The 72089-nt window shown below is 45.8% G+C and overlaps 2 protein-coding genes across 2 annotated transcripts; both read right to left on the reverse strand.

The window, feature by feature from the left end:
- Positions 1–10222: 10222 nt before the first annotated feature.
- On the reverse strand, positions 10223–41522 carry LOC136606066 (gametocyte-specific factor 1-like). The gene is made up of 10 exons (XM_066588992.1): positions 41501–41522; positions 30300–30388; positions 26321–26450; positions 24651–24748; positions 24015–24141; positions 22739–22819; positions 20817–20874; positions 18494–18585; positions 14373–14397; positions 10223–10768 (listed from the first exon to the last, which is right to left on the reverse strand). Exons 2-9 carry the CDS (start codon positions 30378–30380, stop codon positions 14387–14389), a joined length of 678 nt encoding a protein of 225 aa, XP_066445089.1. The 5' UTR covers positions 30381–30388; positions 41501–41522; the 3' UTR covers positions 10223–10768; positions 14373–14386.
- A 23372-nt stretch (positions 41523–64894) lies between these two features.
- Positions 64895–68043, reverse strand: LOC136606082 (protein D7-like). The gene is made up of 4 exons (XM_066588993.1): positions 67951–68043; positions 67242–67368; positions 66015–66080; positions 64895–65031 (listed from the first exon to the last, which is right to left on the reverse strand). Exons 1-4 carry the CDS (start codon positions 68041–68043, stop codon positions 64895–64897), a joined length of 423 nt encoding a protein of 140 aa, XP_066445090.1.
- Between the last annotated feature and the right edge of the window lie 4046 nt (positions 68044–72089).

Consider the following 72089-nt stretch of genomic DNA (forward strand, 5'->3'; position numbering starts at 1 on the left):
CCCCGGAATCCCTTCCCTGTCTCCATGAGGAGAACCTTCTCCAAACTTTCTGGTAGATAAGGTGGGTCGTCTTTTTTCTGCTGGACATTAACGTTTCTACCACTCTGTGAGAATCCCTTCCCCCTTAGTGAGGATTCCTCAAGAGCCATGCTGTTAAGTGGAGTCTGTTTAAGCCCGGGTGGTTCAGTGGCCCCTGTGATAGCAGATCTGTCCAGGTCGGAAAGGTGACTGGGTCCTGGACACTCAATGTTGTCAGAAGACCGAACCAACTTCTCTTGGGCCAGAAGGGGGTCACCAGGATTAGCGTGCATACCTGGGTTCTGAAATGTTGTAAGACCCTGGGGATCAGCGGTATCGGAGGAAACGCGTACGCTAGCCCCTTTCCCCAGTCCTGGCCTAGGGCGTCTATTGCCGTAGGACGATCTCCTGGCCGGAGTGAGAAGAAATTGCCTACTTTGGCGTTCTCCCTGGTTGCAAATAGGTCCAATTGTGGGGACCCGCACCGGTTGGTCAGGATTCTGAATGCCTCCAGGGAGAGACCATTCTCCTTGGTCTATCTGCCTCCTGCTGAGGAAGTCTGCTTTTTGGTTTAGTGTCCCTTTTAAGTGTGTTGCCTCGATCGAAAGGATCCGGCCCTCTGCCCAGTGGAAGATTTTCTGCGAAATGTTTTGCAGGGCAGGCGACCTTGTGCCCCCCTGGTGCCGAATATGGGCGACCGTGGTGGTATTGTCCGACAGTATCTTTATATGCTGGTTCCGTAGCGAGTTTCCTAACTGCTGTAGGACCCGCCCTACGGCCTGTAGTTCTCTGTAATTGGAGGATTGTTCTTTTATCCTTTGGGACCATGGGCCCTGAAAGAACTGGTTCCCCACATGCGCTCCCCATCCCCAGGCGCTTGCGTCCGTTGTGATGTGCGTGGCTGGGTTTTGTAGCCAATGAACCCCTTCCTGCAGGTTCGCCGGGGATGTCCACCAACACAGGGATGTTTTCACTGTGTTTGGGATATACATTTTTGTCCCTAGCGAGGACTGCTTTTTGTCCCATGTGGATAGGACGGAGGCCTGTAGAGCTCTGGTGTGAGCCTGGGCCCATGCTACTCCGGGAATGCATGATGTTAGGCTTCCCAGGAGAGACATGGATTCCCGAATTGTGCATGATCGTTTCTGTAGGAAGGATCTGACCAGCCTTTGGATTTTTTCCTCGGGCAGGCAGGAGCATTGTAATTCTGAGTTGAGCGTTATGCCTAAAAACGTCTTCTTCCTGTCGGGGTCTAAGCTGGATTTTTCCCAGTTTATGATCCATCCTAGAGACTGGAGGAGTTCTAGCACTCTCTCTAGGTGCTTTGTTAGTAGTTTCCTGGACTCTGTTATTATTAAAATATCGTCCAGGTAGGGTATTATTAGGATCAACTTTTTTCTCAGGTAGGCAGCTACCTCTGCCATAATTTTGGTAAAAATTCTGGGTGCTGAGGAGATCCCGAAAGGCAGGCATCTGAATTGGTGGTGCTCTATTCCTTTGCCCATATCCACTGCGAACCTTAGGTATCTTTGGGACCCCTCGTGGATCGGTACGTGGAAATAAGCGTCCTTCAGATCGATGGACGCCATGTAGGCCCCTTTGGGAATCAACTTTATCGTTGAAGAGATGGACTCCATTTTGAATTTTCTGTACTTGACACAGGTGTTCAAAGGCTTCAGATTCACTATCATCCGCTGTTTCCCGCAGGGTTTTCTTACTAGGAAGAGCCTGGAATAATGGCCCCGAGTTTCCTCGTTTTGCGGTACGGGGGATATTGCGTTTAGGTGTTGCAGGTCCCGAACGCTCTGCCTTAGTAAGTGTAACTGTTGCCCTGAGCCTCCTGTGATAATGAATTTCCTTCTGGGGAGGGACACCAGTTCTATCCAATATCCCTGCTGTAGGATCTTTGGGATCCATGGGCCTTTGCAAATTGCGGCCCATTGGTCCACAAAGTTCCCCAGCCTTGCCCCGACGGAGCTGGCGTCAGGGTCTCTGCTTGGGCTCCCCCTGGTGGGGATTAAAGAGGATATTTCTCCCTCTGCCCCCCTTGGGGTAACTCCAGCGGCCTGTCTTGCCCTTGCCTCGGGCTGTTGCCCTGGGGTTCGGAAGGTCTTCCCTCTCTGCGGCTTTTCTTCCGGGAATCCCTTCTTTTTGTCGGCCGCCTTCTCCAGGATTTTGTGTAGGTCTGGTCCGAACAAAAACTGACCGTAGAACGGGAGGGCGCATAGTTTATTTTTTGAGGCTAAGTCGCCTGACCATGATTTCAGCCATAGTACTCTTCTGGCTGAGTTAGATCGGGGCTGTAGCTTTTGCCGAGAGTTTAACCGTTTCGGCCGCGGCATCCGCTAGGAAATTTGTTGCCATGCGCAGGATAGGTAGGGAATTTAGGATCAGTTCCCTTGGCGTTTTATTGGTTAAGTGTAGCTCCAGTTGTTCGAGCCATACCCCCAGAGTGCGTGCTACGCAGGTGGCTGCGATCCCTGGCCCAAGTATGCTTGCTGCTGCCTCCCATGATTTTTTTTAGAAGGCCTTCGACTTTGCGATCCATGGGATCTTTTAATTGTGTGGCGTCCTCAAAGGGCAGGCTCGTCCTCCTAGCTACTTTGGCCACTGGGACGTCTACCTTGGGTATCTCTTCCCAGCTTGCGCAGACTTCCTCCTCGAATGGGTACCTTCTTTTTACCCCTCTAGCGGAGAAGGAACCTGCGTCTGGTTTCTTCCACTCCTTTTGGATAATTTTAATGATGTTTTTGTGGACAGGGAAGGTATGTTTACGCCTCTCCCCTAGTCCCCCAAATATCTCGTCTTGCAGGGTACGTGGTTCTCTGGGCTCTTCCATTTTTAATGTAGCCCTGACTGACTTAATCAATTCTGTTAAGTCGTCCTGATAGAAAAGGTATCTTTTGTAGTCCTCATCGTCTGAGGACTCCTCAGCCGCCTGTTCCTCTTGCTCCGATACGATAGAACTCTCGGAGTCGGAAGGCTCGTCGGGAACATACACCTTTTTCTGGCGTTTCGCTGGCGGCGCCAGCTGTGACGTTAGGAAGCTGGTGAAGGAGGAGGTTAGATCAGCCCTAACGTCATCCAGGCATCCCCCCGATTTCTCTTTGACTAGCCTAGCTACGCATGCCTTGCATAGAGGCCTCTGGTACATAGCTGGCAGTCTCGTCCCGCACTCCACGTATTTTTTGGGTTTTGTTCTGGGGGGAAGGGGGGGGGGGGGAATGTCTTTTTATATATCCTCCTGACAAACAAAAAAGGGTTTTGTTTTTTTTTTGCGGGTAAATATGCAATTTTTCCATATACAATACATTGGATTTTGCATTTGTATTTTTTGCCGCACTGGCTACTTACGGCCGCTGAGGCTGAGGTTTCAGCTATCTCTGGAGCACTCATTACTGTACCGGTGCTGCAGACACCCTGCGACCTGTAGTGCTGGTCCACCTTCTGGCTTCTCTCAGGTTCCTTATTTTGAATTTTCGCGCTCCTGTGCTAAGCCCCGCCCCCTCCGTGCAGCTCCTGATGCGAGCGTGATGTCACCACGCTGGACACGACGCCCTGCCGTCAAAGGGCTTCCTGGAGCGCCGCGCTGTGAGTATACAAGGAGGAGGAGGGGGACTGAGGCTCCCTCTTTGTACCCCCCATGGGCCGCTGCGGGAGGAACCTGGCCCGGAGGTTACCACCCCATGTGGCGTCCCGGGAGTCGTCTGGCTGGGAAGGGAGGACAGGCTGACCCACTGCCCTCCGATCCGCCTGTAAGTAATCCTGGCTGGCTTCTCCACCAGCCCCTCTCAGAGATCCTGCCTCCTGGCAGGACAGGAAGACACTGAGGAAAGTGGGGAAGGGGAGCTTTTAACCTCTCCGTGTGTTCCTGTCCTATCAGGAGGATGCAATCTCAATTGGTGCTGTCGTGGAGACGACTGGGGGAAAAAGCAATTTTGACATTCATTTTAAAAGTAATTTTTACAACATTTACTAGGTTCAATAAGCAAAATATTTTCATTGTTGACTGGGTCATTATGAATGCAGTAACACCAATTGTTTTTTTTTTTTGTTTTTTAATTTTCTGGTATTCTATCCATGGAAAAAAGTATTTGTGGGTGAAAATGCTTATGTTCTTCAAACTGGATTTTTAACAATCTTACAAACTTTATTGAACCTTGTTTTACGCAGTTTTTTCTAGTCCATCCAGTTGACTTGAAGCTGCGATAGTTTGATCGCTAGAATAGTACACTGCATTACTTATGTAGTGCATTCTAAGCTTATAACAGCAACCTATTAGACTCTGCTGGAGGCGGGGCCTAATAGGCAGCGTTACATGGCAAATATAGAGGCCTTTATCAGGCTTCCAGCTGCCATGGGAACCTATTGTTACATGGGGATGCCGATGGGCAACAGAAGGAACCCTTCTCTTCCTGTCTGCTTAAATGCTGCAATTGCTATTGATTGCAGCATGTAAGGGGTTAAACAGCCAGGTTCTTAGGTTTTTCCGCATTTGGCAGTTAGAGCAGTAGTCTCGCTGTCCGTAGTCGGCCAAGCCATCACCTTAAAAAGACGTGTGTGCAGGTTAAAAGCCCATTAGTGAGGTCAGTAAAAAGGCGTATTGGTCGTCATAAAGGGCTTAAAGGATCAGCTGCTAGCATCATGGTGCCAGATACCAAGGAAGGGTTCAGAGGCCTCGAGGAGCCCAAGTCTCAATGACTCCGCTGTTTTGGCAGCGTGATGGGGACATATACAACAGGTGGTTTTAATGTTATAGGTGATTGAGTTCTGCTTCATTGTACTCTTATAAAACCAATCGTACAGTAAAATTAAAAAAGTGAAGACTAGGTCATTTTTAAAAAAAATTTTTTTAGAAACTACTACTATAACATTCAGGATTGAACAAATAAGACTAATAAAGCAAATGAAACCAAATTCCTTTATTTTTAAACAGATTTGACAAATACAGCCACTTAGGCAGCTTTCACACCTGCATTAGGGGGCAGGGCAGGGTTTGTCTATCTGCTCCGTTTTTGAAGAAGAGAAACACACAAACATCCATTTTTCTCCATTGATTTCAATTGTATTTATAAAAAAAAAAAAAAAAAAAAAAAGAGCAAATAAGGCTTCAGTTTTCTTCCATTCCATCAGGTTTCTGGGTTTTTTGACAGAAAAACAGCACCACAAACTGCAAAAACAGAGCAGAGAGATGGAAACCCTGAACTGACCTCCAATGCGGGTGTGAGCAGCCGTAACCATGTAAATCAATTCAGCAAACTGAACAGTAACCAGTCATAAAGAAGAACATCTGTAAATAAGACTTAGTTGCAAAACGTTTCCACTAATAATGCTAAAATCTGTTAAAATTTGGACCCGAGTGCTGCGTTTATACCAGGATGAGCGAGCAGGTTACAATGGGTTTAACAATTTAAGGGGGCTGTGCGCCAGCATGGCATTCTGTCTATGTGCCCCTATAGGACCCCTCCTCTAGAACCCAGAATGGAGAGGCACTCCGTAAGAGCAGCTCCCGTTTGGTGATACTACATATCAAATGTCAGGTTGGACACAGTTTCCCCCTGCTAAGTCAGCTGTTTTCCAGGGGTTACACAGAGGGATCCGGGGTAGTTAGCTGTTCACCCCATGGCATTCTGAAAGTTGTATTTGATGGTACAACCTCTTCAAAGGCTATAATAGGGTGCCCAGAGAGCCAACTGCCCCAAGCTCCACTGTCTAACAGGATAAAGCTACATACATTGACTTCTCCTACAAGAATCTCACCCCTTAGGCTGCCTTAACACTGGTGTGAAAATAGTACGAGATTTGTGCATTGTGAATGATGGTTTCCTGCATGGCACCACAATGCGAGAAACAAATGGCGGCATGTTCCACCTGGCTGCGTGATCGTATATTGCACCGCTCATTGTTTTCAATGGGAGAATTCCACGATCCTCTGCCGCGGTTGTGACAGCCACAGCGGGGGATTCCCTGCATCCCAGAAGTGATGAGAGGCTGTTCTCACATGAAACCATCTCACCTCTCTGGGGCTTTCACATAGATGGCGAGGGAGATATGGGGGCGGGATTTACAGCCCCATATCGCACTCAGCTGTGTGAAGCTAGCTTTAGGGGCTCACTAACAAGGGTGTATGTGCCGCACATATTACATGTGTATTTTCACGAGCATAAAATACGCAGTACACCGTAAATATGGATGTATATACACGTATTTGCTGCGTATGTTATATCCCCATAGTCTAGATTGGTGCGTAATATGCACCAATATAGGACATACTACTTTTGTAGTCCCACAAATAAACTAAAATAAAAGTAGGTATGAGTGGCATGATAGAAATTATTGGGATTTTAGCGCTGCGTGTTACACGTGTGTAATATATAGGGTGACATATGCCTGTGCAAGTGAGCCCTTAGAGCCATGAGAATGGGCAGAGTCACACCTATATTTTTACAACAAATCCCACCATTTTTTCCACAGCGCTCTCAAGAGCAGCACAAGGTAGTAAAAGGTACACCGATCACAGGGATATGGCTCATGCATGCATCTGCAGTAGCTTGGGATAAACTAGCAATTTATTAGTAGCCACCAGATACAGGTAGTCCCTAATATTTATGAGCTGCCGCTACCTCCACCCACCCCACAGTCACAGATTGACTGCTGTCTACTCATAGCTATCTCTTTATGCACAGCAGTCAGTGACTGGGAGGACAAGTGGTTGGGGCTAGCTGCAGCTCATGAATTTCAAGGACTACTTCCTGTAATCCTCAGTGTCTGGCTGCTACTAATAAAATGCAAGCTTCTCCTAAACTACTGCATATCAACATGACCCACTACCATGTGATGCTCTCAGAGAGGGCTGTGAGAAGTTGGGTGACAAATTCTGTTTATACTACACACAGAAAAGGGGATCTCCGATCCTGTCCTATGTCAAGAAAAGTTCCCAAAAGGTGGCTTTCCTGATCCAACAGCATGGGATCCAATTCAGTTGTTGGTTCTGCCTCCTCCATGGAGTGGTAATTTGCTCGTGTAAAACCAACCAAATATCTCACTAGTATTACAGACCTATGTTGCACAGATATGTAATACCAGGCCCAGACTGCTATGGGCCCATACGGTACCCCCACCCCCAGATTCCTATGACCATGCCAGATGCATCCTGTATTCTGAAGCCATTCTCTCCTGCCTCAAGGCACATTGATAACCTACAGGTCCTTACTTTCAACAAGCATTATATAATAAAGTAGAACTAGAAGTGTACATACAGGAACAAAATAGTTGTTTTTTTTTAGAACCCCTTAAAAAGGGCACATAACTACGTATCACCTGGAGGTCTTTAAGGCTCATTTCAAGGCTGGGCCTTGTTCATCAAGAGCAAAATTTAGGCCAGAAATATTTGTAACATAATTGAGCTAAAAACTAAACGAGGCCATCTGCACCCAATAGTACAAGCACTAGAAAATGTTCCCTAGGCATTCCTTTAGAGAGAATGGACTTTGTGCTAATTTCCACTCAACGATTTTTTTTTTCAATTTGTTTTTTTTTTTTTTAAGAAACTCAAAACTGACCCTCTTCAAAAACCTTTACTCTGTGATTGGGCAGGATCAAGAGAAACAAAGCAGGTTAAACACAGGATGGACAAAACACCACATGTATTCTTAAGCAGGGGCAAAAGCCTTGGAACAAAAAAATAAAAATCAATCAATTCTTCCCATTTCTTGTGTTCGTCCCAACCTTTGGCCTTCAGAGGACATGACTGCATCAAACATGTCCCTGGAGAATTAACTAGGTATTTTCACAAAAACAGGAAGGATAACCGTATTCCTCTCTGAACTCCCTATACCTTTTCCTCTCCACGCCTGATGTGTAATTGGAAAGAAACCCATTTCCTATGTGAAATATTCAGCATCACTACTGTGCTTCCTATTTGACCTACTTGCTATTGTGGCCCGTTTTAACAGATTATGTTCTTGCCACTTCTAAAACTTTAGCTTAAAGAGTCTTGTCTGTAATTTTGACCCCTCAAAACTGCTACCAGCACTAGATAGGCGACAGGGGAAGCAGTTAGAGCGTACCTGTGCCGATGTTCATAGTAACTGCGTAAAAAAGTTTTACTACCAAGTGGAACGGATGTCATCCCTCCTCAAGAGCAAGGAAGGATGTTCAGGAGCGTTAATGAGTAGTGCCCTAGTGTCTGCACTCGCTATCGGAGGGTATCAAAACTCCCATTTATGACTTATGCAGTTACAATGAACTGTAAAGAGGTATTCTGGGCTTATACAACGGGTCAAGAGGGGTGTTGTCTCTCCTTAAGAAGAGCACCTAAAAAGTGTATGGAGGCACCTAGGGGGGTGGGGGGGGGGGGGGGGGGGGAGGGGAGTGGGTGTCGGGAAGGAGTATAGCACCCAGAAGAGGTGTGAGACGACACCTGAGTGGTGAGACTTATAAGGCCATGCACACTCCTCTGGGTAATTTATGCAAATAAGGAAGATGGAACACCACCTCTGCAGCGCCACCTATTGGATGGCAGCATTCCTTCAAATCAATGCACGACTCTTTAACAAGTTTGTAAAACATTGATCGGGAATAGGAAGCCAAGCCAGAAAACCATACAACTGATAGGCTATCTTCTGAATGTCTACTCCGGACCATAAGAGGAACAGGAAGTGCAATAGAAGCACAGGGCTCTCAACGACGTCATTGAAAATGGAGCCGGTGCTTTCACTTCTTTCCGTGACCAGACGACGTTCTCCGCTGCACTGACAGTGGGTCGGACAATCCGCTGATGTACGGAGAGCCTAAACGGCAGAGCCTTGTTGATTACAGAGGATGGGTCATCCGTTGTGAAAGCCTGGAATATCTCTTTAAGGCTACCTACACACATTGGTGAGCACGATACCGGACCGAGAAACTTAGCCCATTATCGCACTTGCCAACATGCGATTTGTACAACGATACAAGGTGTATTTCTGGCAAAACCGCCTCCCATCACTTTTGTGAAGTAGCGATCCGCCGGCGTGTTAAAGAATAGGTAAAAGTTTCCCATTGTGTTCAATAGAAAACCTCACATCACACGCCGTGCGATGTGCTTTACTGTCCCATTGAAAACAATGGGCGATGTGTTCTGAGGAAAGGACATGCCATGACTTCATGTAAAAAAAAAAAAAAAAGTTTTGTGCCTCTCGCAGCGCACAAAACTCGAACAAGTGAAACCGGCCTACGGGGATGTTCTCACATGGCAATATCCAACCACAGATTTTTCTGCACAGATTCAACCTCTAAAACTGTGGCAGAAATCCACAGCTAAGCCGTTTATTTTTCCATGTATCCACACTTGACTTTAGTTCTCATAAGGAACCAAATCCGTTCAGGTCCACGTTCAGTAATGACGTGTCACAGTTTTTCCCCGCAATGCAAATATCAAATCCATGGCAGGATAGATATTCCCATTTAAAATGAACGCAAAAGGAATTGTGGCAAGGAATCAGAGCCAACAACTGCTATGTGAACATACTCTAAGGCCAGTCTCCCACGGTTGGCGTCCGCTCGGAGGATCCGCAGTAAATGGCATGCATTGAAAGCTATGCACTTTCGGGTTTTCCTACACACTCGCGGAAACAAATTGCGATTTCCGCAGACGGAAGAAAAATCACAGCGTGCCTTAGTTTGCTGCGGACAACTTCCATTGAAGGCTGTCCAACCCGTCTTAAATGGACATTGCGGATAGGTTGCGGGTCATCGCCTAAGGACAGCGTAGGAAATAAGATTTTTTTAAAAAAAACTGTACTGTGCATGACCCACAGCAAGTGTCCACGGTACAGGAAAAGAAGATACGTGGGGGTTACCGGCCAGTGAGTCGGATTCCGCTGGGGGCTCCCATATGTGGAATCAGACTCGTTTTTGTGACATCGGCATAAGACAGGTGTGCTCAAACTCAGGGACCCCAACAGGTCATATTTTAGGATATCCTAAAACATGACCTGTTGGGGGGGTTGTGAGGACTGAAGTTGGAAAACACTGCTCTAACGGATTCTAATGTCCCCTAGCTCCTGCTCTTACCAGTTTTGAGGGGGCAAGATTGTAGACTCCCTTTAAACAAATGATAAAACTATGATGAAAAACAAATTGTTGTGGCCCCTCCAGCGTAACTAGGCAGCACAACAGGAAAACACTTTAAATAATGTTTTTCCAATTATTTAAAACAAGACTGCATGCAGCTCAATGCATCTGCAACAAGGAACAGCAATTACAAAAGTGGAAATGATGCCAAAGTCCATCTCAGAACTTTTACTATTGAGTGCCAAGCCAACATTGACTCCCCCAGCCTGTAAACCGTACTGATGGCTAAAGTCACCATCCAGCCCTAGTGTCAAAATTATATGGGTGCAGAGCTCAGCACTGCATTACAGATAGGTACAATCCCAACATAAATGGCACGGTCACAGTACGCAAGCAAAGTAACTCCTATGAATCCCTTCTACGTGACACCACCTTGCATAACACATGTATGGATCGCGATTTCAAAAAAATCCTAAAAAGGGAATTTTTTTGTTCCCTCTTTATCTAACATGCATGTGACAGACTACTTTTGCTGTTAGTAAGTCAATCTGCATCTTCCTCCATTCTAATTATGTAACGCGGTCCTGATTTGGATCGCCTTCTACATACATAAACCGCAACAGATTTTACAGAACAAGTTTGAACGTGAACTCAAAAGCGTTAGAGGAAGAGCGAACTTCTTGTACCGCAGCTCCATCTGAAACAGAAGATGAAGAATAGAATCAAAACTAGAAGTTGCATCTTACTGACTATATTAGGAGGTTACTTTTCATGGTTTTTCAGATCCTTTACCCCAAGGATAGACCATCTGTTTTGTGAAAATCTGATTCTGGGCACCCCCACTGATCAGATAAAAGGGTATGTGCCAAATCCACTTCATTGTTTACCAGATACAGCTCTGTACATTTGGTAGTGGTAGAGAGTGGTATTACAGCTCAGTCCTATTCATTTGAATGGGACTGAGGTGCAGTATCAAACACAGCTGCTACAAAACACATGTATCTTGTAAACAATGAAGATAACCTTGTCAAGTCAGGAGCACCATCAGCCAATCATGTGGGGTGCCAGGGGCTAAACTTCAACCCTTCAGAATTACACTTAAAAAGGTTATCCAGAACTAAGAAATTGATTGAAGACTTCTGATATTGATGAACTATCCCAAAAACAGATCAGTGGGGAATCCACCGCTCAGGACCTCCACTAATCAGCTGTTTGCAGAGGCTGTGGCGCATGCATCAGCACTGTAGCCTCTTCTCAGGCCTGTGACGTCATGTTCAGTCGCATGGCCTGAGAGCAGCTCATTGCCATTCAAGTGAATGGGACTGAGCTGCTATACAATGTATGTACTGTGCCTGGTATACACTGAAGCAGCCGCTGTGCTTAGCTGATCAGTGGGGTCACAGATCCGATACAGATGACCCGTCCCTGTGATAGGTCATAGATATCTTATGGAGGTATTACACGAGACAACTATTTTTGGAACAGCTTTTGCGTACATTCACAACTATTCTGTGTAAACTCGGGTCACCAACTAGGGTGACGGGCGATATTTTGTTTTCCAGTTGCTTAGTTTCAGCTCCCATTAAAACGACTTGCAAAAAACTAAAGACACAATGGACCCCAAGCACAGCCCTCTACCAGAAAGAAATTGAGGCAAGGGAAGGTCAACTGATTTTTATTTATCTTCTTGTTCAAAGTGTGGCCTAAACAGGCAATAGTTAGTCAACGACTAGTCAAAAAATTAGCATGGAGGCGTGCACTTCAGTGGCCGCAGAAGCACACAGTCGTTTGTACATTAACAACTTACTGTAGCAACCATTCGAATAGTTGTCCTGTGTAACGCCATTAAGTTTAATTTGCCTTTATTAGCTTCTATGGCGTTAACATGACTCGTTTTGTAGCAAAGTTTTTTTAACCCCTTAGTGACGGAGCTTTTTTTCCATTTTTATTTTTTCCTCCTCCCTTTTAAAAAAATCGTAACTCCTTTATTTATCCATCGACGTCGCTGTATGAGGGTTTGTTTTTTGCGGGACGAGTTGTAGTTTTCAATGGTGCTATTTATTGTACCATATAATGTACTGAAAAACTTTAAGTGGAGAGAAATGGGGGAAAAAAACGACATTCCACCATCTTTCGTTGCATCCTGTTTCCACGGTGCACAAACTGCCACAAAGATGACCTGATAACTTTATTCTATGGGTCGGTACGATTACTACAATACCAAACTTAGGTTTTTTTGCTGTACTTGTATTTTTTTTTAAAAGATATTTAATTTTTAAAATCATTTTCTGTCTCCATTTTCTGCGCACAATAACTTTATTTTTCTGTCGACATAGTGGTGTTGTGGCTCATTTAGTGCGGTACGTCCTGTCGCTTCCGATGGTACCATTTTTGAGTACAAACAACTTTTTGTTCACTTTTTTATTACATTTTTTCTTGTAGATAGGGTGACCAAAAAGTGCATTTCTGACGCTCTATTTTTTTTTCCGGACGTCGCTCACTGTGTGCGGTAAATAATGCATTACTTTGATAGATCGGACTTTTACAGACGCAACGATACTAAACACGTATTTTTGCTTCATTATTTAGATTTTTTAATTGCAAATATGGAAGGAGGGGGGGGGGGTTGAACTTTTTACTTTTTAAAATAATTATTAAATCTGTGTTTTTATTTTTACACTCTTTTAGTTCCCAAGAGGGACTACAACCAGCAATGCTTTGATCGCTCCTGCAGTATGATGTAATGCCATAGCATTACATCATACTGCATTCTGACAGGCAGCCTACCAAGCCATCCCACGGGGACAGCTTGATGGGCAGTCTGCAAGAAACCCATGGGGCCTTTCAGAAGGCCCCCCGGCTGCCATGACACCTGCACGGCTCCCCCAATCTCACTGCGGGTGGGGGTGAGGTAAGGGGGGCCTATGGGACCCCAGAACATTGGTTGAGGGATTTAAATGCTGTCAGAATTGACAGCAGCATTTAAAGGGTTAATAGCCACGATCGGCTGCGTGGCTGATAGCAGCTATTGTCCGCGGGTGTCAGCTGTAACTGACGCCCACACAGTATGGATTGAGATAGCGGTGCCATCTCCCTCCATACACATCCTGCAATGGCAGGACGTAAAAAGACTATTGGGCCATCACTAAGGGGTTAAACTGAGATAACTGGCTACATCTGTATGCAAGGACGAACCATTAGGCTTAATTTCCACAGGCAAAATAGAATTAGCAAATCTGCATGGGTGTCCCGCATGAGTGATCAGCACCCATAGGGAATCATTGGACACCCGCAGGTAATTAAAAACCTGCGGATGTCATATTTCCCCGATGCGCGGATCGCACGTGCGGAAAACACCTGCAGCATGCTCCATTTTGTGCGGGTCTCCTGGGGCACACCCGCAGCTGTATTTGTGCTGTGTTGAGCACATCCGCTGGGCCGAAAAACGAAGATCCAGTCGCTACGGATGGGAGAGTCGCAGCGTTTGGACAGGTAAGTATAATCTATTTTGAGGCCTCATGCCTGCGGGAAAAGAGGGACCCGCTGTGGGATTCTGTATGGGGAATCCGTGTGGGCCCGAATTTCCCTGTGGATACGAGGCCTTAAAGGGGTTGTCCCGCGCCGAAACGTTTTTTTTTTTGTCAATAGGCCCCCCGTTCGGCGCAAGACAAACCCAATGCATGTGTTAAAAAAAAACCCGTTTAGTACTTCCCTGAATCCCCGCGCTGCGGCGACTTCTTCCTTACCTTAGCAAGATGGCCGCCGGGATCTTCACCCACGATGCACTGCGGGTCTTCTCCCATGGTGCACCGTGGGCTCTGTGCGCTCCATTGCCGATTCCAGCCTCCTGATTGGCTGGAATTGGCACACGTGACGGGGCGGAGCTACGAGGACCAGCTCTCCGGCACAAGCGGCCCCATTCACTAGGGAGAAGACCGGACTGCGCAAGCGCGTCTAATCGGGCGATTAGACGCTGAAATTAGACGGCACCATGGCGACGAGGACGCTAGCAACGGAACAGGTAAGTGAATAACTTCTGTATGGCTCCTAATTAATGCACGATGTACATTACAAAGTGCATTAATATGGCCATACAGAAGTGTATACCCCCACTTGCTTTCGCGGGACAACCCCTTTAAGCTCTAGAAGTTTTTACACCAAGTTTGGCAGCACCGTTTTATTGGTTGTGTCATTTACATAAGTAGGCAGAACAATTACCAAAGCTTAAAGCAACGAACACTTCTCAGCAGCTATGCTATGGAAGAAGTGAATATGATTAGAGAAAGATGATCTATACTTACACAATACTGAAGGCTCAAGGCTTATCTGTAAAAAGGAACACAATGTTATGCCAATTATTTAAAAAAAGGAAATGCTGGATGATTTCTATAAATATATACTCACACCTTAAGGTGCATTTAGGATGAAAGATGATCGCTCAAAAATACAGGTTGAGTGACAGTTTTGAGCGATCCCCTTTGCATAACTCTTAAGTGGCTAATTAGCCACTTAAAGAGTTATGCAGGCGGCGCGGGATACCGCTGTTAACTCTGAGAACAAAGCAGCCGTTTTGTTTATGCAAACAGGTGCTTTGTTCTCGCAGTTATCAGCGGTGTTCCGCTGAGCTGCTAGCTCCCAGAAACAGCAGGAGCTGAAGTCCCAGCAGGATACCAGCTGAAAGAATGCCATCAGTGTCTCCCACTGAGAAAAACAGTGTGTGGCACTGCTGAGGCCCATCACTCATTTCTAGCTTGCTAGAAATGAGCGATAAACGAATAGTGCACGAACAGTGGATGATGGCAGCGTGTTTAGACAACGATTATCGCTCAAGATGGCTTTTGAGCGAGTTTTGAGTGATAATCGTGTCTAAATGGGCCTTTATTTACGCTGTTGATTTATGAATAATCAGAAAAGTGATAGGCAGTGAGAAAAACAGCAAAAAAATAAATAAATAAATAATACACACACCAAAATAGTAATAGCAATCACTATGCATTAGCATGAATGTTCATGAAAGAATCTGGCTAATTACCTACATCATCAACATTTTCCTATCAAACACTGTGGATAACACTACTACCTTGGTTTTTCATAAGGAAGCAGTACGGCTGCACAGCTCACACAGACCCACATCAATAGCACACTGGACGCCTATCTTATGGAGCCATCATCAATATAGAATGGCTGAAAAGATCATTAAATTCACCCTCCATTTTACCTCTACGCTCATTTAATACTTGCAAGCACTGCCTTTTTCCGTAATGCCCACTTAAAGCCATCATTTAAAAGTATGGCATGCTATTGCCTTGAAAAGTAGCCCTTCACAGTATAGACATAATAAGAATTTAAGTTTAATAAATCCTTTTGAAAATTGGGGCACACAGTTTGTCTGCATACATCTCGCTCCTCAATACAGAGAGTATGTAGGCGACCAGACATACACGTATAACTCAGACAAACAGCTGAAAGGAACTCTTGTAAGCGGGTTCCTTATTAGTAATCGGATCCATGATACTCTCAGAGTCAGAGTGGATTCAATTAGGATAGAGGTTCATTCAGAATTTCTTAGTAACTCCCTTTATTAGTTTTCATGGGCGCGATAGATATGTTCTTATTTTACTTAACAGGTAAGTTGGCTCGTGATTTTTCAGAGGCAAGTTTGTTTGTGGTTCACTTAACAGGTAATTAGCCTTTTTGCCTACTAGCAAATGTGAGAACAGGGACTTAAGTTCTTCACAGTAACCAGCCAGCTCTCCATGCTAGCTCCTAGACTAGCCGAATCCAGGCCATCTAGATATATGCCCCTTGCCCTGACACCAGCCTGAGGGTATTCACTGATCCATAAAATCTGAGGCCTTGTGTCTAAACTACTTAGCCCTAATCGAGGCCTGCATGGCATTAATCCTATATGCATTCAGTATTGAGGATAGGCTGCCTGGATACCTCAGAAGTTTCTCTTTTACTGGATGGGGGAATCTTTTTTAGGGCGGACACCCACTGGCGGTTTTTTCTCCACTGCGCTGCGAGAGTAAAGAAAAAGTCTTGCAGCGTGAGAAAAAAAGCGGCATCACTCCGGGATATCGCCAGTCTTTTCAATGGGGCCAGCAGCAGCAGCGCTAGCCCCATTGAAAAGAAATGGAGAATACCGCAGACTTCAGCCACAGCTGTGACAGAAGGGCATCATGCTATCCCATTGCTTTCAATGGGATTGGCGCTGCTGCCGGTCCCACTGAAAGCAGTGGTTTGTAGCGAACCCTGCAGTATGATTTTCGGGGAAGGGCTTGAAATATAAACTCTTCCCTGAAATTCATCAATAAATGGTAAAAAAATAAAAATTACTCACATTCTGCACTTCTGCCACAGCTGTGAGAGAAGTCTGTGGTATTCTCCCTATGTTTTCAATGGGGCTAGCGCTGCGGCCGCTAGCCCCATTGAAAACACTGGCGGTATGCCGGTTGTATTTCGGCGTCTTTCTTGCGCTGCAAGGTGAGAGTTACATATGCTCTCGCAGCGCAAGAAAGAAAATATATCGCCAGTGGGTCTCCACCCCTAGGGTATATGCAGCAACTACTGGGTAATCTCATTATCTAAGGCCTCATGTCCATGGGGGAAAATCAGGCCCGCCGCGGATTCTTCATCCAGAATCCCGCAGCGGGTCCCTCCTTTCCCGCGGACATGAGGCCTAAAAAGAATTACTTACCTGTCCGGACGCTGCGGATCTGCCCTCAGTCGCGGCAGGATCTTCTTTCTTCAGCCCGGCGGATGTGCTCGACACGTCCGAAGTGTGCCGTGCAGTTTTTTTTTTTTTTAACTCCTGCTCTCCCGCAACAGAGAGCAGAAATTCAGCTGCAGTGTGCCGCAGATCCGGACGGCTTCCATAGAAGCCTGTGGGAGACCCGCACTAAAATGGAGCATGCTGCGGGTGTTTTCCTGCACACCCAATCCCCACCTCAGGGGAAAATGACATCCGCAGGTATTTAATTACCTGCGGGTGTCCAATGCATCCCTATGGGGCGCGGATCACTCGTGCGGGTGACCCGCTGCGGATTTTAAGTGTTATTTTAGCCGTGCACATGAGGCCTAAGAGTCCTCCCAAGACACATGGCTGATGCTCCCCGTTATGGTAATAGATTAATACTATAGAGGCAGGCAAAAATTTGTTCACTGAACAACCGCCAGGTGAACAACTAGAACTCAGACGAGATTATCGGAAGGAGCAGGTTATACATAATACTTGTGCCTGACCTCTTACATTCCCTTGGGATAACATCTATCAATTCTGCATAACCAAGGAAAGCTTCCGGATGAACTGCTGAATTAGCAGGGAAATGCATTAAACCACGAACCAACTTGCCTGTTAAGTAAATGAGAACATGTCTATGACACTCATGAAAACTAAGGGAGTTACTAAGAAATTCTGAATGAACCTCTATCCTAATTGAATTTACTCTGACTCTGCCTTTGCAGACATATTAATTGGACCTATATCAGTAACGGAGAGTATCATGAACTTGAATACCAGTAAGGAACCCGCTTACAAGAGTTCCTTTCAGCTGTGTTTGTCTGTTGTTATACGTGTATGTACGTCTAGTCGCCTACGTACTCCCTGTATTGAGGAGCGAGATGTACGCAAGCAAACTGTGTGCCCTGATTTTATTAAACTTGAATTCTTTTCTTCTATGTCTATACTGTGAAGGGCTTCCAAACCAACAGACTTCTCTGCCTCAGTGAAAAGCTTTGCATTGAAAATTAGGAATGGTAAAGCAGAAGCAGCATACAAAGTTCAGCATCTGTATTTCTGTCCAGAGATATTCTGGTGAAGCAAGAGCAACCGATGTCACATTCAATGTAACAATACAGAAGATATTTCAGGCCAGGCGCTAATAACCCTTACACACAATATATTTCTACACTGCCATCTAGTGGTAGAAACATGAAAGCAATTTCAAGTATTGCTTTTAACCAATCTGCACATTTACAAAAAAAAAATTATATATATTTCTTTCTTTCTTTCTCACACAGTTGTGGAAAAAAAAAGCAATACAAAAAAATGTAACGTGTCTGAAGCAACCAGACTTTAGTCAGGTCATATTGAAGATGTTTGATAGAAGCGGATCCCCAACATCCAACCCCATGAAAAAAAAAGGAAATACAAGTCATTCTGGTGAATCTATGCTTCAATTCTGCATAGAGCCTGAACTTCAGCGTTTCTCCGTGAAATGTAAGACTTGACAAATAGACGTCACCCTCTCATAGGTTACATTCCCACCTGATGGTAACATCCAGTTGTAACTTTATTTATACATTTCTGGAAGGAATAAACTGCACAGTTCTGGAAAAGAGGTTCTCCAGGATGGTTATTTTATGGATACGGCAAATATTTACTAGAAGACATGCTTGGTATAGCCAAAGAGTTGCTTACTTATTTTCCACGGCAGGACATGGGGCAGAAATTTAGGAGCCCGTAGATCAGAAGAGCTGAGACTATTTTTAGGATCCATCAGCATACTAGTGCTGCAAAGAGCAAAACAAAAAATAAAGTCAGTCCAGTATTGATGACCGGTATTACAGAGCAGAAGAATAAAAGCATTCTAGATTGACCCCTTCATGACATGGCCTATTTTGGCGTTGAGGACCAAGCGATTTTTTGGTATTTTTCCATCTCCATTTTTCAAAAGCCATAACTTTTTTATTTTTCCGTGGACGCGGCCGTATGAGGGCTTGTTTTTTGCGTGGCGAACTGTAGTTTTTATCGATGCCAATTTTGGGTACATAGACTATATTGTAAATTTTTTTTTTTTTTTTTTAATGATAGCAGAGAGAGAAAACGCATCAATTCTGCCATAGATTTTTTTATTTTTTTTTTTACACCGTTAATCATGCAGCATAAATGAGACTTTCCATTTTTTCTGCAGACCGGTACGGTTACAACGATACCAAAATTCTAACATTTTTTTTAGGTTTTCCCACTTTTCTGCAATAAAAACCCTTTTTTTTGGAAATCTTTTTTCTATTCTAAATTGCTGCATTCAAAGTCACGTAACTTTTATTTTTTGATGTACAGAGCTCTATGAGGGCTTATTTTTTGCGAGACGAGCTGTAGATTTTATTGGTACCATTTTGGCGTACATACGACTTTTTTGATCACTTTTATTGCGTTTTTAGTGAGGCAAAATGCTAAAAATGAGCATTTTGCCTCAGTTTTTTAGCTTTTTTTTTAGCGTTTTTTTCGGTGCACAATCAAAAGCATGTGCAACTTATTGTACGCATCGTTACGGACGCGACAATACCAAATATGTGGGGTTTTATTTTTTTTTTACCTTTTTTTATGCTAATCTGAGAAAAAGCATAAAAAATTGTTTTTTTACTCTTTTTTTTTACATTTTTTTTAATTCATTTTTTAAATCTTTCTTTTTTTCACACTGTTTGTGTCCCTCTGAGGGACTTTAACCACTGCCCTGATGATCGCTGGTATAAGGCATGGCAGAGCTACTGCTCTCCCATGCCTTATCGCTCATACAGCGATCTCAGGCATAGGCAATACAGGACGCCAGTGTCTGGCGTCCTGTTGCCATGGTGACAGGCCGGGCTCTCGCGATGACATCGCGAGTTCCGGTCGGAGACACAGAGGGAGCCGCGCTCCCGCTGTGAACTCTTCCCCTGCCGCGATCTACTTAGATCGCGGCAGGGAAGGGGTTAAAAGTGGCGGGCGCATCTCCGATGTCCCCCCGCTGCTGCAGCGAGACGCCGGCTGTGACTGACAGCCGGCTCCCGCTGCGGGATAGCGCGGGATCACATATGATCCAGCGCTATCTCCAGGACGTAAGTTTACGCCCTGTTGCGGGAAGTACCCCGCTCCCAGGACGTAAACTTACGCCCTGCAGCGGGAAGGGGTTAAAGTTTATAATAGAAGAACAGTTTTGCATCTTGCTTTTACCTCTGGTTTGGCGTATACAAGAGTCCCCAGCGGTCAGGTGACCTAGTATCACCGCTCAGATGCTGGGGGCGATTATAACAGGAGAATGGCACCTGATTGCTGACGCTCCAAAGCAAAGACCGGAAAGTCTACTGGATCCCCGGGAAAAGACAACCGGTACAACAGCTTTTGTTTTACAGGCCCTGCACCCAGACAAGTCCTTTACAGTGGGCCTGTCAGTTCTTATATGCTGCCCTGGCAAGTAGAGGAATCTGTACAGACCCATAGTTTTGTATATATTGATCCATAGGCGATTAGACCTGCTGCCCTCACACTGCTCTTCCCAGTGCAAGCAAGTCTTCATAGGGGCTACCCCCGTCCCAGTTGGCGATTGTCAGCATTCCATGAAAACCCCTTGAATAAGACCAATCAATGAGTAAAAACTGATAGCATGTGAACTAGTTTGTGTCAAGCAGTCAATGAAAGTGGATTTTAGACTTGCTCTGCCTCTGCATCAGTATATATAAACCTATGTATTCGTTGAGATCAGTATTACAGTACATCTTTATACACCATGTGAACAGAATTAAACATATATACACATACTTAACATGCTGTCGTTAGTAACACATTTCTACCACTTCATGTTTATACCTTCTAATACAAAGAGTTAATAATTCTGTCAACCATCACAGAGACCGGTCCATTTGCTGATGACTATAAAGACACTGACTGATCTATATGGCCTTGTTGCATTTTATAGTTGGTAGGAAGCAGTCAGGAGATTTGTATACTATGGAGATATTAAAACCAAGTAAGCATCACTTACGGGGGTCCTTGGTAGGATGGTGTACCCCATACAAAAGGCTGTCTATCACCATGCAGATCTGCAAGAAAGAAAGCATTTGAATTCTTAACTAGTTTTATTCACACAGAAGCAGAAACATTTCAGCCCGTTTCACACGGGCTACAAAATCACGAGATTCTGAAGCGAAGCGACATCGCTACAAAATGCATGTGAAGCCCGTGGTTTCCAATGGGGGCTTTCACCAGAGTGATTTTTGTAGCCTGAAAGAACCCAACGGAAACCAAGGTCTTGCTGTGTTCCCTAATGACACAAAGAAAGCGCTGTATAGAACACACACACACGAAAAATAAATTAAAATTAAAAGGTAACCACATCAAGCATATATATAAAAAAAAAAAAAAAAAAAAATTAAAATTCGTTAAAATTCGTTAATTTTTATATGAAAAGAAAAAAAGGAGGTCCGAGTCTTTTAAGTGTCCTGGTTGCCATCTTATAGAAAAAGTTGGGAGAAAATAAGGAGATGGAAATTTTTTTTTTTTTGCAACAAGTTTTGAAGGATTTGCACCCAAATCATAAGATAAGTCATTAGTACATGAGAAGCAGTATACTCGCTAAGGCACATTACTCAAGCGAGTAGTGCCTTAGCTGAGTATCTCCACACTCTTAAGATTCAGGGGCCGGCGGGGAGATCTCTCTCTTTCTCTCTCCCCCCTGCAACTCACCTGTCACCGGCACCGGTCCCCGAATCTTTAGAGACGAGCGGGGAGGTACTCGGCTAAGGCACTACTCGCTCGAGTAATGTGCCTTAGTGAGTATACTCGCTCATCTCTAATGAGAAGTTCCAGTAACTAAAAAGTATCAATTAGGTTTTATTTACTTTTATCTAGCTGAAAGAATTGACAGTTTACAGCGACCGTTTGTGTCAGGAAAGAAACTTACCCACAGCCCCCATTTCACTGACCGAGGCCAAGAGTTTGTCCTTTTGGCTTCTCTCAGTCTGGTATACTTTTTCAGCAGTATGAAACAGCACAATATATATTTCAGGTCACTCAAATCAGAAGTGTCAGGGGCCAATGGTGACCACTTTGAGCAAACATGCAGACGTCAGACACGACTTCCAGCTATCCTTGAGATCTATATAAATCTAGCAATAAAGCGTATATGCTGATAGTTTTCATGTTGAAGTGTGTATACATTTTTCTGGGACACCTTGTGTATATACATACTTCCATGCAGCTGTGTTTGTCAGCTTTGTATTTACTTCTAAGCAAAAGCACGTTAATAGCAAGTTCACATACAGCGGAACCGCTGTGCGATTATGGGGCTTCACAGACATGCACTCCAAGACGGAATTTTCAAACGCCGCAATTTTCGAGCGCCTCATCACCCATCGCAATGATCCGTGTCGGCAGCATTTTGAATAGCACATGCGAGAGTGCTAGTTTTCACATGCCCGAGTGAGATGCTGTACGATGTACCGGCGGATGTAAGGTATTTGTGTGTCAAAAACGCCTATCACTTTGACAAGGGTGCGATTCTCTGGGGCAGCTTTTAGCAGCAGCGGAAGATCGGCAACCGTTTCCCAATGGGAAACCTCGCATCGCACACTGTGCAGGTTTTTTTCTCTTGGTCCCATTGAAAACAACGGGTGAACGCTGAAAGCTAGGACATGCCGTGATTTTTTTCCAAAACCGCAATGCTTGGGGGGGGGGGGGGAAAAAAAAAAAAAAAAGAATACACAGGAAACTTGCATACTCCTGCACAAAATTATTGGGCTTAAGCATTTGCTTTTTTCTAATACGCATGTAGAAAACATGGCGACAAACAGAAACACGCAGAAAATCTTCGTATTTCGGTCCGTGTATACACTGCATATTACAAAACAGGCAAGACGGCCATGTGAATGCACCATTATAAAGGAGCTGTATAATTCTCATCAATACCATTATCCCAGTCCTCATTGCATGGAGGAGAGTTCCATCGGCTCGGGCTCACATCTCTCTTGTACATGCTCTTTTCGTCAGCTGAAAACAAGAAATTAAAAGTGACAAACATTAAGAAAAAAAAAACTGTAATGAGACATCAGGTGCAAGACGACCTTTCAAGAAGTAACAAGAAATCTACCAAGAGCAAACCTGTATCTAATCTCTTTAGAATTGGAACGATTCAAAATGGTCTATAGACACCAGTGTTTCTCAACTCCAGTCCTCAGGGACCCCAACAGGTCATGTTTTCAGGATATCCTATGGTAGGAACACCTGTGGCAATGTCTGAGGCACCGACAATAATTACATCAACTGTGCAACACTGAGGAAATCCTGAACACATGACCTGTTGGTGTCCCGAAGGACCGGAGTTGTAGAGCACTGGTGTATACAGTATTAAGCTGGTCATAGCAGGGACACAATGGCACACCTTAATCAACTTCAGCTTCTCTTACACTTACAGGTGATATAGATTCTGTAAGCAGAAGACAAATCTCAGCATGCTCTATTTTATTGTGGATTCCATGCATTTGAGCTCCATTGATCTATATGGATGCGTTCGATCCGCAGTGCATGTGCAAACACATTGCGTATGGACGTAGATTTGTACGCACGTTGCTTGGAGCAGATAAAGGGTATAGAAGAAAGCAGGAATTTGTGGGCAGACAATGCAGGACTGAGTCTATTGAGCAACTCACCCATCCAGACTCCTGTCTGCAACCTCCGCTTATTCTTCTCGCCTCTTCCTCCAGAAGAAAGTGGTTTATACTACTTCTAAAATAACTATTATATCAGCCTAGCCCAGAGAGCTGTATCCCATTCCGAAGGCTCTCAGAATAGCTCTAGCCATGACAGCACAAGAGAATGTCGCCTGAGCGACAGAAGGGCATATTCAGGGAGTTGGGAAACTTTCTGATGTCCTTCCCTGCTTGCGTTTGTTCTTCTGTGTGGACAATATGCTGTACATCTGTGTGGAGAACCATACGCAAACATACACAATTCGCTTCAGCAGCCTTCGCTGCAGATATACGTTGGTGTGAGCCCGGCCTTAATGTTATGACCACTCAGAAATAAAGGGGTTTCCAAGTAGATACCAAATACTTTAACCTTTGAAGTCACTGGGAACTCTAAGCCCTTTGAAGTTGTAGTAAACATTTTTCCCCCTACTAAATCAACTGCAATTCCACTAGAAGTTCTTACGATTGGTACAAATGCCTGGCACCCCCTTACTTACCAATGTCTTGTTCGATGCAGCTTTTGTTATCGCATCTGGAAATGTGGAGACTCAGTTGTCCTCTAGGCACCATATGACGGGCATTAAAAGGGCAGGTGACAAGCTGACTGGCAATCTCAGTGTGATTCTAGAACAAACACTTCATATTACATATCTTGCTGGAAAGTGAGAAATAAGGGGGGGGGGGGGTGCGAGAAGAGGCCATATATAACAAGCCGTATACAAATACGATGGTAGTAAATTAACGAGAGGTAGAATCAGTATAAAATAAAGGTTCCAAAAGGATCAAAATCTTGGGAAGAGATAAAAAAAAAAAAAAAGAAGATTTGGGCAGAACTGGTATCTTTTAGCTTCAAAAAGTGGTATTCTTGCAAAGAAAAAAAAAATAAACATTTTCCGCCAGGATTTGCAGCCAGAAAAATAGTGGTCTACAACAGCAGACAAGCAAACTCACACCACAGAAACTGACCTGCGGTGTGGACTTTAAGTTTGAAATTGACATGGTGAGTTTCCACAGCGAATCCAGTCATACCTTTAGCGGACTTTTCAAGACTTGGTGGCTCAACTCAGGAACTCTTAAGAGTCTGACCAGGCAATAAGTTATTCTTTAAAAGTGTTCCTCTAAGATACACTCACCTTCTTGCACTTTATCAGGTGGTAAGGAAAGCGACAAGCTCTTATTTGGTGGTTGGGATCATATGGACATTGCTGCAGTCTTTCAGGATCCTGTGAATCTGCACAATTTGGGGAAAGCATAGGTATCAGTCAGCCAAAACACTAAATGTGGTTGAAGAATAGAAGGCTGGTTTCACATCTGCATTGGAAACTCCGGCCGGAGGTTCTATCACAGATCTAGCCTTTTCTTCTGTCTAAATGCCGGGTGGAAAGTCGACGGATGCCATTATAGTCAATGGGGTCTGTCCGGCACGCTTCTTTTCCGTCCAGAGACTGAGCCGTTCGGACGTGGGTATTTCTATTTCCTGCTCGCCGAATGCAGATGTGAAGCCACCCCAAGATGGGCAGGTGTAAAGCTCAGGGCAGTTATAGCAAGGGTCAAATTGTGGAAGCTAGATGACTGATCTGCATCTTCAAAACTACAAGTCTTGTCAGGTGTTCAGATACAGTGGTTAGTATCTAATCCATGTAAAAGCACCTTATGATAGAAAGGTGTCATAACTAACAGTCCCCTGCAGCTTGGGGCTTGCATAGGCACGGACCGGTCAGGTTACCTATTGTGGCAAGTTGGGGTGGGGGTGGGGTGTCACTCGCCAACCGGAGCGTCATCCTTTCCGTCTTGAATGGGCACCACACGTATAGAAACGCTCGGGAGACTTGGATACTCTTGTAAATCTCACACCTGGCAGCATTTATTCCATATCATCAACAAAACAGGTTATTTGTCCCACCCCACCAGAGTAAGAGTATAGGGTCATCCTCCCTGTCAGACTCGAGGCCTCCACTGGTCCACACTGGACCTCAGGCTTGCAGCCCTTTCAGCTGTGCTGCGCTGTCAACTTCCCCTCGAGTGTGGCAGGAACCGAGTCCTTTATCTTATTTCCTGCCACACACACAGTGTTTTGCCTCACTTCTGATACCAGAATGCTTGTCTATAGCCCTCTACAGGTCATTCTGTGTACTGTACTCCTACACTGTTGACTCATCCACCTGTGAAGATACCTACAATAGTTACAGGAACATAAGAAGTGAACCGTGAAGAAATAAAAGAAAATATTCTAAAGCTGGGCCCGTGTGTGTAGGTTGGGAGATGATGTCACTAGGATGCCCGATGGGGAGAAAGAAAGCTTTGAAAGGCTTCTTTTCACATCAATGCCAGCATCCCCACTCAATTGCTTTTATACAGCAAGAACAGCCAGCCTAGTCTGCAGTGCTAAATGTGCCTTCAAAAGAAACCCGATACCCAAAGTATGCATTTTAAAAGGGTTCTCCGGGTAAAAAAATACTCGTGATGACCTGTCCTCAGGATAGGTCATCAATAGCTAATTGGCTGAGGTCCATCGCTTGGGACCTCGACCGATCAGCTGTGTGAACCTGCTGACAGTTACAGAGGGGTCGTGCAGAAGTCTCTGCTCCAACCTCTCTGTAGTTTCCGTCACTTTTAACTGCAATTTCGGCTCTCATTGAAATAAACGTGAGCCATGCCTGCAATTACAGCAGCTCCCGTTGATTTCAATGAGAGCAAAAGTTGCAGTTACAAGCGCCGGAATTTCTATAAGAACATAGACCGCAACGTAAATGGGGAAAAAGCCCAATGCAGGTGTGCACAGAGCGACACTGTAGAGACTTACCAAACACTTCGATATCCAGTTCCAACCTCCTTTGTTCTTCCTCCTCATCCCTCTTCAGAGACAGGGCCACCCATTTTGTCTTCTTTTTGGTTTGCTGATTACCTGCCTCCTTTGCTGTTGCACCTTTGCTCTAAATTAAAGTTTATGGATTAGCGATAAGATGCTACAAACTTCTTCATATACAGTGTACTCTCAGAAGGGGCGGTCCAGTTTAGGAACAATTTTCATTACCTTATTGGAGAATTCTGAGTGAAGAGAAGAGAGTTCTCTGTTCAGTAACCTCATTTCTTAAGAGCAGATATGAGTTACAAAGAGCATCTCTTGCTCTGGAAGACCGCTCCTGCATTACACATTGAGTTGAAGACCCACTTAATTTCCCCACGTGGTGGCGCCACAAAGAAATTGAACATATACTGCAATATTTTCCCATCAATTACAGCTTATTGCTTTGGGTACCAGCATGGAGACACTCATCTGCTTACTGTCGAGGGACCCTTCTAATGAGGATTGTGGAAAGCAGACCACCCATTTAAATATAACCCTTCAGATAAAGCCAGAATTCCACAATTCTTCTGACGACTAATGCACTATGCCAAGGGCTCTAAATGGATACTCAAAGGCAATGGGAAAAATAACCTATGCACTGGTTTATGAATAAGGGGTTGCTCACATGTTTTAGCCAGTGGCAAAAAAAAAAAAAATTTATATGTGTATATATATTTATTTTTTTCAATTAAAAGTATTATAACTTATTGCTTGATGTACCCCAAAATTCTAAGTGCTCAAAAGTATTATACAACTTTACTTTTAACCTTCCCTACATTTATGTAGGTTTCTTTTGTAGTAAAGAAAAGCATAGCATACGACCCTTTTTTATTCCCAAGGAGAGGAGTATGCTTTAAGTATATATTTTTTACATTACACTCAATAGGGCTCATAAGTAGATGTAATGCTGCACAATCCCATGCATTTAACATACGGTATATACTTGAGTATAAGCCGCCCCGAGTATAAGCAGAGTCAACAAGTTTTACCACAAAACTCACCGCTGTTGTCTTCCTGCTCGGCTTTCAAATCCACCGCAGTCACCGCTGTGATTGGATTAAGCGCCAGCCAATCACAGCCGGCATTCGATCCAATCACAGCGCTTATGGCAGGGGGAGGACAGCGGGAAAAATTTGAGTAGCTTGCCATACTGCCGCTGGGAACACAGAAATTGAAGCAGCTTTCCGCACCGCCAACGGGGACACAGACACCGGCTAGGAGAGTATGGAGGTTTTTTTTAACCCTTCCCTGACTGGAGTATAAGCCGAGGGGGGCTTTTTCAGCACACAAAAAAAAAAATGTGCTGGAAAACTAGGCTTATATTCAAATATATACGGTATATGTTTTCTGTTCTCAGAAAAAAAAGTTCTATTACAAAACATTATTTACAAGAAGTTCTTTACAGTGAAAAGGACTTCCAAAGGGTTTTGTCATTTAAAAAAAAAAAAAGAAAAAAATCATTACTTACCTATTCCTCCCCTGGCAGCTTTAAGCATCTTCTCCTCACTGATTTTCTCCAGTCTCCCGGGTCACCTCACCTCCAGCCGAATCCTCCTCGTTATAATGCGTCTATTGGTACATGCTCGTTTCGCCCATAACCCTTTGTAATCCAATTTTGAATTCAGGGTTTCCTAGGGGTCTTTCTCTTTCTGCCATTATACAATGGTGCCATCTGCTGGCTAGAGCCAGTACTGTGGTATGGGACATGCTGGAGAGGCCCCCGACAACAGAGAGGCCAGTAATATACAGTAAGAATACCCTGCCGGACGTCCTCCGACATCAGAGCTGTACAGCCTTCAATCAGAATGTCTTCAGACGTCACAGTGGATTGGAAAGGGTTAATATTTCCCCTTTGGGAATGGCATTTATAACGTGTCTTGGGTGTGAACTGTCCGTGCGTAAAATCGTATTTCCCAACGTCTTTTTTTTTTTTCTGAACAAATTAGTCTTTATTTTCTTTTTCTCCTTATTACCTGAACGTTCTAAGTCAAGGAATGGAACCGTATATTTTTCCCCATGCACACGTAAACCTCAATCCACATGGATTGTCATTCAAAAATTGAGAAAACTCCATTTTTTTTATTTTTGCATAATGAAAATTGTTCTATCTAGTATTTATATTGGTTTGCATCATGAAGTGTATTTATTACCATTTATTGTATTACTGCATCATGAAGAGCAATTTATATAGTATGCATTGATAACAACCAAAGGAAATAAGAATAGATAGAAATAATAAATTTCCTCGTTAATATTAATAGGATGATTCAATAGGCACAATTGGATAAAGAATGTGATATGTATTCATTTTTTCTGCATATAGGAACTGAACTGATCATATGCATATTCTGATAGAAGGGGAATTCCCAAATATACATCAATTATGCAGTACATATAGTAGGACAAAGCATGTGATGAAGATATAATGTATGTAGGATGCTCATTAGTAGTAAGTTTAATATGGATTCAGAATAAGTAAATAAATGAACACGGTGTTGGTTGGCCAGGGTTTGGTATTGGGAGCACATAGACCGACTGAACCAACACAGTGACAAACAAGGGGTTACAAAGTATCAGGTGAAGGTTAACCTTTTCCAATCCACTGTGACATCTGAAGACATTCTGATTGAAGGCTGTACAGCTCTGATGTCAGAAGACGTCCAGCAGGGTACTCTTACTGTATATTACTGGCAACTCTGTCGGGGGCCTCTCCAGCATGTCCCATACCGCAGTACTGGCTTTAGCCAGCAGATGGCGCCATTATATAATGGCAGAAAGAGAAAGCCCCCTAGGAAACCCTGAATCCAAAATTGGATTGCAAAGGGTTAATAGATGAAGGTTTTTAAAGGCAAGCATTGCACTATGGGAACAGGAGGTGATCAAGATCTGAGCAAAGATCGAAACGCGTACTCTGTAAACACCTTATAACCAGGATGCTGTGAGCACGATGTTTAAATAAAGCATGGAAGTTACTTTTTAAGAAGTCCGAGCTCCTGAATATTATTGTATACTCGACATAAGAAGCCCGCTGGATCGAGCGGCAGCGGACTAAGAAGTACTTCTAGGAGGAGCTGCTCCCAGAATGTGATAGAAGTGAAGGTATAATATGGCGTGGAGGGGAGTGTCTTTTTATTATATACGGGTATCGCTGTATAGACGTTTTGTTTTCTAATGACAGAACATATGGCTATACATTTAACCCTTTGCAATCCACTTGACGTCTAAAGACATTCTGATTGAAGGCTGTATAGCTCTGATGTCAGAAAACATCCGACAGGGTAGTCTTACGGTAGATTACTGGCAGCTGTGTTATCGGTGGCCTCTCCAGCATGTCACATACCGCAGTACTGGCTCTAGCCAGCAGATGGCGCCATTGTATAATGGCAGAAAGAAAAAGCCCCCTAGGAAACCCTGAATCCAAAATTGGATTGCAAAGGGTTAATGTCTACGCTAAAACCTTCACATATGCTTAAAATTGCATGTCTGTATACATTTCCTGTATGTTTTAGCCTGCACGTTAAAGATGCATTAAAAATGTGCTGTGAACAGTCCCCAAGAGCCCTTTGACACAAGACCCCTGCCAGGCGCTTCAGTGCCGTTCATCATTTGTGCTTGCACACAGGAGTGATGCTCGCTCAGTGAATGGAGGCAGAGCAGGTCGGAGAGCGCTCCTGTCGCCTTGCCTGCATTCATAGCAAACCGACGGCCATTCATAGATGAAAAAGCGCCATGATTGGCGCTTGATTTTTAGGCCTACAGAAACTGAGCGACAAATAAGTTATCACTCGCTGCTAGCATTTATACTGTACAATTATTGTTCAGATTACAGCGACCCAGAGAGAAGGAGAACAATTACCATTCAGGAGAAAAGGACCCGTACACTCGTTATACACTGATTAGAGACAAGACAATGGTTGGCCAATTAGCCGAGTACCTGACAGATCATCAGGTGCATCCTCAGCTCCGTCCCGTGGACTCGGTGCTCAGAATTATACGGACAAGTAACAAAATCCATGTTTTAATCTAGAGAGGAAAAAAAGTTAAGATTGTTAAAATATGAGCGAAATACGGTATAAAATAGACACATTATGACAGTATTGAAACTGTGACATGAGCAAACCAAATGCTAAAAAAAACGAAAACCCAAACACAGCGCTTGTACTCTGAGGGTGGGCTCACACGAGTGGGTCAGATTCCAGCAGTGACCCTGCGCACCTCCTAAAACTGTACTGTGGATAACCGTGCGAGGAGGCACGCAGGCTGTCAAGCGCAGTACAATTTTTTTTGTTTGTTTATTTACATTTCCTGCACTGTTGCTAAGTGATGATACGGGGACCCAATGGAGGCCGTTTGTGTGGATTCCGCAGCAAAATAAAATGTGCTGCAATTTTATTTCCGCTCGCGGAATGCGCAATTCATATCTGCCAGTGTGAATGAAAATAAAAAATTTTAAATGCATGCTGATCTCACACAGACCGCTTTTTACAACATGTAGAACGCCACGCTAAAATACTGCATAACGCCTCCTTCCAAGACCAACGTTCGAACGTGGCCTTTCTAACACCACAATTTGAGCGCTGTCTTTTCTATTTTTGGCGTTTAAGCGGCTTTAAATGCGATGCATCGCCGGTTGTGATCAATGGGGAGCATTTCAACATTTTTTTCCACATTTTTGAATGCAGCCGGGAGGGAAAGTGGTGACATCATTGGCTTTGCCTGTGCTACTGCACTAAAAGTGCAAACAAACACCTACGCTGAACGTTGCGCTCAAGGAGCTCTGCCCTGGTAAAAACACTGCATTTACAAAAGCAGTCTTAACTAACGCCCGTGTGAGGGGCCGTAGCGCATATTCAGATTGGGAATTCAGCCTCAAGATGCTGGTTTCTACATCAGAATTCCGTACGCAGAATTTGCCCATTTACAAGGCAAAATCCGCATGCTAACCTGCAACACAAAATGCAGTAAAAAAAGCAAAGGAAAATCCTGCCGTCTGCTCATTCCCGAAGGGTCTTTTTGAAATGGAACAGCTTTTAAGCGCACATTCAAAATGTATTCATATTAAATAGGTTTTTTCCTGACTACATGTTCCACTAACGCCGGCTAATAAAAATCCAGTTGTAGGTCACATTCACAGGACCGTATTGCGCCCATCTATACGCTGTCCGATCAGCACAGATACTGAGCACTGCGTGCCCAGTTCTCCATTAGGAAATATGAACACTAGGACATGTAGCGATTTTGTACAGCAGCTCATGAGTATAGCCTCATAGGCGATTATGGGAGTGTCATCTGGGGAATTACAGCATGCGGCCCAAAATTACGGCCAGGCGAATTGGGCTGTAAGCACGGCATGCAGACTGCAAAAGTGATCAAACCAATTGGTAGCTCCGATTCCCTACAGGAACTTTAAAAATAAAAGAAAATATGAAAATTAGTTTGAAGGTTTTTTTTAATTAATTATTGAAAAAAAATAAAAGGTTATAAAAGTTTAACCCCGCCCTTTTGTCATATTTACCGGTAATAATAATAAAATAAGACTAAATTTAAAAAAAAACATACATATTTGGTATTGCTTAATCCATAAAACTCTTATATATAAAGTAACACATTGTTTGCCTCATACAGCGAACATTGGCAGAAAAAAATAAAAATGAAACAATGCCAGAATTGCGCTTTTCTGGTCAACAAAGTGTAATAAAAAGCAATCAAAGTCATATGTGCTCCAAAATTGTACCAATAGAAACTACAGGACGGCCGGCCAACAAGCGAGCCTTCAAAGAAATTAGTTTGAAAGAAAAATAAAGTTACAGCTGTCAGAAGACGGCGGCAGGTAGTTTCATATCTTAAAAGTAGTGCAGCAAAAGTAAAAACTAGATAAATTTGGTATCGTAGTAATTGTACCGACCCACGGAACAACATTATGTAGTTTGTGAAATGTACACCCTAGAAAAAAGTGCACCCCCCCCCAAAAAAAAAAAACAAGGCAGAATTGTGCCCCCCTCCCCCATTTTATTCCAGTTGGAATTTTTTTTTAAAGTTTTTCAGCACATTATATGGTACAATTGAAAAATACAGCTTGCCCTGCAAAAAACAGGCCATCAGACAGCAACGTGGATGGATAAATAAAAGTTACGATTTTAAAAACCAAAAATAGAAGAAAAAAATAAAAAGGGCGCGTCCTTAAGGCCGCCTGCAGACGAGCGGGTCGGATCCGGCGGCGATAATTCTCTCCGCGGGACACGACCCGAGCACCTGCAGAGAGCAGCGCGTACTCACCCGCGCCCGGCTCTTTCATGTGCCGGCGGCCGGGTGAGTGACGTAGCTGTGTGAGTCTCTGCGAGCCCCGCGCAAAACTAGGACATGCCGCTGTTTGTTTGCCGCACGACATTTCACGCGGCCAAAACGCGGCCGTCTGCATAGGAGTGTGTATTGTAATGCACTCCTATGCAGGCTTTGAGCGGCGGAAATCCCGCGGGAAATCCCGCGGCGGGATTTCCGCCCGTGTGCAGGAGGCCTAAGGGGTTCAGACAACGGACTATGCTGTAAACATTTCTGCACAGAATCCGCAGTCAGTCATGACGTTTGCCGCGGACCCACATCCAGATTTAGCAGTGCGAATGGGCAAAAACCGTATGCAGAGTTTCTGCCTGGTCTCCCCACAGCAGCTTAGAAAATCTGTATGCGGATTTTGCCTGCTGACGGTGCTAAATCCACATCAGATCTGCAGCAAAACAGTCACAGGCTTCCGGAACAGTTTGGCAGGCGGATTCTGCGCAAAAATTCACAGAATCTTCCCTGTGAAACTACCAGAAAGGTCCGTTCACTCGTAGCAGGAGATGGGGAGGAAAAGACAATCCACAAGGTTTCTGATGACGATCCGCAGCAGATTTCTAACTTTTCGATAGACCGGGAGATGAGCGAGTATACTCGCTAAGGGCAATTGCTCGAGCGAGCATTGTCCTTAAGAGTACCTGCCCGCTCGAGATAAAAGGTTCGGGTGCCGGCGCCGGAAAGTGGCAGGGGTAGCGGGGGGAGAGGAGAGAGATCTCCCCTCTGTTCCTCCCCACTCTCCCCCACCGCCGGCACCCAAACCTTTTGTCTCGAGCGGGCAGGTACTCGCTAAGGGCAATGCTCGCTCGAGTAATTGCCCTTAGCGAGTATACTCGCTCATCACTAATTTTGACGCTTTTTTGGTTGCAGTTCTGGGGCGGATTTCCCAAGCTTCAGCAGAGACTCCCACATCCTGCCAGCTTCTGCATCAGGTTGGACGGATCCCATGATCGGCCACGCTATCACTTCTCTCCCTGTAAGCAGTCTCTCCCTGCCAGGGCACATAGGGAGTAACTTGGTTGTGCTGTAGTTGGTCTTCAAAAAGTTGCACACTTTTGCTGTTCAGCTCTCATTCCACTTTTTCAGAGGTTAAAGGGGTTGTCCCGCGCCGAAACGGGTTTTTTTTTTTTTCAACCCCCCCCCCCGTTCGGCGCGAGACAACCCCGATGCAGGGAGGTAAAGAAAGCTCACCGGAGCGCTTACCTGAATCCCCGCGCTCCGGTGACTTCTCTACTCACCGCTGAAGATGGCCTCTTCCTCCGTGGACCGCAGCTCTTCTGTGCGGTCCATTGCCGATTCCAGCCTCCTGATTGGCTGGAATCGGCACGTGACGGGGCGGAGCTACACGGAGCCCCATAGAAGACTGCAGAAGACCCGGACTGCGCAAGCGCGGCTAATTTGGCCATCGGAGGGCGAAAATTAGTCGGCACCATGGAGACGAGGACGCCAGCAACGGAACAGGCAAGTATAAAACTTTTTATAACTTCTGCATGGCTCATAATTAATGCACAATGTACATTACAAAGTGCATTATTATGGCCATGCAGAAGTGTACAGACCCACTTGCTGCCTCGGGACAACCCCTTTAACATTAAGGCCTCATGTCCACGGGTGGGTTTGAACTCCGGGATCCACGTGGGGCACCCGTGCGGATGATCTGGAGTTCAAGCCACGCATAGGCGTTTCATGGGCGCTCGCAACTTAATTAAAGCATACGGGTTTGTTTTCCGGACCATCCGGTCAACAAATGGCAGCATGATGTGTTCTGCTGCGGGACTTGCGGGGACGGCTTCCATTAAAGACAATGGAAGCCGTCTGATCTGCGGCACACCCGGAACTCTTGTGGGTCCCGCGAGAAAGCAGATTTACACGGAGGAGAGGCCGGACGACACGCACGCATCCGGAATGTCCTCGTGCTGCGAGCAGGGTGGGATCCTGCGAAGGGTCTCCTGCCCACAGTACCCTACCCATTCGTGGACATGAGGCCTAAGGCCTCCTTCCCACGAACGGATTTCCGCCGCGTAATTCGTGGCGAAAATCCGCTGCGTTGCCCCCAGCTATTAGGTTCTATTGAACCTAATAGCTCAGGGCACACAGTGCGGAATTCCACCGCGGAATTCCGCACCGTGAAATCTCCCGTCCTCACCCGCGGCATGCTCTATGTGCCACGGGTGTACACGCAGACGGCTTCCATTGCAGTCAATGGAAGCCGTCCATTCACGCTATCTCCCGCTGTAGCACAGCGGAAGATAGCGTGAAAACGCTTCCCCGTCTACCGTCTATGACGCGGCGGTGGGCGAGGAAGCGTCATGCGGGACCCAGAACAATGGATCCGCTGGTAAGTATGGGGTCTCTGGGGGGCACCGTGATGGGCTTCGCCGCGGAATATTCCGCGGCGGAGCCCGTCACGCTCGTGTGCAGCCGGCCTAAGGCTTCCCTCACATAAGCGTTTACTGCAATTTCAGTAGCGCTGGCATGCGTGACGCCAGTGTAGGCGCTGTCTGCTGTCACTGCAGGCTTCCAGGCACTTGTCTGTGCCTGCAGAGCATCTCTTGCTGGCAACAGAGTTTCAAGACCACGCCTCCAGCAAGAGATTGCTCTGATTGGTTGAGCCACTGAACAGCTGTGATTCATGCATCCAGCGCTGGCTGTGATTGGCGCTGGATTAGCCAATCAGAGCAATCTCTTGCTGGAGGCCGGGTCTTCAGACCCCATCACTAGCAAAAGATCCTTTGACGCTTGTGTGAACAGTCCCGTTGAAATGAATGGGAGCGTTGTACAGCGTTCAGCACAGCGCAGAAAAGGCGGCTAGGCTGACCGCAGAGAATCGCAGTAATTCGCAGCATGTTGCAATATGCCGGCCGCGAGCGGAGAAACGCTAGGATTCTCCGCTCGTGGACGGGCTGCTCTTTCCATAGCAACGTTACGGAAAGCGCTCACTGTGTTCCCCGTGGCCAGATTATCGCCACGGGGAATGCAGTGAAAATTCGCCCGTGGGCAGGAGCCCTAAAGCCTTTCACGCCACTTTCTGGTGTAAAAAAAAAAAAAGTTGCAAATTTCTGCACAAGTGGTAATTTCGGCGGTCCTCATTTCTAGATTTATTTTACTCCTTCATGACTGCCCAATTACATCAGACGGTTGTGAAAAGTATATGGCGCGGGCTAGGAAGCAGCGTTCGCTCCATCCCTGGCAGCTTTCAGACAGCTGCGATCAGTTCGCTATGACCATGGCAGTTGACCGATTAGCTAGTGCACTCAAAACTGACCAGACGTGTAAACAGTCAGCGGGACGGGGGCACCCCATTCGGCATAGGTTGTTGATAGGTCCAAATGGCAGCCCAGAGCCTACTGAAGGCTCCCAGAGATAATGTGGCTGAGCTTCGTAAGCGGGAAAAATATCACTATCTACTGCAATCCTAAACTATTGCAGTATATAGTAGAGGCGATCGAATGATCACAAGTTCAAATCCCCAGTGGGGACTAAAAAGTGTGAAAAGTGATTAATTTATTTTTTTTAACTGTTCACATGTGTTTTTTCCCCCCATGTATTACATGTGTGATGCACGGCCATGTTATACACGGTGAGTGGAGTCAAAAGTCAATGGGCTTTCACTGATCTATGCACATGTGCGTGTGGACACTGTAGATAGCAGGAGAAATAGATCGCAGCATGCTATATTTCTCTGCGTACCACATACATGTGTATAGGCAGTGTATGGGCGGCGTTGGCATATGCAGTCCATGCTAGGAGCGGGGAATTAACGAAGAAAAAAAAAAGAAAGGAAGAATCATACTGCGCATGACTAGGTGCATGTGAAAGGCAGGCATACGCACTGCCAGCAGACCACGTATTTACAAACACCGGTAAAACGGCCGTGGACCTGAGGCCGAAGTCCAAAAGCTCCTTTTGCCATTTTTTCCTATAAAAAAAAATATCTAAACACTTATTAAAAACCCCAATCTGCACCGCGCCTGTGTTTTAATATGAAAAAAAAAGGGCTGCCTTTTCATTCTCTTTCTGGATAAAACCCACTAAATATTTGGTATCCCCGTGTACGGAAAAGTCTGAACTATTAAAATAAGACAATGTTTATCCACATAGTGACGTTTGTGAAGAAAAAAAAAAAAAAGTACAAAAATTTCAGAATTGCAATATCCCAACTCCCAAAAATACGATCAAAGATGTGTTTGCTAGCATGGTACTACTAAAAACTACAGCTTCTACCCCAACCCCCCCCCCCCCCCCAGCATTGCACTACTAAAAACTACAGCTTCTACCCCAATCCCCCCCCCCCCCAGCATTGTACTACTAAAAACTACAGCTTCTACCCCAATCCCCCCCCCAGCATTGTACTACTAAAAACTACAGCTTCTACCCCAATCCCCCCCCCAGCATTGTACTACTAAAAACTACAGCTTCTACCCCAATCCCCCCCCCAGCATTGTACTACTAAAAACTACAGCTTCTACCCCAATCCCCCCCCCCAGCATTGTACTACTAAAAACTACAGCTTCTACCCCAATCCCCCCCCCCCAGCATTGTACTACTAAAAACTACAGCTTCTACCCCAATCCCCCCCCCCAGCATTGTACTACTAAAAACTACAGCTTCTACCCCAATCCCCCCCCCCAGCATTGTACTACTAAAAACTACAGCTTCTACCCCAATCCCCCCCCCCAGCATTGTACTACTAAAAACTACAGCTTCTACCCCAATCCCCCCCCCAGCATTGTACTACTAAAAACTACAGCTTCTACCCCAATCCCCCCCCCCCCAGCATTGTACTACTAAAAACTACAGCTTCTACCCCAATCCCCCCCCCCAGCATTGTACTACTAAAAACTACAGCTTCTACCCCAATCCCCCCCCCCAGCATTGTACTACTAAAAACTACAGCTTCTACCCCAATCCCCCCCCCCAGCATTGTACTACTAAAAACTACAGCTTCTACCCCAATCCCCCCCCCAGCATTGTACTACTAAAAACTACAGCTTCTACCCCAATCCCCCCCCCAGCATTGTACTACTAAAAACTACAGCTTCTACCCCAATCCCCCCCCCCAGCATTGTACTACTAAAAACTACAGCTTCTACCCCAATCCCCCCCCCCAGCATTGTACTACTAAAAACTACAGCTTCTACCCCAATCCCCCCCCCCAGCATTGTACTACTAAAAACTACAGCTTCTACCCCAATCCCCCCCCCCAGCATTGTACTACTAAAAACTACAGCTTCTACCCCAATCCCCCCCCCAGCATTGTACTACTAAAAACTACAGCTTCTACCCCAATCCCCCCCCCCCAGCATTGTACTACTAAAAACTACAGCTTCTACCCCAATCCCCCCCCCAGCATTGTACTACTAAAAACTACAGCTTCTACCCCAATCCCCCCCCCCAGCATTGTACTACTAAAAACTACAGCTTCTACCCCAATCCCCCCCCCCCACCATTGTACTACTAAAAACTACAGCTTCTACCCCAATCCCCCCCCCCCAGCATTGTACTACTAAAAACTACAGCTTCTACCCCAATCCCCCCCCCAGCATTGTACTACTAAAAACTACAGCTTCTACCCCAACCCCCCCCCCCCCATGCCAACATGGCACTACTAAAAACTACAGCTTCTACCCCAATACCCCCCCCCCCCCCATGCCAACATGGCACTACTAAAAACTACAGCTTCTACCCCAATACCCCCCCCCAGCATTGTACTACTAAAAACTCCAGCTTCTACCCCAATCCCCCCCCCAGCATTGTACTACTAAAAACTCCAGCTTCTACCCCAATCCCCCCCCCCAGCATTGTACTACTAAAAACTCCAGCTTCTACCCCAATCCCCCCCCCCCAGCATTGTACTACTAAAAACTCCAGCTTCTACCCCAATCCCCCCCCCCAGCATTGTACTACTAAAAACTACAGCTTCTACCCCAACCCCCCCCCCATGCCAACATGGCACTACTAAAAACTACAGCTTCTACCCCAATCCCCCCCCCCCCCCATGCCAACACGGCACTACTAAAAACTACAGCTTCTACCCCAATCCCCCCCCCCAGCATTGTACTACTAAAAACTACAGCTTCTACCCCAATCCCCCCCCCCCCCAGCATTGCACTACTAAAAACTACAGCTTCTACCCCAATCCCCCCCCCCCCCAGCATTGCACTACTAAAAACTACAGCTTCTACCCCAATCCCCCCCCCCCCCCAGCATTGTACTACTAAAAACTACAGCTTCTACCCCAATCCCCCCCCCCAGCATTGTACTACTAAAAACTACAGCTTCTACCCCAACCCCCCCCCCCCCAGCATTGTACTACTAAAAACTACAGCTTCTACCCCAATCCCCCCCCCCCAGCATTGTACTACTAAAAACTACAGCTTCTACCCCAATCCCCCCCCCCAGCATTGTACTACTAAAAACTACAGCTTCTACCCCAATCCCCCCCCCCCCCAGCATTGTACTACTAAAAACTACAGCTTCTACCCCAACCCCCCCCCCCCCCCATGCCAACATGGCACTACTAAAAACTACAGCTTCTACCCCAATACCCCCCCCCCCATGCCAACATGGCACTACTAAAAACTACAGCTTCTACCCCAATACCCCCCCCCCAGCATTGTACTACTAAAAACTCCAGCTTCTACCCCAATCCCCCCCCCAGCATTGTACTACTAAAAACTCCAGCTTCTACCCCAATCCCCCCCCCCAGCATTGTACTACTAAAAACTCCAGCTTCTACCCCAATCCCCCCCCCCCCAGCATTGTACTACTAAAAACTCCAGCTTCTACCCCAATCCCCCCCCCCAGCATTGTACTACTAAAAACTACAGCTTCTACCCCAACCCCCCCCCCCATGCCAACATGGCACTACTAAAAACTACAGCTTCTACCCCAATCCCCCCCCCCCCCATGCCAACACGGCACTACTAAAAACTACAGCTTCTACCCCAATCCCCCCCCCCAGCATTGTACTACTAAAAACTACAGCTTCTACCCCAATCCCCCCCCCCCCCAGCATTGCACTACTAAAAACTACAGCTTCTACCCCAATCCCCCCCCCCCAGCATTGCACTACTAAAAACTACAGCTTCTACCCCAATCCCCCCCCCCCAGCATTGCACTACTAAAAACTACAGCTTCTACCCCAATCCCCCCCCCCCAGCATTGCACTACTAAAAACTACAGCTTCTACCCCAATCCCCCCCCCCAGCATTGCACTACTAAAAACTACAGCTTCTACCCCAATCCCCCCCCCCCAGCATTGCACTACTAAAAACTACAGCTTCTACCCCAATCCCCCCCCCCCAGCATTGTACTACTAAAAACTACAGCTTCTACCCCAATCCCCCCCCCAGCATTGTACTACTAAAAACTACAGCTTCTACCCCAATCCCCCCCCCCAGCATTGTACTACTAAAAACTACAGCTTCTACCCCAACCCCCCCCCCCCCAGCATTGTACTACTAAAAACTACAGCTTCTACCCCAATCCCCCCCCCCCCAGCATTGTACTACTAAAAACTACAGCTTCTACCCCAATACCCCCCCCCCAGCATTGTACTACTAAAAACTACAGCTTCTACCCCAATCCCCCCCCCCAGCATTGTACTACTAAAAACTACAGCTTCTACCCCAATCCCCCCCCCCAGCATTGTACTACTAAAAACTACAGCTTCTACCCCAATCCCCCCCCCCAGCATTGTACTACTAAAAACTACAGCTTCTACCCCAATCCCCCCCCCCCAGCATTGCACTACTAAAAACTACAGCTTCTACCCCAATCCCCCCCCCCCAGCATTGCACTACTAAAAACTACAGCTTCTACCCCAATCCCCCCCCCCCAGCATTGTACTACTAAAAACTACAGCTTCTACCCCAATCCCCCCCCCAGCATTGTACTACTAAAAACTACAGCTTCTACCCCAATCCCCCCCCCAGCATTGTACTACTAAAAACTACAGCTTCTACCCCAACCCCCCCCCCCCCCCCAGCATTGTACTACTAAAAACTACAGCTTCTACCCCAATCCCCCCCCCCCCCAGCATTGCACTACTAAAAACTACAGCTTCTACCCCAATCCCCCCCCCCCCAGCATTGTACTACTAAAAACTACAGCTTCTACCCCAATCCCCCCCCCAGCATTGTACTACTAAAAACTACAGCTTCTACCCCAATCCCCCCCCCAGCATTGTACTACTAAAAACTACAGCTTCTACCCCAATCCCCCCCCCAGCATTGTACTACTAAAAACTACAGCTTCTACCCCAATCCCCCCCCCAGCATTGTACTACTAAAAACTACAGCTTCTACCCCAATCCCCCCCCCAGCATTGTACTACTAAAAACTACAGCTTCTACCCCAACCCCCCCCCACCCCCCAGCATTGTACTACTAAAAACTACAGCTTCTACCCCAATCCCCCCCCCCCCCAGCATTGTACTACTAAAAACTACAGCTTCTACCCCAATCCCCCCCCCCAGCATTGTACTACTAAAAACTACAGCTTCTACCCCAATCCCCCCCCCCCCCCCAGCATTGTACTACTAAACACTACAGCTTCTACCCTCCCCGGTCTCCCCATAACTATCACCCCCATCAGGATTACACTACCGCACATACAGAAGTCCCTGCACCAGTGTAACACTGAAGAACTAGCAATTACTGCCCTGTCTCCACGGAGCTCTGGTGGGACTACAAGTACCAGCAAACTGGACTAGATGGCACGCTGCCAGGTGGTTTAGCCCCCCAATATAAATAACAGTCGCCCTAAACCATATACAACTCCCCCGGAGCCGCCATCCCCGCACCTGCTGCAGCTCTTCCAGCGTCTCCTCTTCTTCCCGCCTCGTCGCCGCTCCCGCGCTTCTCCCCTGCTGGCCCCGCCCCATCGAATGGGGGAGGAGCCCGCGCCTCACTAGGCAGCCTGAAAGTGGCGGCAAAATAATAATCCCTCTGCAATGGCGGCCTGTGCTGCTGTGAGAGGGGTGCAGCGATAATACACTCACTAATTAGTGCTTATGTGGGGTGTATTAACCCCTTCAGGACGCAGACATTTTCAGTTTTTCTCCCCACTTTCATTAAAATCATCACTTTTTTATTTATCCATCGTAGATTTTGCAAGACTTGTTGTTTTCTGTTGGACAAGTAGTATTTTTTAATGGTACTATTTAATGTAACATAATGTACCGAAAAATGCTTGAAAAGTTCTAAATGGAGTGAAGTGGGAAAAAAAAAAACAATCCCGCCATCTTTTTTTTTGGGGGGGGGGGGTCTGGTTTCTATGGTGTACACAGGGCTACAAAAGTGACGTAACGTTATTCTGCGGGCCGGTACGATGACTACCATACCACATCAATACAGGTTTTTGGGGGGTTTTTGCTGCACTACTTTTATTTTTTAAATTACCTTTGGAAAAAAATGAAATTGTTTTCTGACGTAACTTTATTATTTTTCCATCAACATAGTTGTGCGAGGGCTTATTATGTTTTTGCGGGACGTCCGTCCTTTAGTTGCCATTTTGGAATACGTACGACTTTTTGATCGCTTTTTTATTATATTTTTTCTTGGAGACGGGGTGACAAAAAAAAAAAAGCACATTTCATGCGTTACTTTTTTTCCCCCAATGACGTTCACCTTGCGGCATAAATAATGCGCTACTTTGATCGGACTTTTACGCAGCAATACCAAATACGTTTTTATTTGAAATAAGGGAAAAGGCTTTCTACTTAAACTTTTATTTTTTTTGTATTTTTTAATAGATTTTTTTTTAAGTTTACTGATTTTTAATTTTTGTTAGTCGCCATAGGGGACATGAACTTATACCGTGACCTGACAGGCAATCTTATCAGAGCACACCACAGCCGTGGCTTGATTGGCAATCTGTAATGGCAACCGCACGGCACCCTGCGATCTCATCGTGGTGGGCTGATTAAGACCCCCAAACTCCGATTGGGGCATTTAGGTGCTGCTGTCAGAATTGACTTGGCATGTAAAGGGTTAGCAGGAGTACACCCCGCTCCCCATGCAGTAACATAAGAGCTAGTCATGGACCCGCCTCCGGCGTGCGGTGCCCCACTGCGGTCAGCGTTTACAGCTGCAGTCCCGCCTGGGACGTCATGGGCTGCAGCCAATAACAGAGCGCAGCGATTGCTGATATTACACTCAGACAACCCCTTTAAGACCGCATCAAGGACCACACCTAAAAAGTCTCTGGTGTGGATTGTAGTAAATATGATGAGCCGTGCGCGGCCGCGATCCCTAAAGACACGCTTGCCCACTTTTTGAAAAAGTGACTAGGCGCAGCGTACATGGTTAAAAAGTCGCAGTTTTAGCGCATCCCACCGGTATTCTGGTGCCCAGGCCGTGATAAGTAGGGATCCTCGGATCTTGACGGGGAAACGCACCTGAAAAGCACATAGAAATGCGCTAAAACTGCAACTCAGACGCCAAGTGGGAACATAGTCTCCGGCCGGCTTCACGCGGACGGTAAGATCGCGTGGGATTTGTGCGTTGTGAGAAGCACAAATATAAACCTCATTCGCTTGAACGGGGTCATACACGTGAGCGATGTTTCCCTGCATGGCACCGCATGTCCTATCGTGCTTGCCTTCGCATCGCAGGCCCATTGTCTTCAACAAGTCCGGCGGCAGCAGCGCACCACGTGCTAGGTACATGCAATGCGAGGTTTCCTCGTTGAAAACAATTACAGAAACTCTGATCTTGTGCCGCGGCTGTGACAGCCATGCTGGAGGTTCCCTGCGCCCCGAAGTGCTGCGAGGTCACATGAAAATGCCTTGCGTCCTTGGGGATTTCACATGGATGGCGAGTGCCATATGGGGCGGGATTCACGGTCACGTATCACAGTCACCCGTGTGAAGTTAGCCTACAGCCTCATGTCCGCGGGCCCACATGGTTTCCCCATGCTGAATCCTGCGGATTCCACCCGGGCCCGAAGACATGAGGCCAGAAATTACATTATACTCACCTGCCCAGACCTGCAGGGCTCTCCTCCGTGCATGCCAGCCCTTTTTTCTTCTGCACGTTGAATGCACTGGGGACGCTGGTGGTGTGCTGCGCGCTTGCACCGCGCTGTCTTTTTTTTTTTAAACACCTGCTTTCTTGTGGTCAATGGCACGGACACAGTGACAGATCCAGACGACTTCCATTGGCTTCAACGGAAGCCGCGGGAGCCGTCCGTGTGGGAGAACTGCACAAAAATAGAGCATGCTGCGGTTGTTTTCCCACATGTGCGATCCGCATGCCGGGGGGAAATGACATCCACAGGTTTTTAACTGGGCCTTAGGAATCTTTCCCACGTGCAGAATATTTCTGCAAGCCACACTTAGGGCGAGCACCCACTGGCGTTTGCGTTCTCCGCGGGAAAAAAACGCAGCGTTTTCGCCGCGTTTCCCGCGGTTTTTCCGCGCGTTTTTCGTGGCGTTTTTCGCGGCGTTTTCGCGGCGTTTTCCGTTAATTTCCATTGACATTCATGGGTGCATTAGGAGAAAAATAGGGACACATATGCAACTGACAGTTCCTATGTTAAAAACGCAAACGCAACGCAAAAAAAACGCCAGTGGACAGGAACACATGTTATCTCTATGCCTGTGCAGGAAAAACGCAAAACGCAAAACGCAGGTAAAAAAACGCCAGTGGGTGCTCGCCCTTAGAGGGGTTCTGACATGAAAAAAAAAAAATTACTCATCTTGCCTGGCCAGGACCACTTCCGAGGTGAACAGACGGGCCGCTCACAGCAAGCATCTCACAAGCAGTGCTTGCTGTGGGCGGCCCTTCCGTCCTGGCTGAACTCCGAGATTTTGTGCGTACGCAGTGGAGACGCGGCCGGTCTTGACTCCTGTCAGAGGGCACCTCTCCACTGCGCATGCGCGCAATCCCGGAGGGGGGCGGCCCGTCCTTGGCTCGTCGGAGGAAGAAGACTGCCTGCTGGGAGATGACCCCCGCTGCACAACAACAACAGAACAAAAAGGTAAGTATTATGTTCTTATGCTTTAACAGCCAAAAATCGCAGGTTCCCTGTGTCCATTAGGCAGACCAGGGAACAATGGCTGCTAAAGCATAAAAACATTATTCGTGTCAGAACCCCTTTAAGGGACCTTTTACACAGGGATGAATTAGGACGCACTGCAAGACTGTGGATTTTGATGCAGAATTGAAAATGGTTTAACCCCTTAGTGACGGCCCCATCGGGATTCTACGTCCTCACTAAGTGGGCTTGAATCCTAGAGGACGTAGAAATATGCGTCCTCTTAGCATTAATGCCCTCTTAAGTGAGGACGTGACAACTCCATGCTGTCGGTGCCCGCAGGTAGCCGACAGCATGAAGCTGTCATCCTGGGCTGCAGGCAGTCTCCCTCGGTATTGTGATCGGCGCTATCCAACGGTGAAAAAGCGTTTAAAAAAGTTAAAGATTCAGCTGCCCTGATGGATCGGATCCATCAGGGCAGCCAAAAATACCCGCCTTCTCCGCATTCTCCCCCGAAGGTCTGGTCCTCCCGGACCCGCCGCCGCTCTTCTGCGCATGCGCGCCAGACGAATGATGTCACGCGCAGCCTAGGAGCCCACGGCAAATTCAAAATCTCCTGAAGGTAGCTGGAAACCAGGAGATGTTCCTGTGGATAGCGGCGATCGTGGAAAATTTTTTAAAAAAGTTTTAAAAAGTCTCAGTTTCACCTCCCCTCATGGATGGGATCCATGAGTGGAGGTGAAAATACTCACCTCGGGTCCTCCATGATGTCCTGGTCTCCCCGGACCCGAGGTCCCCTTTTGCGCATGCGGGGCTGGAGTCCCGGGAAATTCAAAATGCCTCTTCTCCTGGCTGCCACGTGTAGCCAGGAGCGGAGAGATGTCACTTGAGACATGATCACTGTTATCCAATGGATAGCAGTGATCATTTAAAGTTAAAAAAAAGAGTGTAAAAAGTAAAAAAAAAAAGTTTTAAAAAGTAAAGCAAAAAAGTTTTAAAAAGTTAAAAGAGCTTACATTTCATCTCACCCATGGATCATATCCGTGAGGGAGGATGAAATGACGTACCTAAGGCCCCTGGATTAATCCACGGACCTTACCCCAGCTTCTGCGCATGCGCCCGTCGCCATAATGGCAGGCGCATGTGCAAAAGCCGTGGATTGCCAGGGTAATTTAAAAATCTCCCTGCTCCTGGCTACAAAACTTAGCTGAGAGCCTGGAGATTTCACGGGGGGGCTGCGGTGAGCGGTTCCTGATCACGTGTTCGCCGTTATCCAATGGATAATGGTGATCACGTAAAAGTTAAAAAAAAGGGGAAGCTTCATCTCCCCTCATCGATGCGATCGGTGAGAGGAGATGAAACTTTTTACCTGAGGCCTTCGTATTTGAACCCCGACGCGATCTTCCTCCGTAAACTTTCCCGGATTCTGCACATGCGACCACTGTCAAAACACCGGACACATGCGCAGGAGTCGGGGAGCCCAGGAAACTTAAAATCTCCTTTAACGGTCGCCGAGAGCCTGGAGCAGTGACCTCGTTGAACGGTCCCCGGTCACGTGATAAAAAGGTAGTGATCTACCTTAGGCTGGTCTCACATGACCGGATAGGAATTACGGATTCTGCATGAGTCTGATCCGCGGTAATACACAGATCAATCGCATTGGATTACACAATTAGCGGGTTGGAATTGCGTAATCCACTCGCAGAAAAGAGAACGCAGCAGGTTCTATTTTACTGCGGATATCTGCAACATAGAGCCCATTGTGCTCCGTGGTCGCGGATATACCCGCAGCCCATACGCAACTACACTGTGTACGGGCTGCGGGTACCCGTGTCATCGCTAAGCGACGGTGCGGGATATACAAACAAAAAAAGTGTACTGCGAATGACCGCCTGTGTGAGTAGGCAGTTATGCGCAGTACAATACTCGGCCGTACGCAGGGTCACAGCTGGGCTCACAGCTGGGATCCGCTGCGGGCCTCCGCAAGCAGATTCCACCTATGGCTGCGTGAGCCCGGCGTTATTCAGACCGCTACCTGTAATACGTATTTTACAAGAAGCCCTGGGAACGCTCGGCTTCATGCAGTTCCAGGAGCAGCTTGTTAAGCGCCTTCTGTGCGAGACCGCCGCACCTCGGCAAGCTTACGGAGGCTCACAGAGTGACACTTTTTACACCCCATCCCCGCCGCTGAGGTCACGAAATACCCCCAAAAAGCATGAGTGGAGGGGGGATACCCGGTTTTATTGCCCCATGTACCCATCCCAACCAGCCTCCGTAATTACCCGTCTTCGGAAATACCTCACAGTTCACATTATTACTTTTATCTAAGATTTGGGGAACGCCGAAAAGGGCGCGGAGGGGGGGGGGGGGGAGGTAGGGGGGGATTTTTTTAACGTGTCAAATTTTATTCCGTACAAGTGGGCAATGGGTCCTGGAATTTATTCAGTTGTGCCCTGCAATCCAACGGGTGTTCCCTCCATTACACGCCTTGGCATGTTTCCTGTAAGTAGATTAGGGCCACAACGGGAATGTTTTTGAACACGGGACAAACGGGGGTATCCATTTTGGGGTGAAGGTCTTCGTTTCTATGTACACTGTACAAAAAAACTTTTTTTAAATTGACAAAATTGCCAAAAAAATGAAAATTGTAATTCTTTCCTTCTGCTTTGCTTAAATTCATTCAAATACTATGGGGTCAAAATACGCAGTACACCCCTAGATGAATTTGTTAAGAGGTCTAGTTTTCAAAATGGAGTCATCTGTGGGGGTTCTTTATCATTTTGGACGCTCAATGGCTCTACAAGTGGGCAATGGGGCCTGGAATTTATTCCGTTGTACCCTGAAATCCAACGGGTGCTCTTTCCATTATAAGCCTAGCCATGTGTACTTTAAGTAGATTAGGGCCACAAGGGGTATGGTTTTGAACACGGGACAAACAGGGGTATCCATTTTGGGGTGAAAGTCTTCATCCCTATGTGTGCTGTACAAAAAAAAACAGTTTTTGAATTGATACAACTGCAAAAAAAAATGAAAATTGTAATTTTTTTTCTACTGCTTTGCTTAGATTTATTCAAAATTTGTAGGGTAAAAATACACAGTACACCCCTAGATAAATTCGTTAAGGGGTCTAGTTTTCAAAATGGGATCATAAGTTGGGGTTCTCGTTGGGGTCGTTTTGGCCGCTCAAGGGCTCTACAAGTGGGCAATGGGACCTAAATCACCTTCATGCTAAATTTCTGTTCTGAAAGCCCCCGACTACTCCTTTCATTTTGGGCGCCGTTGTGCATCCAGACATAAGATTAGGGCCACAATGAGTATGTCTCTGAACATAGGACAAACAAGGGTATCCATTTTGGGGTGCAAGTCTTCATTCATGTGTGTGCTGTACAAAAAAAGCATTTTTTAAAATGACAGAATTGCCAAAAAAACGAAAATCACAATTTTTCCATTTACTTTGCTTGAATTTATTCAAAAACTGTCTCGTGAAAATGGGCAGTAATCCCCTAGATAAATTCGTTAAGGGGTCTAGTTTGCAAAATGGGGTCATTTGTTGGGGTGCTCTTTGGTTTTGGCCGCTCAAGAGCTCTACAAAAGTGCTATGGGGCCTAAAACGCCTTCAAGCAAAATTTATGTTCTGAAAGACACCGACTACTCTTTTCGTTTTGGGCCCCGTTGTGCATCCAGACATAAGATTAGGGCCACAATGGGTATGTCTCTGAACATGGGAGAAACGGGGGTATCCATTTTGGGGTGTCATATGGATAAGATATATTTTATCAAAAATTTGTACAGTATGTTTGGACATATTTGAGATATTACAGTTGAAAATGTGAAAAAATTAAAATTTTTTCAACATTTTTCCAATATTGGTACTTTTAATAAATATGCACAAATTATATTGGTCTCTTTTACAACCTAAGGCCGTCTGCACATGGCCGTGACGGGCTCCGCTGCGAAATTCTGCGGCGGAGCCCGTCACGGCGCTCCCCAGGAGACCCCATACTTACCTGCAAATCCAGCGTCCTCGCTCCCGCATGACGCTTCCCCGCCCACCTCCGCCGCCCAATGTTACACGCCCACTGCGTCACATGACGCGGCCAGCCGTGTCACATGACACGCCGGCCGCGTCATATGACATGGCGGCGGTGGGCGGGGAGGTGTTTTCACGCTATCTTCCGCTGTGCTACAGCGGAAGATAGCGTGAATGGACGGCTTCCATTGACTGCAATGGATGCCGTCCGCGCGTACACGCGCGGCAAATAGAGCATGCCGCGGGTGAGGACGGGTGAATTCACGGTGCGGAATTCCGTGCTGGAATTCCACACCGTGAGCACTGAGCTATTAGGTTCAATAGAACTTAATAGCTGCGGGCAAATTATGCGGCGGAAATCCGTTCGTGGGAAGGAGGCCTAAATGAAGTACAATATGTGGTGAAAAAACAATGTCAGAATCACTTGGATATGCAAAACCTTTACGGAGTTATGCTATGTTGAACGATGCATGTCAGATTTCCAAAATTTGGCTTCGTCACTAAGGTGTTAAATCCTCCTACAAACCTGCATCACGATCCGCATTAAAGACCTACGGATTTTGGGGCAGAATTCCGCAGCAGCAGATTTCGATGTGTTCAGTGTCATAATCTCAGCCACTTGAAAGGTCCCTTAAGATGCAGCTTCGGATTTCTGCTCCATTACCTGCATGTATATATGTGGATTTTGGTGCACAACTTCATCTTTTGCTGTGCCTTGCAGATATATTGCGCACATGTAAAAGATCCCTGAGGGTGACTGCCCACTACAGTTCTTTTTCACTGCGAAATTCGCAGCGTTTTATTTTCCCCCAGGGGTCTATGGGACCTGTTAGTGTTAAAATCGCATTGCGCAAAATAGCGATTTCACGGTAGATTGCGATTTTGCCGCGATGCGTTTTCTAACATCAGAAAGCCTCATAGACACCTGGAGAAAAAAAAACGCAACAAATTCGCAAACGCTAGTGGGTAGTCACCCTAAGGCTAGATTCACATGGGCAAGAATCTCATGTGAGTTTTGTGCATTGTTGGATGCATAAGACTCACAAATATGAAGCCGTTCTTTTGCATGGAGTTATGCACAGGAGCGATTTTTTTCCTCTCATATCTCTGGGAAATACGAGGGGGAAAAAAAGAAAATCACAGCATGTTCTATCTTTGTGTGTTCCCTCGGAATGCTTCGCCCATTGTTTTCAATGGGACCTTTAAAGACATCGTTTGGCACTCTCATGTTGTGCAATGTGCATGCGAGTGCGATGTGATGTCACTGGGAGACGCTTGAGTTCCACTGACGCGCGTGAAACACACGCCTGAGCATTGCAATTTTACATAAGCGATGAATGATATTGCGCTCGCCCACGTGAGTCCGGCCTGAGGGGGTGTTCACACAAAGCAGATTTGCTGTGGTAAATACATGCGAAATTCCACATCAAAATCGGCACAATTGGCGCATATTTTGACGCGGATCCACAGCAGACTTCACCTCTTCAACTAAAAGCTGTGGGCCTTCAAATAACGAATGAGGTAAGGTCCGCAGCGCTTTAGTCGTCCCTGGAATAAAACCTAATCATTTCTGGCATGGCAGACATTTTTACCAGAAAGTGCTTCACCCCCTACCGCCATCCTCCGATCGTGTGGTGGGTGCGGTGTGTCATTGTAAATGGGGGCTGAGGAGCCTAGCCCGCTCTGTATACGTCTGGTACAGACGTGGAACTGGTCACCGAATAAAGACATTAAGGGAACCTGTCCCCTGCCTAAGGCTCACTCACACAGGCGCTTTTTATAGCTATTAACGCGCATTGATCGCCGCGTTAATCACGGTATAACATTCCTATTGAAATCAGTGGGACCTCGCAGACAAAGTGCCGTCCAGTGCAGCGATTTTCGAGCAGAGTCTGTTCTATTTTTTGCATGTAGCTCACCTCATCAATGAGGCCCCCCAAAGACCAATAAACTAAGGGGTCACTCATACGGGTGTATGGGGTGTATTTTTCATGTGTGTAAGGGCTCATTTACAAAGGCCTTTTGTTTACAACACATTGTATCCCACAGCGTTGTACGCATTGCAGCCCATACGCTCTGCCAGAAGAGATCGTATATGGGATTCTGACCTCACGGATTTGCGAAGTGTGACGTTTTTTCTTCAAACTTAGAGCAGGGCTGCGTATTGAAAGGCTGCCCCTTCCCAATGCTTGTGTATGGACAACGTTTCATGCGCAACCATTCAAGGGCTGCATATGATAGGCGGAGAAATAGAGCATGTTGCGAGTTATTCCTCTTTTGTATCGCGCACAGTGTCCACACGCAGGGGTGAATGAAAGTCCATAGACTTTAATTGCCTCCATTCAACGCATGTTACGCAGGGAAATATGCGCTGACAATACGCTGGTAAGAATGAGCCCTAATACGCAGTCCTAAAATCCCATTGATTTACATTGGGCCATTTAGACATGAGATTTTTTTTTCACACTCATAGTAAGGCCACCTGCACACCGGCGGAAATCCCGCGGCAGTATTTCCCGCGGGATTTCCGCCACTGAAAGCCTGCATAGGAGTGCATTACAATATGCACTCCTATGCAGACGGCCACGGTTTGGCTGTGCGAAATCTCGCGCGGCAAACAAACCGCGGCATGTCCTATTTCCGCACAGAAGCGTCACTCGCCCGGCCGCCGGCTCCGGTCTGCGCATGCGCCGGCTGCCCGGCAGCCGGCACATGAAAGAGCCGGGGCTGCCAGGCGCAGGTGAGTACGCGCTCGTCCCTGCAGGCGCTTGGGTCGGGTCCCGCGGCGAAAATTCTCGCCGTCGGATCCGACCCGCTCGTCTGCAGGCGGCCTAAAGCGTGAACTGGATAATATTTTCGTTCAGCAGGCTTCAGGGTATTCTGTAGCTTCCAAATTGTATAGTGTGCACACATCATCGACCAGATCAGACACAAGTGCGGGTCTAAGCTGAGTCTGCCCTACAATGTGTAGAGCGTCAGGCTTTATTGTAACACATGATACCTGCCCTTTTATGGGCGTGCAACAGATTACATCAGTAACGTATAGGATTCTCATTTGTCGGATCATATAGAATCCCCCAGCCTCCTTGCCCACCCTCTCTCAAGTCCAGTATAATGTGGTCAGTTAAACTAGCTCTTTGTTCCAGAAGTTGAGTTGGGGGAGGGGCTGGATACACTTCTTCAGTATTGGAATGTGACTTAACTCTTTAAGAGGCTGCTTGTGGAACTTTGTGCCAAGTCAACATTATACCACACACACATCTTTCACCATGCCATTGTCCAGCAACTACCATAATGAAATTATGCAGTCATTAGCCTCTATAGAGTCAAATCACTACAGCTTCGTAATACTTCCACTTCATTAAAGATCAATAGACATTTTACGCTGACTAATTATCATGTCTATCACAAGCGCAGCATGTCCTATTTGAGTAAATAATAGGCCCATCATAGGCTGCATAACGTTCCTATTGAAATCAATGGAGCTCACAGATATGCGCTAGATCACAGTGCTGGATGGCGCTATCCAGCGCAGCTATTTTTTGAGCGGAGTCTGTTTAAAAGACACATTATATGCGTATTTAACAATGTACTGAGTATTGCACGCGTAAAAATACACCCCATACAGCCCCCATACACCTTATGGCGATGTTAGGTGAGGAGAGAGCGAGTCGCGTGATCAATTTTTTTTTTATGCTCACCCACTTCCTGGTTCCGACTGCTGAAGTCCGCATGGCACATGAAAATCCTGTGTGTGCCCTTTTACACTGGATGACACATCAGGCGTCCCAGGCTTGATCATTCCCGTGCACAGGAATGATTAGCACCCAGTGAATGGAGGGAGAGGGGGTGAGAGAAGGGAGGGGGAAGACGGGTGAGAGGGGAGAGGGAAGGGGGAAGGGGAAGGGAGTTTTGCAGTCATGCTGCTAAACTCCCTCCCACCTCCCTTCTCTGGCCGCTTTCATTAGCTCCCATAGGAATCTATGCAGCGGCCAACGTATTCTGGGCACAAAGACAGTTCCAGGACTATCTTTGCTGTCCGGCATAAAAGCACCCGCCTCTATATTTGCCGGTTGCTTTTACGACACGGGAATACACCTGTGTGATCTGATGCATTGGAATCCAATTCATCAGGAGAGTGTATATCAGCTGGCCATGAAAACGGCAGCCAGTATACGCTCGTATGAATAAGTCCTAAATGATGCAGTTTTATGAACCCTGCCTGGAGGGAGACAATCTCCCCTGTTCAGTTACTGATGATCGTGCAGCTACTGTCATACAGTTATAGTAGAGGAGGTCACATTTGAACCCCCCCTCCCACACACACACACCCTGAACTGTATATTTATGGTCTCCAACTTGCTTAGGCTAATATACAAAGTGATAATTAAACTGTACCCCTGCAGGCAAGGAGTGATGTAGCCTCAGTTAATGCATCATGGGATTGATGTGAAAGTAAAAAAAAATCTCAGCAGACAAGGGGCTGCATTGCATGGAAGTGACTGGAATAAACAGTAGACCTGCAAAGCTTGACAGGCAATCTGGTGAGGGGGCAGAGATTAAAAGTGTGGCCCTTTAACCCCTTAGTGACTACACATAACTTTTAATCTACAGGGCTATAAAAACACGCCAGCCCTGTAAACTAAAGCCATTGTCTCTGCAATTGTGACAGCTCCCTGCTATCGGTCCCAGTCACATGATTGCCGTTATCCAATGGATAATGGTGCTCGCATAAAAATTAAGAGTTAAACAAAGGTTAATAAAAGTTAAAGTTAGTTTTATCACCCCTCACAGATCGGATTCCTGAGGGGAGATGAAACTACTTAAAGGGGTTGTCCCGCGCCAAAACGTTTTTTTGTTTTTTTTTAACCCCCCCCCCGTTCGGCGCGAGACAACCCCGATGCAGGGGTTAAAAAAACAAACCGCTCAGCGCTTACCTGAATCCCGGCGGTCCGGCGTCTTCATACTTACCTGCTGAAGATGGCCGCCGGGGTCTGCTCCCTCCGTGGACCGCAGGGCTTCTGTGCGGTCCATTGCCGATTCCAGCCTCCTGATTGGCTGGAATCGGCACGTGACGGGGCGGAGCTACACGGAGCCGGCATTCTGCACGAGCGGCTCCATTGAAGAGAGCAGAAGACCCGGACTGCGCAAGCGCGGCTAATTTGGCCATCGGAGGGCGAAAATTAGTCGGCTCCATGGGAACGAGGATGCCAGCAACGGAGCAGGTAAGTATAAAACTTTTTATAACTTCTGTATGGCTCATAATTAATGCACAATGTACATTACAAAGTGCATTAATATGGCCATACAGAAGTGTATAGACCCACTTGCTGCCGCGGGACAACCCCTTTAACTGTGCTGTGTCCGAGCAGGGTGCGCCAGTGTGTGTGTGTGTGTGGGGGGGGGGCACGGAGAAGCCAGATGGATGTCACAGGTGGCTCTGCAATCTCTCCCAGCAATGGCGGCAAAGGGTGCCTTACTCTGTCACCGCACAGTGGCAAAAGGGTTTTACAGTCTTTAAGGAATTAATGGTGGTTTGTCACAATAGGTAATGGCGGAATAACTGACACGAGTCCAAGTAGTTTTGAATTAAACTGGAAGTGCACAGTTTTACTTAAGCTCAACTTTAGCACAAATGGCAGTCTTGTAGTACATGGCAGAGATAATGACTTTGCAGTGAAATGACAAATTTTACAGTAGAGTTCAGTTGAATACACTTTAACACTCTCGGTATTCTTGTATCTTGTCACCACCAGGCTGATGGGTGGAGACAGGCTGAGGTGAAGGGAATGCCAAGAGCTTCTTATTACTAGCCACATCCACACCCTCACTGCTGTGCCCAGAGCTCTGTGCTAGCTGTTGATTGGCTGCTTTTATACACACGTTCAGCCACCTTTAGGGAGCTGCAGAGACCAGGAGCTCGGTGAAGAGGCTTCACAGAGGGAGGATTGGAAAGGCTTCGCAGAGGGAGGGAGCTCCCTCTGTGTTGCTGGGTTGTCATGGCAACAGGACGCCAGATACAGGCGAACGCAATGAACGCTTTCCATAGACTACTATGGAAAGTGCAGCCCCGCTGTCCATGGACGGAGAATCATGGCGATTCTCCGCTCGCGGGATTTAAATCGCAGCATGCTGCGATTTGCCACGATTCTCCGCGGTGAGCCTATCTGTTAAATAGGCTCAGCGCAGAGAGCCATCAGCCCTTCCCCTGCTTCCGGCGGTGGCTCCCACAGCAGCAATCTGCCGCGGGATATCGCTACGCCCGTGGACAGGAGCCCTAAATCCGCGGCAGAATCACCCTTGTGGGCATTGAGCTATTAGGTTCAATAGAACATAATAGCAGCGTTTTTCCGCCGCAGATTTACGCCACGTGAACCGTGGCAGTAATCCGTTCATGGGCATTAGCCCTTAGGAAGCTCCTGTCCATGGGCGATATGTCACTGCGTTATCTGCGTCGATAATCCGACCGCAGGTAATGCAGTGATTGCTTTCCATTGACAACTATGGAAAGCGCAGCCCACTGTCCACAAGTGGAGAATCATAGTGATTCTCCGCTCGTGGGATTTACATGGCGGCATGCTGCGATTTGCCGCGATTCTCCGAGGTGAGCCTATCCATCAGATAGACTCACAGTTGCGACCTCTCAGTTCTCCCCCCTGGTCCTGTGGACAGGGGGCCTTATAATGCCCACAGACGGATTTCTGCCGTGGTTCACATGGTGTAAATCCGCTGCAGAAAAACGCTGCTATTAGGTTCTATGGAACCTAATAGCTCAGCGCTCAAGTGTGATTCTGCCGCAAATTTAGGGCTCCTGTCCATGGGCATAGCGATATGGCGCGGAGATCTGCCGCGCCGAGTTTATCTGATTCTCCGTTCGTGGACAGCTGGGCTGCGCTTTCCATAGTAGTCTATGGAAAGCGTTCACTGCGTTTGCCGTGGGAAACGCAGAGAAAAGTCGCCCGTGGACAGGCAGCCTTACACCGCGGGAAAGAAATTGCGGCATGTTCTATTCTACAGTGTGAGGTCTCCATTAATCGCTATTCCGCAATCGCAAGCGGCAATTTTTTGTTTATCTCCGCTGGCGATTGCGGCGTAATACCACTGCAGAATCCTGCTACAGCTGTGGGCATCCAGCCTAATAGCTCAATGTTCACACTGCAGAATTCCGCATTGTGAAAGAAACAGCGACATGTTCTAATTGCCGCGGAAAACCGTGCATTCTCCTTCTGTGAAGCCTCTGTGGCTGAAGGTGTACATAAAAGCAGACAAACAGCAGCCAGCACAGAGCTCTGGGCACAGCAGTAAAGGTGTGGATGTGGCTGCCAATAAGAAGCTCTAGGCATTCCCTTCACCCCAGCCCCTCTCCACCCATCAGCCTGGTGATGACAAGATACAAGAATACTCACGTATTCATCGTCACCAGCCTTCCATGTCTTTGTCAAATATGTGATTTGATTGACTTTCAGTTACTTCATCATATATTACCTTCTTGAGTGGCGGGTTTCCTACCACCTTGTCGTACCCACTAGGGCAGGTTTTTTAAATGGTCTAATTTTGCAGTTGCGTTCCAAGAGCCATAACTTTTTCATTTTTCTATTGACACGGCCATATGAAGGCTTGTTTTTTGCCGGACAAGTTGTACTTTTTGAGGGCATCATTTTTGGGTATATATAATGTATTGCATAACTTTTGTAAAAACATTTGTAGGGAGATTGGGGGAAAAAAATAAATTCTGCTATTTGTTTTTTAGATTTCATTTTTACGGCGTTCAACATGCAGAATAAATAATGTGATAACTAGAGATGAGCGAGCGTACTCGGATAAGCACTACTCGCTCGAGTAATTGGCTTTATCCGAGTATCGCTGTACTCGTCCCTGAAGATTCGGGTGCCGGCACGGAGCGGGGAGGAACGGAGGGGAGATCTTTCTCTTCCTCTCTCCCGCCCGCTCTCCCCTGCTCCCCGCTGCGACTCACCTGTCAGCCGCAGCGGCACCCGAATCTTTAGCCCCGAGCACAGCGATACTCGGATAAAGCACATTACTCGAGCGAGTAGTGCTTATCCGAGTACGCTCGTTCATCTATAGTGATAACATTATTCTCTGAGTCAGCACCATTCCGGCGATACCAAGTTTATACAGTTTTTAGGTTTCGCTATTTTTGTACATTTCAAGCATTTTTTTTTTTAAAGGTTTGCTTTTGTGTCGCCACAATGCAAGAGCCGCATTAATTTTATTTTTCTATTGCTGGCGCTCTAGAAGGCCGTTTTGTTTTGCGGGATGAACTCTAGTCTTCATTTATCTATTTTTTTGGAACATGTAAAATTTTGATCGCTTTTTATTCCATTTTATCTAGTAGCAAAATCTGTAATTCTGGCATGTTTTTTATTTTTCACTGCGTTCTCTGAGCAGTATAAATAATGTATTAAAGTAATTCTACAGGCCGGTACGATTATGCCAATACCAAACTGTAATAGTTATTTTTCTTTTTCATGACTTTTTCACACTTTAAAAAAAAAAAGTAATAAAAGTTTAAATCACCCTCCTTTTGCCATATCTATAATAAAAAAAATCTAAATACTAAATCCTAAAAGAAAAATACAAATTTGGTATCGCTGCGTCCATAAATATCCGATCTATTAAAGTAGTGCATTATTTACCGTGCAAAGTGAACGTAGTCCGAAAAAAAAAAAAAGAACGCCACAAATGCACATTCAGTCACCCTGTTTCCCAGAAAAAATACAATAAAAAGCGAACAAAAAGTCGTATGTATTCCGGATTGGTACCAACGTAAACTACAGGACATCCCGCGAAAAATGAGCCTGCACTTAACTACGTCGATGGAAAAATAAAGTTATTGCGCGCAGAAGATGCAGCAGAAAATAATTTAAAAAAATTAAATGTTTTTGAAAAAAATACAAGTGCTACAGCAAAAAAAAAAAAAAAAACTATACAAGTTTGGTATCGCAGTAATCGCACTGACCCATAGAATAAAGTTATCAGGTCGTTTTTGTTGCAGTTTGTGTGCCGTAGAAACAAGACGCACTGAAAGATGGCGGAATGTCATTTTTTTTTCATTTTACTGCACTTAGAATTTAGTAAAAGTTTCTCAGTACATTATATGGTACTTTAAATAGCACCATTAAAAAATACAACTCGTCCCACAGAAAACAAGCCCTCATACAGCGACGTTAGTGGATGAATAAAGGAGTTATGATTTTTTAAACGGGGGGAGGAAAAAAAGAAATGGGGAAAAAAGAAAAAAAAAGGGGCCATGCCATAAAGGGGTTATTATGGGTCATTATGATGCAGGGATACCACGTGTGATTTTATTTTAAATTTTTTACAAAGTAAAGGGAGACAAGTGTTTTTATTTTTATTTATAATTTTTTAACTTTTGTTTTTTTTTTACTTTTTTATTTTTGTCCCTTTAGGGGACTTCCACAGGGACCCATCAGGACCCCCTGATCACTTTTCGGGGGTCCGATGGTGACAGCCCTTTACATGCTGCAGTCACATAGACTGCAGCATGTAAAGGGTTAACAGCAGAGATCAGAGATTTTCTCTGATCTCTGCTTTAAGAGCTGGTACCTAGCTATCCTCTGACAGCCAAGCACCAGCTCTCCCTGCCACAGAGACCATCGGCTTGCTTCTGACAAGCCGATGGTCTCTATGGCAACCTATAAACAAAGCAGGAGACTTAGAAGCAGGAGATTGCCGGCATATCGGCAATATCTTCTGCTTCTGTTGTTCAAAGCCCTTGCTTTGTTCTCCGTGGGACTGTGCAGGCAGAGCACAATGCCACAGCTTGTGGCATTGTGCTCTGCAGCTCCCATAGTGATACATAGCCCTGAAAACTTCCGGGCTATATCACTATCGGCAGTGGAGCTCGTCCCGGAAAATTTCCGACCGTGCCACTCAAGGGGTTAAGGATCTTGAGAGCATCCCCTGGAAAATAGAGCGATCCATATTTCTATCCATGGCTGAGCCATCATCTATGTTGGCAATAGACAGCTTGTCCAGCACCTTTATGGTTCCTCTAGAAGGAGATGGTATTGGTTCCTTTTCTTACTTCTCAATTTACCCATGTAGTAGATGGCAGATACAGGCGAAGACTACACATTGTGGTTTATGATGAACTCCAGCTTTCATCTACAAAGAAATGTTTGAAGCAAAGTTAAAATGGTGCATTCATCTGTAGAGTTCAGTATGAACAGTTATGTCTTTGCAATATAGTTCAACAGTCAGAAAAAAACTTTGGCGCTAGGATCGGAGCCAAAGCAGCTTCTGAGAAGGACATGTAAAAAACGCTATGGATACAGCATACAATGCACCCTGCAGTCCTGTATTTTAGTACTGACCTTCTGAAGAAGTCTGGTCGGGTAAAATATGGCAAGTAGAAGATAATCCTGTTTTTTTTATTTAGTGAGTCGGCTCAGTGTGACTGGGGTTGAAGTCGTCCAGGAGTGGTTGGAGAGTGACTGCCCTTTCAGTGTGAAGCTGATGGTTTGTCGGTGGAGAATTGTGGTGCCGGCCTCGGTGCTGGAGGATCCTCAATCAGACGACTCTTGGATGGCAACTCATTGGCACAATAGGGTCTCTTCCTGAACTCCTTAGAGCCACTGTCAGCCATTGCTATGCCAATGGACAATTAAAGAAAAAACAAATTAAGAGTATACATTATGACCATCACAGCCCATTACATGTGAGAAGTGTGAACATATCAGATTCTAGACACCGCCACCGGAATCACAATGTAAGTAATGACATTTATATTACAAAGTATACCCAGTGATGTAATCATGGGGTAGGTGCCTCTTCTGAATGGACGTCACCAGAGAAGTGTTCTAGATTCATTCTAGAACTGCTAACTGAACAATAGTGACTAGTCTGGATGTCATGGCAACATCACTTTTCCTATAGACTCCAATGGGGATTTTCATCGTTAGATTGTCATTTTTATAATCTATGAGTAAAAGTATTATCAGTTCCTACATTTATTCTGGTGCATTAATTTCAGTGATTAGCATTGTGGCTACTTATTTGTTACCGTTGTGATCCGGACACTATCAGTTATAGAATTCGCCAGCTGCAGCATCTACCGGTAATACATCAACTGGGTAAGTACTTGCATTGGTGAACGCTGAAATTAAAGCGTTAGAAAAATATGGCTGCTTTCTTCAAAAAACAGCACCATTAAGGTGAATGGGAGCTGAGCTGCAATACCACACATAACCCTATGGACCAGGGTGGCGTTGTGTTTGGAAGAAAGGAACCATGTTTTTCCTGACCTGCACCAGAATAATTAGTTCCTTCTACAATTCAGTTCCAGAGCTACAACCGCAGGCACCATGACCGCACGTCATACATGTCTACACTCCCAGATTGTACAAATTGTCCACAATAGAGGCAAACCTCCCACAAAGTGTTGTTAGCCACCACTAGGGGGCGCTTACTGCATATTTAACAAACAGCAACATTTCAGTCCATTTTACTTGCTAAAGTCCCAGCAAGTGGAGTGAACCGTTACTATTATGTCTGCTTGGAGGGGAATAACACTTTGTGTACCTGGCATGTTAGACATTGGTTTACAGGTAGTTCCCTATTGATGGCGCTAGAGAGGCAGCATTCTTCAACACTAAACAGAACATCTAATTACATATTACAGCCAAGTAAGCTCATTACTATTCTCATATTGTACCTTAATAGCTCTAGAGATCCCTTCTGTTGTAGAGAAGAATTTAAAGAAATTGGCTTTGTGCAGTAAATAATGGCGCGGTCGGTCCACCGCTCCGCATGGGTTCACTTCCCCACCAACGTATGACGTGTGAAGACAAGTTGTGTGTAATCCATGTGTTCCAGAACCACATACACGATAGTTACTTCAACTGTATTTCTTAACACTTTAGTGACTGGCTTCTCTTGTGTCTTGATAATGTGGTTTTTATTTATATTACTTTTAATTGTTACATTCCAAGAGCCATAACTTCTTTTTTTTCCATCGACGCAGCCGCATGAGGGCTTGTTCTTCATAGGAAGAGTGTTTTTTTTTGTTTTGTTTTTTTTAATAGCACCACTAAATCCACAGCATATCAATGGTTTGTGTTAGATTTGAGTGAGGACCCCGTTCCTGGGCAATGCCAAAGCAAATCCACGCCAAATTAAGTTGCATTGTCAGCACTATCAGATGTGGATTTTGTAACTGCAGGAAATACACAGCTAATACGGCGCAGTATGAACATCCCGACAACGATTATCGCTCAAAAGATATTTTTTTCAGTGACTTTTGAGCGATATGCGTGTTGTGCATTTACAGGGCAAGGCAAACATTGAGCGATCACTTTGTGCTCCGAGCGGGGTATGCAGAAGACAATTGGGGCCGCTTGTCTTCTGCATCCAGCTGTTCTTTTCTCGGAGTGCTCAGCTGGAATACAGCTGAGCACAGCTGCAGCGCTGTGTTCCCTATACCCCGGCTGTTCTCTGAGCACTCAGCTGGTATACAGCTGTGCACTCTGTGCAGAATATGCCGAAGACCGCTGGACCGCTATGAAACAATAGTACCAGCTGTATCCCGCTGTGAACTTCTGATAAGCCTGATCATTCTCTTTCAGCATGCTGAAAGAGAACTATCAGCGACTTGTTAACGAAAACTACACGATGTCAGATGTTAAACTAAGCCAACTAATAGGTGGCATATGTTTAGTCTAAAAATGCACTAGATTTATTATCCAGCAGAGCCACTAATAAACTGGCTCATTTTAAGACTGTAGGGCAGATTTAGGGTACGTTTACACAACAACAACATTAGTGTACCGGAGGTCTTACCATGTATCCCCAAAAATAAGACAGTGTTATATTTTAGCCCCAAAATATGCGCTAGGGCTTATTTTCAGAGGTGGTCTTATTTTGAATTGGCTGAGCGGCGGTGAGCGATGGCTGCGGCTCAACCAGTTCAAAAATCCCTCCCCACCACAGCGATGGCTGTGATAGGCTGAGCGGCTGAAATTCCACAATCAACTTACAGACCTCATTCACACACAGAAGAAATCTGCAGTGGAGTCTAGTTCTGCTTTAGAACCCTTCTACATACTGCTGGGAACTGGTGTTTGGAGCTGCCAGTGGATTGCTATGTCAGTACATATGATATCCATGATTTACTTGTTATTTTGGTTCTGCTTTTTTAACTTATTAAATTGGAAATAAAATTATTGAAGACAGAAAACTAAAATGGTAGAACTTTTATTTAACATGTATTGTTTAGTTAGAGTATATTTAGCGGCAAATAAGCACTGGGCGTTCTTCACCCCAGCCCCTCTCCACCCATCAGCCTGGTGGTGACAAGATACAAGAATACCCATCCTGACTGACCTTGATATTTTCCACTCTGGACCCTCACACTATCCCCTCTACCAATCAGCGATAGCATAACAAGCAGCCAATATGGAGACAGCTGTTTCCAAGCAGCTTGCTTTAGCCTTAAGAAAGGAGAAAACAGGGTTTCTCCAACTTACAGCAACTTCTATGTCTTAGGTGTTATAGGACAGATGATTGTGTAGCTATCCTGGAGGATATGCAAAACCTTTATGGAGTTATTCTATGGTAAAGTAACACATCAGGTTTCCAAAATCTGGCCTGGTCATTAAGGCACAAACAGGCTTTGTCAGTAATGGCTTAGTAGTGTAGCAAATATTTGTCCCAAGCCCTTTAAATTGTTGACAGCCTATGTAGCACAGGGGGTTGGGGACAAAAAGACAACATATGGGTTATGATAAAATGGATACAAGTTTATTAAAAGCATTTCATTAAAAACATGCAATATACATCGTTACAAGTATTAAAATATGCTTCAAACATCTAAAAACCAAGTTAAAATGTTGCTCAGTTCCTCGTGTCTCAGAAGCCTGGAAAGAAAAATAAAAAATAGTTATGATCATGTACATGAGCAAGACCAAGTTAGCATCCACAGTCGAGAGATCTGTTCTGATGTAGATCTAGCAGTTCCTTGCTGTTTTGCATCTACCCTCAGATCCCTCCACAATATCTGATGTGTGTATCCCATGGAAACCCCTGTGTCACTCATGATTCTGCACTGCTCAAAAACAAAAAAAGGGGGGGGGGGGGGGGGCACGTATAAATTTCTGGAACACCCCTTTAAGCTTTTGGAGTATTACGTCTACAGTTGGTCCCTAGACTGAAAGTTCTCATGAAGTCAACCATTTACTGCTTTAGTTGTCTGAACTTACTTCTTTCCAGTACCCCATAATTACTTGTTGCGCCGATTGGCCTTCTGTTTGCCAAGCCTGTATGATAAATTAAGGTAGTATGTTATGCAAGTTGCCAACACAGGGAAGTGCTCTAATAGACAATGCGGAGGGTGCATTTATGTAGTTTTCAGGGCAGTTCATGACAAAACAGGGATATGGAAGGATTTCTACAACAGTGACACTAAAGCAAGTTGACAATTGAAACTTGTTTGCAGTATTTTACAGGCAAAAACTAAACTACATTACAGTACTTCACCTCGGCCACTCGTCATCTCGGTTGGCAGGTTCCCAATTGCTAGCTGCTCCAGATCCACCTTTAAGGGAATACATATTAGTGGGGTTATGACAAGTGTTACTAGAGTATGAGAAATACTTGCATATGCTCCTAGCCCTCTAGAAATTTTGACCTAGTGAAACCCATTAAAATCCCCCCACATCATAAGGCATTTCCACCCAGTCAAGATATTTCTGTAACACTTTTCCATCCCACTATAATGTGCTTGTCTCCTTTCACTCAAACTCCCCCCCCCCCCCCCTTCTACATTTACCACTTCTTGACTTTGAGCCCCCCCCCCCCCTCCCCTCCCCTTCCGCAGAGGCCTAGATGTGTGCATACAGTGCCATGTAGGTCTTAAGGTGCCAGACATGAAGGCTACATCACATGAGCATATAGCAACCGGGTTTTCACACCCAGCTGATATATGCTGCCTTTCTGATTTATTGGTTTACAACTCAGTGGACATGGGCATGTTTTGACGGCATAAAAGTGCCTGGCCAAGATAGTGCCGGGCCGAATTGCACTTTTACGCTGCCGGCTGAATAGACTCCTATGGGAGCCTATGACAGCTGCCAGAGATGGAAGGCGACTGCTCAACTCCCACCCCCTTCCCTGCCCTTCTCCTTACAATGGGAGGGCACAGAGTGAAGCTCTGCCCCACCCTGCTCCCACCCATTGCTGGCTGCGACAAGGGGTGGGAGCTTAGCACACTAGCTCCTGCCCCGTTTCGCCTCCTCCCCTTGCAGAGAGCCAGTGAGTGGAGAGAACAGCTTAGCAGTGCTAAAAGGTCTTCCCCTGCCCAACGGCATTGCAGGCTTGACATATATGCGCCAGGCCCCTGCCGTCTGAACAGGTGCACAAATGTTAGATTTGTACACCTGTTCATGAGTTTTCACATCGGCAGCAGGCGAATGTAAAAATGCATATGCCTTTGTGAACCCAGCCTAAGACTCCAGGTTTTTTGACACTAACCCCTCTCCATTTCACGTTTTCATCATTGCTGAAAACATTACATGGGTGAACCCTAGGGTTTAATGTGACACATATGTAGGGCCTGAGCAAAAAACCCATATCCGCAATATTTTATTTTAGTTAGTTTCCTGTGAGCCCAACCAAACATAATTTATGGTAGTACAATTAAAGTGACGACACCACATTTATCTTGCAGTTTTCACTCTGGCCAGCAGGTCCAATCATAGTTCTAGTATGCCTATCTTAGCAAGTTATACCGTCCAATGAAACCCACAAAAAAAAACAAACCCAAAAACAAACAAAAAAACAAAAAAAAACATAATTTAAACACACTGCTGGTGGCTCCACATGCATGGCTGCCCACTATCAGTGGGAGTCTCAGCAGTTGCACTCCCACCAATTGGCAATTTATTCCCCCCCCTCCCCCATCCTATTAGGGGAATTAGCCTCAAAGTGCACCCCTGCATTTGATTTCACAGTACACAACTTCTAGCCACTACTGTATGGCATATTCCCCCCCTCCCATTAGGTTATGAATATGGTATAAAGATAAAGGTACAAATACTTGTCTGAGGGCGTGAATTACGGCCCCTTGGTTCTACAGTTTTCCAGTCGCTGTCACCTGCCCAAACTGCAGTTCTAAAATAAAAAGTTAAACAAAGCAATTAGAATTATAAATTATATGTAAAGTTTACACCAGACAAGCAATACTGACCTGGGTGGAGACTGCTTATGTACAGTCTCATGTGCGCTGTATGGTTGAGAGCTTCCAAATTCATTTAAAACAAATGGCGTAGCAGCAGCTGAACACTCTTCTGTTATAGATTAAAAATAAAAGTTTAAAAATGCCTGTATCACCATATACACCATAGTGTGGTTGGTTGTGCCTTGACTCAGGTGTCCATTTAGGTTAGTGCTATGCAGCAACTGTCGCTGACCCAAGATCGCTGTGCAGCACTTCAACTGTAGTGGCCCTGAGTTAATAGGGCCCCTCCACAAGTATGAATGTGTTGTCAGTGTCTGTTGTGTTGCATAAATTTGATCTGTATTGCACCTCTGCAGCACTGAATGGGTTAACGTCTGGGTTATGTCTGAAAAATGTATCTTGTTGCATGTCACGTGATCATGCTTGATATGTGAGTGCAAAGTGCAGATTTAGAGGGTAGTCTATGCAAGCCTGCGAGTTATTCAGTTGGTCTAACTTTAAGTCATTGACGAGACTTTCAGCAAGTAGGAGAAACTGTGCCTTGTCCTACAAGGAGCTCCCTGGAACGGTGGTGTCATGAGTGACAAAAGGACTTAAGGTAAACTGCGTACTGGGTTACCCTGTGAAACTCCCCCAGCATAACGTGGTCAGGTCCCATACTATCCCAGGGGAGGAGATGGTAGAGCCCTGTGACAAGGCCTCAGTCTACCATGGCCATTTCCTCTGCTGTGGGCCCACTCCTCGGACACTGCACAACATCCCACTCAAATTGCCGTGGCAATTAAATAAATAAAATCCAGCTTGCTTGGGTTTTTTTTGCAGTTATGGCCTCCTTTTAACTTGACCAAGTTCAATGGCAGTGAGATATCAAAATGCTGTACAGCGATCTTAGGTTGCAAAGCCCTATCACAGCGAAAGTTGCCATGCAGCCCTAGTCCAAGAACAACTCCAGTCCTCATGTATTGCATGGGTGACAGTTACTGTATGCCTAGGAAATTGCCAGAGCTGTACCATCTACAAGACAGAAGAACCTCCAAGATGTCAGAGTTGAAAAATACTGGTTTAGAGCACTACGTTATGATGCATGCCTACCATCTTCCCAGTTTTCTTCACACGCAGGGATCTGCCAGTTTGAGACTTGCTCTGCTTTTTCCACCACTGTCAAGTATACAAGTATAGTATTGTAATAAGTGTAGAATGGAAGGCACATTTTGCTACATTAAATACACCTTTTAACCTAAATACCCCCCCCCCCCAAACACAAAAAAAAAAAGTCATAGGCCTTAGGGCAGTAGCAGTGAACCTATGGCATGCGTGCTAGAGGCAGCATGCAGAGCCCTCCCTGCTGACACGCGGTGCTCACCAGGTTAGTGAATACTGGCAGGAGCCAGGGCTCCCCTGCCGGTATTCACTCAGCGGCGCTAATCACGGCTCACTGACATCAGTGTGCAGCTGGAATCCTCCACCTGATGTCTCTTTGGTTCCACGAGTGTAGGGGGGGAGAAGGTGGCATCTGGCAGCAAGCTGTCAGTGTGCACCTGGGCTTAGTGTCAGCAGCAGCGCTGAGCAGAGGCGCTTCTACGAGGAGGAGATAAGTATATGGGTCTCAAGGGGGCACTATTAATAATAGAGTCACCGCTGAGACCACCATTACCGCTGGGGTATGTTTACATGTGGCAGAAATGCAGCAGAGTGTCCTGAGCAGAAGTTTCTGTGGCAAGTTTTGCAGCATTTCCGCATCCAAAAAGCGGTCAAAATTTGCACCTGGTCCATTTTGAGACAGCCCTGCCCTTTTTAGAACGATGGAGGTAAATCATGTATTGTGATAAGCCCCGCACCCTGACAAGTTGGCAATTTGCAAAAATTAAGTGTATGTTTAGGTTGCAGCTTGTGCACTCTGCCTTAGGGTATATCACAAGTCGGAATCACCACAACAAATTCCTCCTGAAGAGCTGAGTAAAAAAATTTGCTGTGGATATTTGGTATGCATCTTTACACAGATTTTTGTCTGTCTGTCGGCAAAACCCGCATGCTTAATTCGAAGAGGAACATTGCATTTCTGTGTTGGAATTGGCACATTGACAGGGGAAAAAAAAAATTTTAATCTGTCGATCTACACCAAAAGTCATGGTGGAATATTGCCTAATGCACAATTATGCTTCCCCTTGATTTCAGCTGGAGAGCCCATGTGCTTTTGCAGACATCCAATGAGACCAGGCAATAAGGGGCACCAATGACGAATATAGTGTCACAGCCATGATTTATCCACTAAAGCGAGGGCGACAAGTCATTCCGTGCGCTAGTAAGACGAGAGTTTACCTGGGAGCGGCTCCAGAGGACATTTACTTTCACAGCTTTGCATGTGCAAGTCAAGCTCCTTCTTGGGCACCCGGTGACGAGCATTAAACGGACAAGTGGCCAGCGCTTTTGCTACATGTTGATTATTCTATAAAAGGTGGAGAAAGAAGAAAGTGGATCAGGGAAACTTCAGCAGCATCTGAATCCACAGTATTTATCCTGCTTAACTTTTCTTATAGTAACCACAAGGCACAGGGACTTCGAATATATGTGCCATTAACCCCTTAAAAATGGGAATGTGTTTCAGGAGAAAATAACCCATTATATAATTCACATTTGTGTTAAAAATAAGGTTTTTTTCCATTTTTAATATCAATTTAACAATTTTTTGGACAGACAGACAGACAAATTGGCCAGTGTCACAGGGGTTTTTACAAACACCGCTTTTTTTTTCTTAAACGTGCCCTTATACAGTTTTTTTCATCCATGTTTTTAACACACCCCATCATTGCAGTGGGTGATGTGGTACATTAAAAGAGCTGCAGCACACGAAGATAGAACAGACAGCGTTCTATTAGCATGGCGTTAGAAACAGCGCTAAAACCCTGAGAAGCCCCATTGAAGTCAGTAGAGGCCCAGTGCAGCATTTTTAGTGGGCATCTGAAATGCCTGCTAAAAGACAAGAAAAAAAAAAAAAAAAAAAAAACTATAGCTGTGTGTTCAGACTTACCTCTCTGCATTTTACTAGATGATATGGAAACCTGCTTGGACGAATCATGTGGTTCTTATCATAGGGGCACTGGAGAAGACCTTCTTGATCCATGAGAGCTAGAGGGGAGAGCTAGAGGGTATAGTATATAGAGTAATCATTAGAAGGGGTACACTGGGTGAAAAAAAAAAAGTCCCTTTGAGATTCTCATACTTACCCCCTAGCAGATAGTGTAGCTTCTATTTTAAAGGGAGTAGTCACAATTTGTGGATTTGCAGCAGAGGAGAAATCCATGACAATTGGTGCAGATCCACAGCAGAGCTCACCCCTTCAATGGAAAGGGTGAAATCCGCACCACATCATGCAGAATTTAGAGTGGATGTGCACTAGAATCCACCATGTGTGAACACTCCCTTAAACAAATTGTCATCTCAGCCTCTGCAGTGCAAGGACTACTCTCCTCTTCAGGTAGGCTACATCACTTAGTACCCCCTCTGGGTCACGCTACTACCAACCCCAATTACACAAAGATATGACCCAGAAGAGGAAGGGGGCTCAGTGAGATGTAACATAGCATTCTTCTGAATACTTTGGGTGGGGATTTCTTAAAAGACCTCCAAATATGCTAAGCCACACATCTGGACTTCATTAGGCTAAATAGCTGTTTAAATTGGGGCATAGTAGTATCCCATGTAGACAAGAAAAAAAAATGCCCTGCTTGCACAAAGTATAATAAAATGCACCAATACACACGCAAATCTACCTCAGTCATACTGCATATGGTACGCAATTATGCATACGCTCATGTGAAGTCACCCTTACTTTTGAAACTTTGCAGGGCTGGACTGGTGATGAGCCCAATGCAGCTCATACATCTTCATAGTTGCACATTATGCAGAGGTGGGCTGCATTCCCACGAACGTATATCGGCTCGGTTTTCACGCCGAGCCAATATACGTTGTCCTCATGTGCAGGATGGAAGAGCCAGGAGCAGGAACTGAGCTCCCACCCCCTCTCCGCCCCTCTGCACTATTTGCAATGGGGAGAGGCGGGACGGGGGCAGGGGTAATTCGCCCACTTAGCCCCACCCCATCCCACCTCCTTTCATTGCAAGTAGTGCAGAGGGGCAGAGAGGAGGCAGAGAGGGGGCAGGAGCTCAGTTCTTGCTCCTGGCTCTTCCTTCCTCCCCCCCCCTGCACATGAGGACAACGTATATCGGCTTCGCGTGAAAACCCGAGCCGATATACGTTCGTGGGAATGCAGCCTAACACATAAGGAGCTTGAAATCAGCATCTGGAGGAAGGCAGGATGTGTGCGTATAAGGGCTCTTTCACACAACCATATATGACACGAACAAACACGCTGCAACGCAGAAATCCTCGGAATGACTTATACTTAAGTGGAGGCAGCTGTCTTGCCTGCATTGGACGCTGCTGAACTCCTCCCCCTCCTATAATAGTCTATGGGAGCTTCCAGCACATCTCAGCCAAAGATAGGGCAAGAGCTAGCTTTGGACACTGTATAAATCAGTGACTGAAAACGGTTGGCGGTGTGCCATCTTCCCCTGTTAGAGTCTAATGCTTCAGATAGTTGCAATTTTCGGATGCAGCGGGGAGTTGCGGCCCCATATCACGCTCACCACCATGTGAATTTCTTGAGCACACGAGGCGTTTATGTCAAAACAGCCTCACATCACTTAAGGTTAGAAGCAATCCTCCTACCGCAGCTGGCAGCCACAGCGGTGGATTGCGGAGTTCCTGCCATCTCACTAGGCACAAATCTCACCAGATTTTCTGAAAAAAAAAAAGTGCAACGGCACTCTTGTGCAGGGAATATAAAAAGGATGAATGATTTCCCATTTGAACAAGCCAAAGATGCATCTGCCTGTCAGGATGCACGGGCAAATGAGAACTCGGACATCATTCGCTTGTTCAAACAATAAGATAGTCTTGTTGAAAAGCAGGAAAATAACCTATAGAACAAAAAAAAAAAAAAAAAAAAAAAAAAAAAAAAAACCATCTTTGAACTGCATTTCACTTGCATAGGAGGAGATTTTCCATTTTCACTGATTTATTTAAGAACTGCCCCAAAACCAGTGCATGCTGCCATTTACACCACATGCCCCACTAGTTACCAATTTGTTGCAGTTTCATTTAGTGACCCCCCAGCTTGATTCTCCCACCCAGACTTTACATCAGGTGTGGAGAAACAACCACAGGTTTGCAGTAGAACAGCTAGAACTACTTGGTTACATAGTGTGGGACAGAGAAAAAGCAAATAAGTATCTTAAAAACAAAAGGAACCTCAATTATTAAACCAGCTACAAAGACTTCCTAAACCCACCAACTAGATACATTCCTTGTGTACAAACCCCAATAATTCCAAATCATACTAACCAGTGAGGATACTGAGCACACACAGAGGTTACTACTACAAAGTAGCACCCCACCACCCAGCTATAACCTCCAGCATTCCTGCTCATTGGCTGTCCTAGAATTACCGTAGTATGCAGACTAATGCTCCAGCAAGTTGCACCGTATTTCTTGTAGTATTGAGCAGTTTCAGAGCAGCCTATGGCGGGATGTGCATTGCGGAATCTGGAGCGGGCGTCTGCAGCAGATACCGCACACAGCATGATATGGAAAAGCAGTTTTTCCTCTACACGAGCGGAAATCAATTGTGGCTTTACAGTTGTGGAAGAAAAATCACAGCATGCTCTATTTCAGTGCAGATTCCGCATGGACAGGTTCCATTGAAGTCAATGGGAGCCGTCCGACCCGCAGCCCTTCCGCAATGACATTGTGGAAAGGTCGCAGGTACCCGCGCCATCGCCTAGTGAAGACGCGGGTAAAGCAAGGATTAAAAAAAATAAATAAATGTACGGCACATGTACGATGGCTCGCTGTGCGGACCATCTGCAGTACAGGAAAAAGAAGAAAATGTCAGGTACGCCCAGATGTCGGCTGGGCACAGGACTCCCACATGCGGGATCCAACCCAGTCATGTGCAGCCGGCCTATATCGTCTACATACAAATAATTGTTTATTTCCTGCTGTCATCACTCACATCAGTCCTGCTCCACAATGGGCTCACAATCTAGTATCTGCTATTTCACATGGCCCAGTTTTGTCTTGAGGACCAATGACTTGAGTATTGGGGTTGTAAAGGTAACAATTGCAACCCAACCTCAAACTTCAGGGAACCCAGTCCAACCTGACACCTGAGGTCCCATTTACACTGAGTTTTGGATGTGGATTACAACACAGATTGCAAGCCAAAATCTACGTGTTTTACTATCCCATTGAGGTCAATAGAACTACATGCCGTACATAGAAAAGGATGATTAGTCTGTGATTCTGAAAATCTGCACATGGATTAGCCTTATTGGACTGAGATATTCCTTTTGTGGATCCATATCATGTTGAAATGAAAATCCAAGTCAGAAATCCAAAATAACCTTGCAGATTTCTGAGACGGTTTGTCATTGAAAACTGCCTCCGTTTTTTCTGTTGCAGATATAGGGCTTATTCACATGTCCATATATCGGCCAGGTTTTCACTCCCAGACGATATACGGTGTCCCTTTCTGCAGGGGGAGGAGGCGGGCCAGGAGCAGTGCACTGAGCTTCCGCCCCTCGCCACTGTTTACAATTGGACGGGCAGAATGGGGCGGAGCTAAGTTTCTCCCTGCTGCCTCCCATTGCAAACAGTGGCGAGAGGCGGAGAGCAGGCGGGAGCTCAGTGCACTGCTCCTGGCCCGGCCTGCCTCCTCCCCCTGCATGAAAACCCGGCTGATATACGGATATGTGAATAAGCCCTTCAGGTGATTTTGCACGGGAGTACGCATGAAAATGCTCACAATAGCGTGACTTTTTGCGCAGTGAAGGCTGCTCTGTCTCTCATATTTTTTAGCGTATTTTACTGTACTTTTTGCGCTTTTGGGGACCGTTGAAATCGGCGTGTGATTTAAAAGGCTGTGCAGCCTAATTAGTCCCCAGAGTGTTTGATTTCCCCGCAAAGTTGCATAGACTTCTATGGTGTATTTAGTGTAGAAATATGCAGCAAAATAGAGCATAATGAGTTATTTTATTTGCGCATGAAAGTGAGAATTAACAAATTGAAAACAATGCAAACTTTGCCTGTCTTAGCAAGCCTGGCCAC

This window comes from Eleutherodactylus coqui, chromosome 1, assembly GCF_035609145.1.
Source record: "Eleutherodactylus coqui strain aEleCoq1 chromosome 1, aEleCoq1.hap1, whole genome shotgun sequence".
NCBI lineage: Eukaryota > Metazoa > Chordata > Amphibia > Anura > Eleutherodactylidae > Eleutherodactylus > Eleutherodactylus coqui.

Excerpts from the sequence above, each read along its gene's own strand:
- LOC136606082 (XM_066588993.1), bottom strand. The coding sequence starts at position 68,043 with ATGGATCAAGAAGGTCTTCTCCAGTGCCCCTATGATAAGAACCACATG. Across the intron at positions 67,369-67,950 it reads ATCTAGTAAAATGCAGAGAG|AATAATCAACATGTAGCAAA; the intron begins GTAAGTCTGAAC and ends CACCTTTTATAG. Across the intron at positions 66,081-67,241 it reads TCCTCTGGAGCCGCTCCCAG|TGGTGGAAAAAGCAGAGCAA; the intron begins GTAAACTCTCGT and ends TATACTTGACAG.
- LOC136606066 (XM_066588992.1), bottom strand. The coding sequence starts at position 30,380 with ATGGATTTTGTTACTTGTCCGTATAATTCTGAGCACCGAGTCCACGGG. Across the intron at positions 26,451-30,299 it reads TGCACCTGATGATCTGTCAG|AGCAAAGGTGCAACAGCAAA; the intron begins GTACTCGGCTAA and ends ACTTTAATTTAG. Across the intron at positions 22,820-24,014 it reads CTGCATCGAACAAGACATTG|CTGACGAAAAGAGCATGTAC; the intron begins GTAAGTAAGGGG and ends TCTTGTTTTCAG.